The sequence below is a fragment of the Equus quagga genome, chromosome 13 (genome assembly GCF_021613505.1).
Source record: "Equus quagga isolate Etosha38 chromosome 13, UCLA_HA_Equagga_1.0, whole genome shotgun sequence".
In the NCBI taxonomy this organism is placed as follows: Eukaryota; Metazoa; Chordata; class Mammalia; order Perissodactyla; family Equidae; genus Equus; species Equus quagga.
Genome location: NC_060279.1, coordinates 443787 through 514705, shown reverse-complemented (window position 1 = coordinate 514705; position 70919 = coordinate 443787). Strand labels below are relative to the sequence as shown.

The following is a 70919-nucleotide window of genomic DNA, read 5'->3' as shown; positions in this document are numbered from 1 at the left end:
ATCTCATCCCTGAGAAACCACCTCCCTGCTCGGGCGTCTGTTCCCCCAGCTTTCTGGACGCGAACGGACGGAGCCCCGCCCCGGCTCCGGTCCCGGCTCCCCCGGACCCGCCTCGGCCGCAGCGCCGACCCACCTCGCAGAGGGCGCCCCCTTGGCCTCCTGCCCGCCCGCGCCCACCGCGGCCGTGCAGCGGGCGAGCGGGTCCTGAGCTCCTCACACTTGGGCGCTTAGCTCCTTTCAACGGAGAACGAAATGTTGAGAAGCCGCAAAATTAGAACCCTGGCCCATTGCAATCCCTGCCTTACAAGGCGATGCTTCTGTGATTTCCATGTCAGCCAGACCCAGCGAGCGGGGTCCTCGTAGCCGATTTCTGTTTGTGCCGCAATACCGAGCGTTTCTCAATTTGAGGGCTTTCGAAACAGCTGAAGGCTTTTCCAGCCCGCGGCTTTCCAAGCTGCAGTCCTGGTCTGACGGGTATGCTATATATAGTTATATCATATTTCATCAAATCTCAGGTATCATTGCTTGTAAGATGCATCTTATTTACAGACCTCAACAAGAAAAAAAATGCCAAAAAACTCTGATAGGTCATTGATCAGACATAGTAAAATTTGAAAGGATGTGCGTCTTAGAATGAATGAAATCCAGCGTTTTCAAGATAAGAACAAGCGAATACTATGCATATTGTTTTGTAGTTTGCTTTTTTCCCACTTTGCAATGTATCTTGACTATCTTTTCACGGTCATAAGTGCTTAAAGGCCTACCTTATTCTTTTTAACAGCTGCCATACTATGGTCAGGCTGTTCTGCAATAAGTTTCACCAATTCCTTTTTGATGGAAATAATCATGTTTCAGTTTCATTAGTATCTCCTAAGGCGGAAAAAGAAAAGTAAAAGAGTAATAGAGACTTTGAAGAGGTCAGAAAGTAAAAGCCTGAGGCTATTAAAAGCAGAACTAGTGGGAGATCCTCTCAAGGCCTGGGAAGAGTCCACGTGGGGATCCCTCCACTGATACAAACAGAATTCTCAGGGGTGCATGTGGGCTTGACCCTTGTATATTATAAGGGGGTAGAGTACCTAGACCACGGGCACAATGCCAGGGTCCCTCTACTCACATCCCACTTTGAATCTAAATGAAACAGCCTCTAGACCTTGTCAGTAAATAACTGACAGAACATTTTATGATGTCCAATGTGAGAGCAAAGGTTTTATAGAAGCCTCTAGAAAAAGAATGCAAAAATATTGAGACAAAATTAAATTCAAAAGTGAAATCACAACAAATTACAGTGAAAAAAACTGTACCATATACATTTAAACAAAAAAAGTCTTTTTTTTACGAATGAACTCTATAAACTTCTATAATATATTTTTCTAGGTACTTAGCTGCATATTCTTTGATTGCTCCTTCATATGACAACAACTTTGTAATATTTTCTATAAAGAGAATAAAAAATAAATCAGGGACTGGCCCAGTGGTGTAATAGTTAAGTTTGCACGCTCCGCTTCAATAGCCAAGGTTTGTGGGTTCGGACCCGGGGTGCGGACCTACACCCCACTGGTCAAGCTATGCTGTGGCAGCATCCCACATACAAAAGAGAGGAAGATTGGCACAGATGTTAGCTCAGGGACCATCTTCCTCACCAATAAATAAATAAATAAGTAAAAAATTAAAAGAATCAGTCTTTCCTCTGGCATCTTTAATAAGAATAATTTTATCAATAATAGTTTAGAAAAGTTTCTTTCAACCTCACAACTTATGGTAATGTCATGAAAATTCTAAGATTGTTGTCAAATTTAGGGAAACTTCTATCAAGTTCCTTACATATATAAGCGCTAAGACTTTGTTGAATTATTATTGAATTATTGAATATATTCTTGACCAGAAGAGAGCTACCATTTTTTCTTGTTATCTATTGCTACATAATAAATTATGTCAAAATTTAGTGGGATGACAACAAACATTTATTATCTCACAGTTTCTGTGAGTCAGGAATTCAGGAGCAGTTTAGCTGGGTGGTTCTGGCTCGGGGTTTCTCATGAGGTTGTAATTAAGTTGTTGGCCAGGTCGACAAGTCATATGAAGCTTGACCTGAGCTTGAGGATCTGTTTGCAAGCTCACTCATCTAGCTGTTCACAGGAGACCTCAGTTTCTCATGGTGGGGCTTCTCAGGATGTGGGTAGCTGGCTTCCTCCAGAGTGAGAGAAAGAGGAAGACCAAGGCAGAGCTGTGAGCTGCAGTGCTTTTATGATCTAGCCTTGGAAGTGACACACCACCACTTCTTCCATATTCTATTGATCACACATCGGCCCTGACATAATTTGGGAGGGTACTAAGCAAGGGCATGAGTAACGGGAGGCAGAGACCACTGGGGCCATCTTGGATGCTTGCTACCATACCAGGTACTAGTCAATAACTGAATCCTCCACTTAAAATTTCACATGGGTGATGTTTGGAAGAATTTTCCACAGACTAGCTTCTGACTTCATACATTTTAAACCCTGTCTCTCCTCCACAGTCTACGTGCCACTTACCTCAAGATATGACCTCTGGACCTACAAATTTGGGTCGTAATGCTAGATGAGTCTGCCCAGTGGGTAACACAGGTATACTTGAAAGCCATTTCTATATCTGCATGTCTAGCAATAACTTAACTCTAATGAAAGGGATTGTAAGCTACATAAACATGACCCAAAATAATTGTATCCCAACTCAACTTCCTCTCAGCCAGATCCCCAAAAATGCCCAACAAGGGGAAGGTATTGGAGAGTCTGAGTAAAAAGAAACAGGGCTCCGAACCATTTGCTATTAAAAGATCTTACTTTTGCAAGTTTTGTAATGACCGCATGAACACATTGCCGAGGTGCTGCCCAGAGCCTGGAAGGGGGCTTGTGTGAGTAAGAGGCCCTGAAGGTCAAGCTTAATTAGCTCCATGGTAAATCCTCCTCTCTTTGTGTAGTGGTGGGGTATGTTGACTGTGGAGTCATATGATCTGAATTCGAATCCTGACCTATCCCTCACTCTGAAGCTCTAGGCAACTCTGTGGGCTCCACAGGTTGGAAGTAGCCCTCTGTCAGTACTTCCCACATTAGAGAACAGAGAGGGTGATTGCCACATGAGTAGCTAGCCCCTTCTCCAACCTGGAGCTCATCCCCACTATCCATCATCCTTCCTCTTTTTCCTCCTGCTTTTGAGTCTCAGCTGTCTGGCTTGAGTGTGGAAATAGGGACCAACAGAGCCTTCTGGTAAGAAGCCTTACACAGGACTCACAAATGCCTGCTAACTAGAGCGGGTGACTTTGACCTTCCTGCTCCAGCTGCAAGGCCTGGGCTGGTGTCGCTGACATCACCTTTCCTAGGGCTGCCTTGCCCTCTTCACTCCCATTGCTTTCTGAGCCTGTTTTATATCCTCATGTAGAATTTTTTTCTTGGTATTTACTTTTGGAATGGGATAATTGTGGTTTTGTTGGGTGATGGGGTAGTTAAGAAAAGGCAGACTGGGTTCTCATCATCATCATCATCATCATCATCATCATCCTCCTCTTCATGTACCTTCCATTCAATATCCTCCTATGTTTAGGTTGCTGCACTAGGCTTTGTGGGGAATCCCAAATTAAGCAGAAGATGTGAAACTCTTCTGGAAGACATGATAAATATCAAGATAAATAACTACCAGGTAGTCTATGTCAAAGTGTCCAGCCATGGTTTAGAGCTGGGGTTACAAATTCAAATGCTTACATGAGCCAGGCATGTGTGTATGTGAGTATAGCAAGCCAGGTGTAAGAGTAAACCTGAGAGTGCCTGCCCTAACAAAGGGCCAGTTGTCACCACTCAACTCCAGCCCATTTTTGCCAGGAGGGAATGCAGACCCAGTGTTACCACTTCTTCTGATTTTTCAAGAGAACCTAGAAATTCACATTTTTTTAAAATTTAGATTATGATAGGTTACAACCTTGTGAGATTTCAGTTGCACATTATTGTTAGTCATAGAAATTCACATTTTTATGGAAAAATTTCTGATTTGTAAATTTGGAAGATAATTCAAATAAAACAAACAAACAAAAGTCACTTCATGGGCTGGCCTGCAACCTCTATTTTAATTCTAGGGGAGGGGGAGTTAGAAAGGAAGAGGTGATCATGGAAAAATGTAGTGTTGCAGGAAATGCTTTCGGGAGGGAGTGAGACTTGAGTTGACCTATAGTAGGACACAGGTGAAAGATAAGTGAAGATGAGGAAAGAGGCTATTTTAGGGAGACCCCTGAAGGGGTGAAGAGAGAAATTCAACGGGAGAAGAGTCCACAGTTTATAGGAAGAGAAAACATTGTAAAAGTAGGCTGGAGCAAGATTATGGAGGGCCTTGAATGTTGGGAAGGCATTTGAATAACATTCCTTAGACAACAGGAATTCCTGAAAGGCTTTGGAACAGGGACAAAAAGGTAGAGGATGTGACCTTTGCAAAGTTGTGTTTCAGAAAGGCTGAACTAGTGATGGTGTTCAGCAGGGGGCACCGTAGGAAGGAGTCAATGGAAGTGACAGATGGAAGTGGTCCCTTCTCAATCCTGCTATTACCTGCTCTGTCTCTTGAATTTTTAACTTGCCTCTCTCTAGTTGTTCCCCAAAGCCTAGTAACATACATGACTCCCCCATCTATTTAAAAAAAAAGGGCGGGGGGTGGAACATTATGATCAATTCCTTGTTTCTCTCTGGCACGGCTAATTTCTCATTTTATCTTCATTGCCCAGCTACTTGGCCACTTTTACCTCTCATACACTCTTCAGTATATTTTATTTGGATTTATATCCTTATTGCATCTCTGAAATTACTGTGGTAGGGTCATTAGTTTTAAATTGAATGGGTCCTTTTCAGTGCTTATTTTCCTTCTTCTTATTAGTTAGCATTTATTGATAGTTTATTATGTGCTAGACACTATGCTAACAGCTTTATATACATTATCCAATTTTTTTTTAAGGAAGATTAGCCCTGAGCTAACACCTGCTGCCAATCCTCCTCCTTTTGCTGAAGAAGACTGGCCCTGAGCTAACATCCGTGCCCATCTTCCTCTACTTTATATGTGGGACACCTACCACAGCACGGCTTGCTGAGTGGTGCCGTGTCTGCACCCGGGATCTGAACTGGCCAACCCCAGGCCACCGAAGCAGAACGTGCGCACTTAAACACTGTGCTCCGGGACGGCCCCTGCATTATCCAATTTAATCCTCACAATAACTCTATTAGATAAATAATATTAGTAACCTCTTTTTACAAATGTTTATAAAGTTCTAGTGATGTGCCATAGGTGTCGTTGCTGGTAAGTGGCAAAGCCAGGATTCACACCCAGGTCTGTTCAATTCCAAATCATTCATTTGCCCTCATTCACTGTTTTCTCTTTCTTTAGACTCCCAGTCCTGTGGTTTAAAGGACAAAATTCTATCTTGGTTTCCCTCCACATTCTCTGGCTGCCTGCTCTCTAGTCCCTTTGCAGGGTCCTCTTTCTCTGTCCCTCACTTAATTGTTGATGTTCCCCAGGATTCAGTCCTCAGCCCTCATCTTTTCTCACTCTACATTCTCTCCCTGGGTGATTTCATCCATTTCTTGGTTTCAACTGTGAATTAATTATGTGTGGTAACTCTCAGATCTGTATCTCTGACCCAGATCTCTGTCCAACTGCCTATAGGAATCTTCAATTGGATGTTTTAGAGGCACTTTAAACTCAGCATACCAAACAATGAAACCATCACCTTGTCCCTAACATCTCTTCCTCTCCTGAAGTCTTAGTCTTAGTGGGCGGCACCACCACCATCCACCCAGTGACTAAGCTCAGAAACCTGGGAGCTAACAAGGACTCCTCTCCTTTCCTCACCTCCATGTCCAAATACTTATGAAATCCTATTGACTGTGCCTCCTACATTTCTCTTGAATCTATGTTTCTTTTCCATTCCCACTACTTCTGCTTAGTTTAGGCCTTTATCACTTGTTGCTCATCTTCCAGATTGCTGCCACACCCTCTTCGTTGGTTTTGCTGCCCCTCCATCTTGCCCTCTCTTTAGTCTCCCCCCCTAAGCTAGCACAGAATTTCTCTTTCTAAAATGTAAGCGTAATCTAAACATCACATACATGTGTGTGCACACACACTTGCTTATACATAAGAGATTTTGTATTAACAGTGGTTCACTGAGGAGAGTGGAGCTGGATGTCTGAGGTGGAAAGGAGACTTTTCATTGTATATTTTTTTGAACTGATTCAAATTTTGTTTTACTATATAGGTGTTACTTTTATCATATAAAAAGTAGTTTAAAAAAATCTCTAAGGACTGGCCCCATGGCCGAGTGATTAAGTTCGTGCTCCGCTTCAGCAGCCCAGGGTTTCACCCATTCGAATCCCAGGCCCAGACCTGGTACCGCTCATCAGGCTATGCTGAGGCGACGTCCCACATGGCACCACCAGAAGGACCCACATCTAAAATACACAACTATGTACTGGGCGGCTTTGGTGAGAAGGGAAAAAAAAAGATTGGCGACAGATATTAGCTCAGGTGCCAATCTTTAAAAAAAACAAAACAAAGAAAACGCTTCAGTTTGACTCAGCAATTCCACATCTAGAAGTTTATCCTACACTTGTACTTACACAAGAGCAAAAATGACATATGTGCAAGGATGTGATATGCCTGTAAAGGCCTCTAAATACTATATTGGCTAAATACAAAGTGGTACAGCCAAACGGTGAAATTCTGTGCTGTCACGAAGAAGAAAGATGGCTTTGTACTATGTACCTCTGTGTATTAATGTGTATGAACATGCAAAACAGCATGATAAAACATGACCATTTGTCTACCTAGAACATCTCTGGAAGAGTTCACAGGAGACCTGAACATTAGCTGCCTCTGGGGAGGGACAAGGGGGCAGAGGGAACCTGGTCGCTGGCATGGGAAGAAGCTTACTTTTTACTGGCTTATAGTATTTGAATTTTGTGCCTTGTTTACGTGTTAATCTACTGAAAATTTTTTCAGTGCGTATAATTTTAATAGGTAATATAATCCATTCCACGAGAAGAGGCAGAATTCACTTGGATTGTCCTATTCTGACTGGAAGCTATCTTGCTTCTTTGAGCTTGTCATCGCTGTGAGGAATGAGTTCATACGGATTCTTTGAAGATACACAGTATTCTGCAAGTAAAGGGACATTATACTAGTAAAGGCTTTAGTTTTGCATTCCTGATAGGCTAGCTAAGTGTTGTTTTGTATAGGATGGACACTGATGTATATGGTGTAATTGAAGCTATGCTCATTACTCCTGTTCGCTTTTCTTAGTTTGGAAGGGAGACTAAAGAGAGGGCAAGATGGAGGGGCAGCAAAACCACGGAAGAGGGTGTGGCAGCAATCTGGGAGATGAGCAACAAGTGGTAAGGGCCTCAACTAAGCAGAAGCAACAGGAATGGAAAAGAAAAACGTAGATTCAAGAGAAATTTAGGAGGTACAGTTCACAAACGTGATTTCTCTGTACTGTAAGATCTTTAAAACACATTATAAACATGTCCCTTATTTAGACTTATCCGTGAATCAGAACAATTCCAAACCTGAATTTAAAAATTAACATTTACTCTTCTATTGAAAATCCTTCAAATATTCCCATTGCTTTTAGGATAATTCTAAGCTTCTATTAATGTCTTCTATTAACTGCATTTAGGATAATCTAAGCTTCCATTAATATCTATTAATATTCAAAGTCCTCCTCCTGCCTCCCTGTTCATCCGGAAAACTTACCAGTCCACACCCTGCAGTGCTTTGCTCTGTCATGCTGAATGGCCTGCAGTAACCTGAGTGTGTCCTACTTCTCAACCCCCTCACGCTTTTGCACATGTAGTTTCTTCTGCCTAAAATGCCTTTTCTCCACTCTCAATCAGCCTGCTGCCTGGTTACCTCTGGGTTCCAGCAGCCTGTGCCTTGTCACATGGTTTCGGAATTGGCTTATTGCCCATTTGCTTCTTTTTATATCCTGTGAGTTCACTGAGAACAGCAACATCTTGCTCATCTTCATGGCTGCAGTGCCCTGAAGGCATTCAATATATATTTGAATGAATTTGGGGGAGTAAATGCTCAGATCGGGTAGGTTAGGGAGAAGGGTTTGCAGGCCAGGATGAGAAGTTCGGGTGATTACAAATAGGGAACCATTGTTTCTTGTGCAAGAAAATGGCCTCGGGCAGTGGGATACTGTGGGAAGACAGATTAGGGAGTCAGATGTGGGGAGGATCTCGGTGTGAAGAAATGAGGGCTAAGATTAGGGCTGTGGCTCTGGGATGGGTAGGAAAAGCCTGAGGGCAAACTGGTTTGGGGAGAAGGATGAGGTTGTAGGTAGGAACAGGCAATCATGGTAACAGCTACCATTTAGTGAAAGTCTGTCCCATGTATATGCTAAGTGTCTTACAGGCCTGGGCAGGGCCTGGAGCTCTTGCTGAGAAGAGTTCAACAATGCCCCTCCCCCAGGGTATCTACTCACTGCTGGGGCTTGGTTGCTGTGGTTGGTGGATTTTGGTGGAATTCCTTGTACCTTTCTGTAGCCACAAATTTATTCAGAAACTGACCCCTCCCACAAAACAGAGGAAACGGGAACTGACCCCACTGAGATTTAAGGCTATGAAAACATGACTGATGGATTGGGAGGGCCCAGCCAAACTTAGATTTCAAGAAAGGACAATCGGGTTCCCAAGAGGAAAATCCCCATAAGGGAAAATGGATTTGGGGCCAGTGACCCAGACTCAACTCAAAGGTCTGAAGAGGAGCCCCTTCAACAGTGTATGTTGTATGCCCTGAGAATGAGTGAAGGCAGAGGGGGAGGGGGGTGACTCTGGAGGAGAGTATATTTATGGATAGAAAGAGCTTAGCACTTGCAGAGCCAGGCAGCTTTGCTGTGGGATGGCTCTGACTGGGTTTAATGGAGGTGGAGTGTGTTCCCTTCGATTGCACTAAAGTTTTACTGTCTGAGGAAACCTCCAGAGACCTACACCAGGTCCTTTAGGAGTCAGTCGACTGGAGTTTATTCCTTCAGGACTTTATATCTTCTGGGGTTTAAGCCAAGAAACTGACACCAGTGCTACTGACACGTTTCCAGCTCTGCTGAGTGTGGATCTGTGGTTCCATTATTAGCTCTGGGGGCAGGTGCCTGGCTGCCTGTTGCTGGGCTGGAGGTCAGCAGGCAGGGTTGACTTGGTCAGAGTGCTATCTCCGACGGGCTGTGTGGAACAGAAACTGCACGGCCTAGCTCAAAGGGTATTTCAGTCTACCTTTCGCTAGTGGGCTAAAGTAGCAAGCAGTAACCAGGGCTTCTCGTGGGCATATAGGCGACATGGGGATTCTCAAAAACAAGAGCCAAAGATAACCCCTGGAAAAGACTATAGCTTCCTCTTTGTCAAACAAGTGGAGGCTCCGCAACACCTGGAATATTGTTAGGAATACAAATTCTCAGACCTGGTGAATCAGAAAAACTGTATTTTAACAAGCCATCCAGGTGGTTCTAATAAACAGTAAAGTTTGACAATCACTGACAGAATATCATTGCAAAAGCAAAATTATTTGAATTCAGGCTGATGATGTCTGGTATATAGACTCTCTATAATCCATAATCTTCAGAACAACCCATTTCACTGATGGAGAAACTGAAGTTACTACATCCTCCATGTTGACAAATCCAAAGAATATGTTGTGTCCCTTTGCATTCAGCCTTTCAGTGCCATTGCTCATGGATGACTACTCCTTCTTGGAAACGTTCTCTTTGCATGGCTTCCGTGACAACATACTCTGGCCTTCCTCCTACCGCATCAGGCACTCAGTCTCTTTTTCTCACTCTTCTCTCCAACTTCCAAATGTTGCAGCCCTGTGGCTGGAACTTGCATCTTCTTCTTCCCTCTATCCTGATCCTCTTCCTAGAGGACCATTTCTTCTTCCATGGCTTTAAATACTGTCGAAGGGCTTATGGGTGTATGATGGTCTAGTGGTTAAAATCCAGCACACTCACCACCACGGCCCAGGTTCGTTTCCACCTGCCTGTTGTTTGTGTCGATGCAAATAATCCATAATCAATCTATAAATCAAAATTGGGATGGTTTATTACGAGCCAATTTGAGGAATAGCTTGGGAGAACTTTTCTACCAAGGAAGGAAGCTCTCCAAGGAAGTGGGGTGTGCACACTGGTTATATACCACCTTGGAAGAAAGAGCATCCTTCACCTATGACAGGAATATCTCATTTACTGCTGTCACCAGATGCTTTTCTAGCACAGCGAGTCACTGGTCAACAGGTCAGTGGTCACAAGATGCATTAAAGCAGGTCAGTAATTAATCCTTAGTTTCTGGGAAGAAATGCTTATCCTTAAAGAAATCTGATATGGGGGAGGCAACATCCCTGTCTTTAAGGGCATCATTCTTGGCTTTGAGACATTGTAAATGTTTAAAGCAGATAGATGTACGATGCATGCTCAACAGGCCGTGTCAGGCCTTTCTGGAAAAACAAGGTCAGGCTAAATTACTTTTAAATCAAATGGCTTCCTCATATACTCCAATATATTCTATTGCTTTTAATTTATTCATCAGTTGTCACACTGATGGCATCTGGGTGTTTCCGTGATGTTGAAGTTCTGCCACTGGCATTTCAAACACCAGCAGGGTCCCCCATGGTGGACAGGTTTCAGTGGAGCTTTCAGACTAAGATAGACTAGGAAGAAGGACCTGGCCACCCATTTCCCAAAAGATTGGCCATGAAAACCCTATGAACAGCAGCAGAGCATCGTCTGATAGAGCACTGGGAGGTGAGAGGATGGCGCAAAGAGACGGGGCAGGGTTCCACTCTGCTGTCCACGACGTCGTTAGGAGCTGGGATTGACTTGATGGCACTAACAACAAGAATGGGCTCATGACTCCCCTAAACTCCAAACTTGTCATCCAATTAGCTGCTTGACATCTCTACTCGGCTCTCTAGTAGCTCTTAATTCCCCACTCCCGAACCTCTTTCTCCTCAGTCTTCCCCATTCCGGTAAAGGATACACGATCTACTCGTCATCTCCTTGCTTAGGCCCCAAATCCAGGAGTCATCCCTGATGTCCTCTAAGGCTTGTTACTTCTACTTCCGAAATACGTGTCAAACCTGTTCACTTCTCTGCACGCCCACAGTCCCGGCCCCAGCCTAAGTCATCACTGCGTCTTTCCTGGGTGGCTCCTGCAGCCTCCTGGCTGGTTTTCCTGTTCCTTCTATTTTTGCCCCTTTTTGGTACATTTTCTGTACAGCAGCTTTTAAAATGGAAATCAGATCACATCATTCTCCTGCTTAAAATCCTTCAGTGGCTTCCTGTGGCAATGAGAATGCAGATGGCTACTGTGGCCTGAATGATGCTGCGTGACCTGCCCCACCTCCATCATCCTTTCCCTTCATTCCCCTGTCAGTCACCACATGCCAGCCACACCGGCCTCCTCTCTGTTCCTCAAGCACACTAAGACCCTTTCTGCCTCTGGGCCTTGATACTTGGCATTCCTTCTGGAATCCTCTTCCTGGCCAGCTCCTTTTCTTCCGTCAGGCCTTAGCTTGAAGTTCACCCCCTCGGAGAGGCCTTCTCTGACCACTCTGTCTGAAGGGGCTTCCCCAATTACCCTAACTCAGGATTCAGTTCATTTCCTTCATGGCACTATAGCACTTGTCACAATCTGTAGTCACCCTACTTGCTTGTTATGACCTGCCTCCCGGTGGGTTGTCTGCTCCATGAGGGTTCAGTGATTTCCTGTCTTGTATACAGTTTTGTCCCTAGGGCCTAATAATGTATCTAGCACAAAGCATGCAGTCTGTAAGTATTTGCTGACTGAATGAAAGGACCCCAGTTTTGTGTCCCGTGTGTTGTGAAGCTATCAGCCATGAGGGAGGAAGAAAGGACTCCTGGGCATCTGTGACTGAACGCCTTATTTTGACTATTAAAGATGGGACTGGTCTAGTCTGTTCCGGCTGCTGTAACAGAATATATAGACTGGGTCACTACAATAAACATTTATTTCTCTCAGTTCTGGAGTCAGGGAAGTCCAAAATCAAGTCCCCAGCAGATCTGATGTCTGATGAGGGCCTGTTTCCTGGTTGATAGATTGCTGTGTCCTCACATGGTGGGACAGGTGACCTAGCTCTCTGGGATCTCTTTTATAAGGGCACTAATCCCATTCATGAAGGCTTTACCCTCATGACCTAATCACTTCCCAAAGGCCTCACCTCCAAATACCATCATATTGGGGATTAGGTTCCAACATATCAGGTTTAGGGGCACACAGACATCCAGTCTATAGCAGGGCTTGATGACAATATGGCATAGATATAGAAATTCTACTTACTGGACTTTGGGTTTTAGGTCCTTCCTTATATAGCAGACATATCAGGACACTGGAAAGGCTGTTGACAATGTGGACTCTGCCAAAGGCTGATTTTCCTGGAGAACCTTGAGCCGAAGGTGGAGCCTTTTTGCATAAGCAATAAATTCAAGGATCTTTGGTAAAAAAAAAAATTTCTCCCAGACCACTCCACATGTTGGCTGTCAACTTTCATTTTAGACCAACCAGATTTTTCAACTGTGAAGTGGCCCTGGGCCATGTAAGGCCCCAAATTGGCAGCCAGATAAGTCTTTGCTCATGAAATGAGATATTTGAAAGCACCTACCACAGAGTTTGGGGAATTGTGACGGTGACGACTGCATACAGGGGGCTTGTGACTATTCAGCCGCTCCTCAAGGCTGCAGGAGGGGTTCCTCAGGAGCGGGCTCTCTCAGGACTCAGACCCACCCATGTGTTGCCACGCATCGGAGAGTGAGCACTGGATGACTTATCCAATGTTGGTGGGGTTTGCTAACTGAATTTGATTGACTTAGGATACAGAGAGAGTTTTCTCTTCCCCCATCATGTACCTTCCTTTCTTGCATCTGTGCAGGTGAAGAAACAAAACCTGAACACAGGCTAAAAGGGACTGTGCAAAGGCATGAAAAGGCTCTCTTCTTTACCTGAGTTCTTGGGAGTCAATCAAGGATTCATTTAGTTTTTTGTTTCTTTGTTTGTTTGGTGAACTGCTTGGTATCCCCAGGCACACAGACAACACAACCTAGTAGGTCTTAAGACATAGAAAACAGAGGAAAACAGAATTTTTTAATTCTCTTAAGAGACTAAGCTTGTTGAGAAAAGCATTTTAAAAAATCAACACTGGCCCAAACCCTAGTGACGTGGCCAGCTGAATGTGTTTCTGCTGACCTTTGGCTAACAGAGTGGCCAGAACTAACTGAAGATGAACCATAGCTTGTCAGATCAGTGGTTCTTAACTTTTCTGTGTACCATCCCAACCATCTCATTTCAAGGAATATTATCCAACCTGCTTTAATCCTGGAAGAAATTATATTTGACAGAAGACATGAGAGACTCCAAAATGGATTCTGTACCAGGCTGAATAAGCCAGAACATTTTTGCTTTTAATTAAGTAATTCAAGCATAATAAAAAGCAAGATTTTTGATTCTGTCCAATATGAAATAAGCCCACTTCTGTCTCCTATGGATTACAACTAAAAACTCTGGACACTACATAAAAAGCAACTACATGAGGATCTTGAAAGTAAACAAAAGAAGATGAATTGTAGAGAGAAACCAAAACCTGGAGAAGTGAGCCACATAGAGGTGAGTTTCTTGGTTTTTAAATTCTTTTTCTCTTTTCTCTCATTGCTTTGATCTGTGGGCAGGTACCAGTTGCAAAACTGTGTGGTGGGGGAACGAGAGGCTAAAATTGTGGTAGAAACTCCATCTTTCTGGACAGAAGAACCAGGAAATGGAGACTGAAGAGTATGTCTGTGTGTGTGTGATCCTCATACTTTTCCTCTCTCAGCTTTGCTCTGAAGGTGGGCCCTGGTTGTGGAGCTGCACTTTGGTGGCAGTGTAGGCAACTAAAATTCCATCTTTCTGGCCAGAGAAACCAGAAAAGGTGGCCCGGAGGGCCTCAGAGTGTGGGAGGACTCGTAAGGAGAGAACTGGAAGGGGGTCACCTAGTTCTTTGTATGAACCCATACAAATCATGGGCTCATGCTTGAACTGTGCTTGCATGGGATAGACCCAGACCAGCACAGCAAGGTCTCTGAGAACAGTATAGAGAGGGAAGCTCCTGACCACAGAAGGTGAAGCACAACTAGCAGTGTGAACCTAAATGGGATAATTGCCTGCTGTAATGAAAAGAAAAAATCAACATTCTTCAGAGGACTTTAATTGGACATGAAACTTTAATATTACAAAATAATATTAAAAATGACCAGGATATAATCTAAAATTACTTGACATAAAAAGAACAGGAAAAAATGTCAAATCATTATGTTATACACCTGAAACTAATATAACATTACGTGTCAATTATCTCTCAATAAAAAGAAAATTAACACCACACACACACAAGAACAGGAAAGTATGATCAGTTTTCATAGGACAATTAACTAATGCCAACTCCAAGATGACCCAGATGTTGGAATTATCAGACAGATTTTAAAGCAGTGTGGTAACTATGCTTCACAAGCTAATGGTAAACACACCTGAAATAAATGGAAAGAAGAACTTCTTGGGAGAGAAATAGAAACTATAAAAAAGAACCAAATAGAAAATTTTTAGAACTGAAAAAATATAAAACATGAAATTAAAACATTAATTTGATGGGCTAACAGCAGAAAGGAGATGACAAAGAGAGAGTCGATAAACTTGAAATAGATCAGTAGAATGTACTCAATCTGAAGAACAAGGAGAAAAACAATTAGGAAAAAAGTGAACAGAATCTGAGGGATCTGTGGAACGACATCAAAAGTTCTAACTTTTATGCCATTGGAGTTCTGAAGAAGAGGAGAGACAGATTGATGCAGAAAAACGTCAGAAGAAATGATAGCTAAAAACTTCATAAATTTAATAAAAAGCATAAATTCACAGGTTCAAGAAGCTTGGTGAAACTCAAATAGAATAAACTCAAAGAAAACCACATAAAGACACATCATAATTAAACTGCTGAAAACAGGAGGTAAAGAAAAATTCTTGAGATTGGCTAGAGAAAAATGCCATATGGGGACACATAGGTGAACAATGATTTGAATGACAGCACATTTCTCATCAGAAACCATGGAGACAGAAAACAGTGGAACAAAATCTTTAAAGTGCTGAAAGAAAACATCTGTCAACCCAGAATTCTATATCTAGAAAAATATTCTTCAGGAATGAAGGCTAAATAAAGACATTCTCAAATGAAAGAAAACTAAGAGAATTTGTCATCAAGAGACCAGTTTTAAGATAATTGTAAAAGAATTTCTTCACGCTGAAGGGAAATAATACCAGAGTGAAACTTAGAACTTCAGGAATAAAGGCAGAGCAGAGAAATGGTAAATAACTAGGTTAATATAAAACTTCAGGGGCCAGCCTGCTGGCACAGTGGTTAAGTGCACACATTCTGCTTCGGTGGCCCAGGGTTCATCGGTTCAGATCCCGGGTGCGGACATGGCACCACTTGGCAAGCCATGCTGTGGTAGGCATCCCACATAGAAAGTAGAGGAAGATGGGCACAGATGTTAGCTCAGGGCCAGTCTTCCTCAGCAAAAAGAGGAGGATTGGCAGCAGATGTTAGCTCAGAGCTAATCTTCCTCAAAACAAAACAAAACAAAAACAAAACAAAAAACGTTTATTTTTCTTTCCTCAAGTTTCTTTAAATCTGTATGACTGAGTGAAAGCAAAAATCATATCATTGCCTATTGGAGTTTTCAAATGTACACATAATACAAATGACATCTATAATATAAAGGAGAAAGGGTCAAGAGGCCTAAATGGTTGAAAGCGTCTGTGTACTACTTAAGGTAGTAAAATATTAACTCTGAGTAAACCATGAAAATTTAGGTATATATACTGTATTTCCTAGAGAAACCCATATAATAATAATTGAAAGAGATACAGCCAAAAAACTAGTAAAGTTATAATAGAATAATAAAAAATATACAAATAATAAAAAAGCAGGAAAATTGGAACAAAAATAACAAAACAGAAAGGAAAAGCATAAAACAAATAATAAAATGGTAGCCCCAAATCCAATCATATTAATAACTATATTACATGTAAATGGTCTAAATATAACAATTAAAAGGAAGAGATTGTCAGATTGGATTTTAATAGACCACATCATGGTTGCACAACATTGTAATTTTGGTAAAAACCACTGAATTGTTCACTTCAAAAGCATTAATTTTACATTATTTGAATTTCACTTCAATAAATGATTTTTTTTTTTACAGATTGGCACCTGAGCTAACAACTGTTGAGAATCTTTTTTTTTTTTTTTCTGCTTTATCTTCCCAAACCCCCCGTACATAGTTGTATATCTTAGTTGCAGGTCTTTCTAGTTGTGGGATGTGGGACACCGCCTCAACATGGCCTGACGAGCGGCACCATGTCCACACCCAGGATCCAAACCCTGGGCCGCCGCAGCGGAGTGTGCGAACTTAACTACTCAGCCACAGCGCCGGCCCCAATAAATGATTTTTGAAAAATACCACAACATAGGTCATATAGAAGATACCTCCTTTAAATACAAAGACCTGGATAGGTTAAAGCGAAAGGGTGGAAAGGCTATACTGTGCAAACACCAATCAACAAGGAAGCTGGTGGGAGAGAAAGGACGGGTCCTCTTTACAGATAAATTTCAGTTAATCAATGGAGAGGGAATGAAGGAAATAGAAAATCATCATTGTGCCACCGTTGTAATAATTGTTGCGTGCAAGATTCACCAATGGATGCTAAAATTAAGGGAAGAAAATTTGAGAAGAAACTGGGTATTTGAATAGTCTCAAAGTATCTTCCCTCAGATATTTATTTATTACAAAAGGGGAAAATAGTCACTTTACAGTAGAAAAAACTTGCAAATACCATGTGATCAAATTACATTTCACCAGTAACAAGACATATTGATATCATGTACCTGCTGATATAAGGTGCCGATAAGGGCACGTTATTCAGTTTTCTTTCCCAAAACAAATAACTTCCATCTAATCATGGGAAAACATCAGACAAACACAAATTGAGGAATATTTTACAAAATAACTGACTAGTACTGTTCAAAAGTGTTAAGGTTGTGAAAGATAAGGCAAGAATGAGGAACTGCTACAGATTGGAGGAGACTAAGAAGACAACTAAATGTTATATGGGATCCTGGATTGGATTCTGCAACAGAAAAAGGACATTGGTAAAAAGCTGGTAAAATCTGAATAAAGTCTACAGGTTAGCTAATACTATTGTACCAATGTTAATTTCTTAGTTTTAATCATTATATCATATTTATGCAAGATATTAACATTAGGGGATGTTTGGTGATGCACATATGGGAAATCTCTATTACTTTTGCAACTTTTCTGTAAGTCTAAAATTCCTTCAAAATAAAAAGGATTAAACGTTTTTTAAGTGAGAGGGAGGAAGGAAGGAAAGAAAGAAAGAAGGGATAGTAGCTATTTTAATGTCAAATAATGTAGACTTTAGAACAAGGAATACTACCAGTGATAAAGAGGGATGTTAAATAATGATGAAAGAGTCAACTCACCAAGAAGAGATAGCACTCCTAAATGTGCATGCAACCAACAATATAGCTTCAAAATTCATGAAGACAAAATGGGTACAACTGAAAGGATAAATCGACAAATCCACAATTATATTTGAAGACTTCAATACTCCTCTCTGAGTAATTGATAGAACAAGTAGAAGGAAAATCAATAAGGATGTGGATGACCTGAACAACACCATCAACCAACTTGACCTAACTGACATTTTCAGAGCATTCCAGTCAATAGCAATTGAATACATATTCTTTTCATGTGAGATTCCGCAAAATTAGAACACATTTGAAGAAGTATGTCTTGATCTGGGATTATCAAGAATAGATTTTTCAGGGCTGGCCCAGTGGCACAGTGGTTAACTTTGCATGTTCCGCTTCTTGGCGACCTGGGTTCAGATCCCGGGTGCGGACATGGCACCACTTGGCAAAAGCCATGCTGTGGTAGGCGTCCCACTTATAAAGTAGAGGAAGATGGGCACGGATGTTAGCTCAGGGCCAGTCTTCCTCAGCAAAAGAGGAGGATTGGCAGTAGTTAGGTCAGGGCTAATCTTCCTCAAAAAAAAAAAAAAAAAAGAATAGATTTTTCCCTCTTATAGAGAGTCAGAGTTCTCAAGGACACCTGAGACAAACTCGAGCTTTTGTCAGAGTCTCAGCACCTGAGTGCAGGTTACCTAGGGATTTTATATAAATTTAGCCAACTGGAGACCTCGCCTGATGTGTCTGCCTGGTATCTCTGAGGGTTTTGGGGGCTGTATATAGCTGACTTCTGCTTTGGTGTTTGCTGTGACTTCCCCGAAATTAAAACCATATCTGATATACAAGCTAAATGAGTTTACCAAGAAATCAGGGAACGTGCCAGGCATAGCAGCCTTCTTCCTACTGTCGCATTGCTTCTTTTGAGAGCCAGATATGTGTGCGTGCCTGTGTCTGCGCATATCTTTTTACTTCTCTGAATCTTATAAGAGGGCTTCACATGTTATCAGATTCTTCTACCATCAGAGATATTAATCTGTTACGTAGTTGTGGTAGATGAAATAGTCCCCCCTCCCCAAACATGTTCCTGTCTGAATCCCTAGACCCTATGAATATGTCACCTCAAACGGTGAAACGAATTTTGCGATGTGATTAAGTTAAGGATTTTGAGAGGGAGAGATTATCCTGGATTATCTGGGTGGGCCCACTGTAATCACCATGGTCTTTATAAGAGGGAGACAAGAGAGTCAGAATCAGAAAAGGAGGTGTGATGACAGAGGTTGGAGTGTGTGCTCTGCAGTTGGAGGAGGGGCCGTGAGCCACGGAGCACAGGCAGCCTCTAGAAGCTGGAAAAGGCAGGGAAGCGGATTCTGCCTGGAGGCTCCGAGGAGCACAGCCCCCCCGACACTGATTTCAGGCCGTGAAACCCATTTCAGACTTCCGTCTTCTAGAACTGTAAGATAATAAATTTATGTTTTAAGTGACTAAGTTTGTGGCAACAGAAAACTAACATAATAGTCAAATTTATCAGTCTTTCTTTTCATAGCTTTCTAGGTTCGGGTTCACGTTTAGAAAGACCTTTACCACTCTGAGATTATAAAACTTTTCCCCGTCTCCTTTTGGAACCTCCAAGGTTTGAGATTTTATTACTTTAACAGATTGACTAATTGAAGGGAACAGATGGAACAGCAAAAAGGAAATGGTGGAAAACTTGCCCATTTGACCTTTGGACTAGGGCTTGTCTTTCCCCGTAGGAGTCTGCTAGTGGAGGTGGGGATGGCCATTTATTGTCCATCCAGCTGACACTCAGGCCTGCAAAGCCTCGCTTTGGGGGTGGTGTGCTGGGGGGAGTCAAGGACTGAAGGAGCCACAGCTCTCCTTGTGAGAGGGATGTGTTTCCCACGGCTGCATTGGGGAAGTAGAATGTCCCATGCTCTCGTGATGGGACTCAGGGAAGCATGTAAACCTGAGGGTGGGGAAGGAATGCCTGTGGGACAGGGCCAGCTACATAATTTGTGGGGCCCAGTGCAAAATGACAATGTGGGGCCCCTTGTTCAAAAAATGGGGAAAAAGTACAATTAGAGGTGGTAAATATAGATAAAGCTTTTTCCTTTCTTCTAGTCTCTCTCTTGACTTGTCATGGTGTTTTTTACTTAGTATTTAATGCCATTTTAAGTAAAGAAAAGTTAAAGTTTTATATTGTTAGCATGAATTCATTTTTTTAAAAGATTTTATTTTTTTCCTTTTTCTCCACAAAGCCCCCCAGCACATAGCTGTATATTCTTAGTTGTGGGTCCTTCTAGTGGTGGCATGTGGGACGCTGCCTCAGCGTGGCCTGATGAGCAGTGCCATGTCCTCACCCAGGACTCGAACCAATGAAACACTGGGCCACCTGAAGTGGAGCGCGCGAACTTAACCCCTTGGCCACGGGGCCGGCCCCTGTTAGCGTGAATTTTACCACTCATGTTTATATTGTGCAGGGCTAGTTTTAAACGCAAATATATTAGCATTTAACTCATGTGGAATCACCAAAATTACACAGTTTTTGTTTTGTAGCTTGTACATGCATACATACAGCAAATCCTCGTTATTTGTAGATTCTGTATTTGTGAATTTGACTATTTGCTAAAATTTATTTGCAACCCCCAAATCAATACTCTCGGCACTTTTGGTCATTCCTGGACACGTGCATGCAGAGAGCGGAAACATTTGAATCAGTCAACATGTACTTTCCCTTCTGAGGTTGAATGCGGTGAAGTTCTCTTTCTTGTTTCAGCTCTCCAACTGCAAACAAGCGTCTCTTTGTGGTGTATTAGTGCCGCATTTTCTGCATTTTTATGCTTTTTGTTGGTGATTTCCGTGCTTCAAGTGACCCCCAGGTGTAGTGCTGAAGTACTGTCCCGTGTTCCAAATTGGAAGAAGGTTGTGACGTGCCTTACACCTTACAGAGAAAACATGCATGCTAGATAAACCTCATTCGAATGTGAGTTATAGTGCCACTGGCTGTGCGTTCAAAAGTTAACGAATCAACAATATATGTTAGATAAGGTGTCTTTAAACAGAAACACACATAAAACAAGGCTATGTGTTCACTAGCTGATGAAAACATTGTGAACAGGAGCTGGCAGGAACCTAACTCTATATTCCCCTTGGGAGCAGCATAGTTCAGTGTTTGCTAATTCAGTGTTTGTGGTGACTTTGTAGATCATAACTCTGGTGAATAACAAGAATCAACTGTGTTTCATTCTTACAAGAACAGTGGAAACACTGCACATAACTAACTCAACTGTTTTCACTCCTGTGATAGTGTGATTTATAGTAATTACAGTCATCCCCCCTTATCAGTGCTTTTGGTTTTTGAAGTTTTGATTACCCACAGTCAACCAAGGTCCAAAACCACTAAATGGAAAATTCCAGAAATGAGCAATTCATAAGTTTTAAATTGCACACCATTCTGAGTAGCATGATGAAATCCTGAGGTTTTCCCCTGTTCTGCCCGGGATGTGAATCACCTCTTTGTCCAGTGCATCTAAGCTGTACAGGTTCCCCGCCCGTTATCCACTCAGTAGCTGGTTATCAGATTGACTGTCATGTTGTCACAGTGCTTGTGTTCAAGTTACCCTTATTTTACTTAATAATGGCCCCAAACACAAGAGTAGTGATGCTGGCAATTTATTACAGTGTACTGTTGTAATTGTTCTATTTTATTATTAGTTATTGTTAATCTCTTACTGTGTCTAATTTATAAGTTAAACTTTATCATAGCTTGTATGGACAGGAAAAGACATAATATATATAGGATTCAGTACTATCTGTGTTCAGTCTTCCACTGGGGGTCTTGGAAGGTATCCCCCAGAGATAAGGGGGGATTACTGTATGTATTTGGTCTTTGCCTGTTTCCGGCACAGAGCACCTAAAACCCTTGGAATTTCCTAAGGGATGAGAGTGACAAAGGTACCTTTTACTATGTTAATGAACCACACCTAAGGATGGGGACTGGTTGCCAGAGAACCAATCATGTGATTAGAGGGTTGGAACTTTCAGTCCCACGCCTGACCTCTGGGGAAGGGAGAAGGGCCGGAGGTTGAACCGATCACCAGTGGCCAATGATTTAATCAATCATGCTTATATAATGAAACTTCCATAAAAACCCAAAAGGACAGGGTTCAGAGAGCTTATGGGTTGGTGAGCCCAAGAGCTTCTGCCAAGAGGACAGAAGCTTATTTGTGCAGGACCTCGCTCTGTGAAACTTTTCATCTGGCTATTGGTTCGTATCCTTTAATACTTATTGTCATAAACTGACAATCTAGTGAGTAAACTGGTTTCCTGAGTCCTGTGAGCTGCTCTAGCAAGTTGATCGAACCCAAGGAGGGGGTTGCGGGAACCTCTGATCTACAGCCAGTCAGTGAGAAGCACAGGTGACAACCTGGGCTTGTGATTGGCATCTGAAGTGGAGGCTGCCCTTGTGGGACTGAGCCCTTCACCTGTGGAATCTGATCTATCTCCAGATAGGTAGTGTCAGGATTGGGTGGAATTGTAGGCCACCCTGCTGGTGTCTGGGAAATGCTTGGCAGTGGGGGAACTGATGATCAGAATCCTTAACTCACTTCTGGTTGCATGTGCGTTCTACCAACACTCTGTACCTTCCACTTATTAATGAGTAAGGGAAGACCGAAAAAAAAGAAACTACGAGTTACCCGATTTTTCCCTCTCTTGCTTTGTCATTGTTTTCAGCATAAGTGGTTAACTAACATAAGGAAATAACAGAAGTAAGAAAGGATGTGGTATGTTTCTTTGCTCATTTGTGTTTCTTAGAACACCATTGCCTTCTTTCTGACACCGGCTTGTTGACTGTTTTAAGATCCAGAGTTTTTGGAAGTATTTGCAAGTCAGTGCAGGCCCTGAGCCCACAGGAAAGTCAGTGGTAGTGATAAAGCCCCATGATGCTCAGGGACGAGACGTGCCAAAGGGACAGCAAACTCCTGTCTTCTGCTCAGCAGTAGAGGGAGAAGGACAGAGATGAAAGGAGGAGACTTAGCAAACCTCTGTGTTTGATACTAAACAGTATTCTGAATGAGGTCACAGCCAATACAAGTGTGAATATTTAATTCACTATATGCAACTGATACCGGCTCAACACAAGGTTGGTGAAGGGAAGCCAGGTTGTATAAAAGAAACCCCATTGTAGCTTTAAATGACCTCTGACTAACTAGCCCAGACGTGCTCTATAGATTTTGTGGCTCCTCCCAGCTGCTTTAAGACGATAACTTTGTTCTTGTGAGTTCTCCAGGAATGTGATGACCCCCGGGCAGAGAGCCTGTGCTGATAGCCAACATCAATGACAACTGAAGATCAAGGTATAGGCATTGATCTGATCTCTGATGCATATTCCAGTAAAACAGAGGATGATCAGGAACTAAGACCACAGGTCTGCCCCACCCGGAGACCAGCCCCAGACACAACTGGCCTGTAGTCTTTGTTCTATAAGATGGTTCTTTCTGACATTAGTCGGCTGTCTTCCCTCTTGCTAGCAAGCTGTAATAAAGAAACCCTTTCTCTCCTACCACCTTGCCTCCTGGCTATGGCATGTCTTGGGGAGGGCAGATGACTCCCCTGGGCAGTAACAGAACTAATTAAGGAATCATAATGGATTAGTTATTTTTACATCTACTTTCTCATCCTGATCTTGAAAATATTTAGCATTATCAGGCATATGAGATGAGATAATTACTGCAATTGGGCATTCGATTTGTCAGCACAGTGCTTGATGGACACAGCAGGTAGTGGGTCTGCTATCTTGGTGGGCGTAGCAGGAGGCAAGTCTATTGTCTCGAGCTGGGCGGTCACAAGTGAGCGCAGCAATCAGTTTCTAGCCTAAGGAAAGATGCTTAATCCTTAAGGAGATGCCAACGTTGGGAGGGGGAGGGAAGTTGCACCTTTATCTCAAGGGCCTTTGTTCTTGCCATAGGGAATATCTAAAGCAGATATACAATGCATGCTCAACAGCCACGGTCAGGCCCTTTTGGAAAGACAAGGTCAGGCCAAATCAGGTTTATACCAAACGCCTTCCTCATATTCTCCAATATATCCTGTTGCTTGCCATTTTTATTTGTCAGATTTAACTCAAAATTTCCTGGCAACTAATGTGAGAAAATAATACTATAAAGGGAAAGAATTATAATTTAATAAAAAGTCTTTCATCTATCCATCTGTAAAAATTCTCAGAATAAGAAATAAACAGAAAGGTTCCCTACCTAATATGAGACAATCTACAATTTATTAACTATTCTCAATTTGGGAGAATGTGTATAAGTATAAATGGCTTATTGAAGTGTCCAGCTCACTGGGGCTTTCTTTTCTCTTGGACCTGTCCCCAACTGTGGGAGGTTGACCCTCCCTTTCTTACTGGGTAGTAACAACTTCCTGTTGTGACCCCATAATTTTTCATCTCATAACTATCTCTTAGTTATGAGAGTTGTCTCGGGCCAGTCTCTAAGATTCAGTTCTGTCTGAATCTTCATTCTCATGCCTGATACAAACCTCTCCTTACTTGACTGGGTGAGGTTGCATCAGGGACTGGTGTTGGCCACGCCAAGATATGTCTCTTTGGCATGAGGATTATTTGGGGCTGACACAGGGAAGGAGGCTCTGAGGAGTGGAACTTGCTTGCCTTTTGTTAAGAGACACTTACATTGTAAAGGAAATCTCCATCTGTAAAGGTCCCTCCCTCTCTGTACCAGGAAGAAGAGGGGGATGACTTTATCTCTAGAAACTCTTAATCAATACCAAAGGCAAGGACTTAAATCTGCATAATAATCTTATTCCTGTTTCTGGTAACCTCCTGTAGCTGACTCCCTCCACCCCCAACACCCTCCTTTGTCGTTAGTTGAAGATGATATTTAAGGTGGGGGCTTCAGCCATCTTGGTGAGTTGCTCAGCTTGCCTGAGCCTCTCCCATGTATACATGTTATAAAGCTTTGTTTAATTTTCTCCTGCTATTCTGTCTCATGTGAATTTAATTCGTTCTCCGGCCAGACGAACCCAGAGCGGGTGGAGGAGATGTCCCCCTCCCCTACAGTCGCCATCCTCTCTGTGCTTGCTGTTGCTTCCCTGGCTAACACTGACTGGCCGTCAATATCAGACTGACACGCGCCCTCCGAGTGGCAGGAATTTAAATGCTGGTCATTTGTAGGGTGAATCTGGGAGCCCTGAAGAAATCTACCCAAAATACAGTCACCAGCTGCGGGAGAGCCAGCTCCTGTCACACTCAGCCTGTCTCCCGCTGTCTTAGTCAGCTCAGGCTGCTACAACAGAAATCCCCTAGACTGGGTTAACTAAACAGCAAACATTCATTTCTCACAGTTCTGGAGGCTGAGAAGTCTAAGATCAAGGCTCTCACAGAGTCAGTGCTTGGTGCGAGCTGCTTCCTGGTTCATGGACAGCCATCTCTTGTCTGTGTCCTCGCAGTGGGGAAGGGGCAAGGGACCGCTCTCTGGGACCTCTTTTATAAGGACACTGTCGACGAAAATAATCCATAACCAATCTATAAATGAAAAGTTGGGAGAGTTTATTCTGAGCTAAAATCTGAGGACCATGACCCATGGCCCGGGGCCTTTCTTCCTGAAGAAAGTGCACCAAAGAAGTGGGGTGCACAGAGTGGTTATATACCCCCAGAGAGGATGTTTCACATAGGATTGAAATGTCCCTTTTACAATAGTCGTGAGACTGCTCTGTCAGACAGCGATTGATGGAAACAGCAGGTAGGTCTGCTGTCTCGGTGAACACAGCAGAGTGGCAGTTCTATTGTCTGGAGCTGGGTGGTCACAGGTGAGCTGGGTGTTCAAAGGTGAGCACAGCAATCAGTTCCTAGCCTAAGGAAAGATGGTTATCCCTAAGGAAATGCCAATGTGGGGGGAAGTTGCACCTTTATCTTAAGGCCATTTGTTCTTGCCATAGGACATAGTTTTAAAGCAGATATACAATGCGTGCTCAACGGCCATGTCAGGCCCTTTTGGAAAAAAAAAACAAAGTCAGGCCGAATTAGGTTTATACCAAATGGCTTCCTCATATACTCCAATATGTCCTATTGCTTGCCATTTTTATTTGTCAACACTAATCCCACTCATGAGGGCTCCACCCTCAGGACCTAATCACTTCCCTAAGGCCCCACCTCCTGAAACAGCACATTGAGGATTAGGTTTCAACAGATGAATTTCTGGGGGAGCACAAATGTTCAGTCCAAAGCACCCACCCACGTCTTTTGAGGCCGCCTCAGATGGTCCATACCTCACAGATTTGTGCTGGAGGCCTCTTGCCTTGGCACCCTGCTGAGGTGGTGCCAACAGGATGGCCAGGCCCAGTCACCTTCCCCTGCTGACACTCGCCTGGCAGTGGGTGGCCAGCTGCTTCACAGCCCTCTCCCTCAAGGTTATGGCAACACACTCTTCTTTCTCCTTTTCCGGGGGCATCAGCACTCTGCAGGAAGGAGACGGTTCCCCGCTCAGGGTTGCGGGCAGTGAAGGAGGAAAGAACGTCTCTTCCTGAGCAGAATGCTCCTCAAAGGCTGGCCTCGCCCCCTGCCCAGCCCTCTCCCACGGGCCGGGACACCATGCGGTGGGGAGCAGTACATGGCAGACTAGCCTTCTCGCTTTCAGCAAGCCCTAAAGGGGGCTGGCTGACACCTGGCAGCGAGGGGCACTCTGAGCTCAGAATTTGGGGTGTTTTGCACCTTTTTACTCAGCTCTTGGCCTTAGCCTTGACTCCTGAACGACAGAAAAAACCTCACTCAACATTGTATAGTGTAAGTACCGCACTGATACCACATCATGGAGCATCAATCATCAAAACCTGCTTTATCTTGGGCCTTGTGCTAAGAGCCAGGGTAAAGACAAGGGACTCAAATACATATCCAGCTGGCAAAGTGATGCAGATTGATGGGAGACTGTTAACATATTAACAAAACAGTGCAGAATGCAAACACACGCCAGAACAATTGCAGTAGGATGTGCTTTATGTACGTCCACTGTGCAGGAGAAGGAACAAAGGCACGGCATAGGAGTGGGCTGAGCCTCCCTGTCTTCCATCCCAGCTTTGTCCACACTTTACAACTATTTTGTATTTTGAAGTAATTTATAGAAGAGTTGCAAAGAGAGAACAGAGAGTTCCTGTACACTCTTCATTCAGCTTCCCCTGATGTTAACATCTTACACAACCAGGGTACATTTATCAAAACTAACAAATTAACTGATATAACATTATTCATTAAATATGGACTTTTTTTGAATTTTTCCAGGTTTTCCTTTTTCTGTCCCAGGATCCAATTCAAGGTACCATGTTATATTTAGTCATCATGTCTCCACAATGTCCTTCAACCCGTGACAGTTTCTCAGGCCTTCCTTGTTTTTCATGACCTTAATACTTTTAAGAGTTCTGGTCAGGTATTCGTAGAATGTCAGAAAATTTGGGTTTGCTGAAGTTTTCTCATGATAGGACTGGGGTTGTGGATTTTGGGGAAGAATATCACAGACGTGAAGAACTCTTCCCCTTGATCATATAGCAATGTGACAGTTAACCTTGACCACATCGTCAAGGTGGTGTCTGCCAAGATTCTTCATTGTAAATTTACTATTTTCCCCTTTCCATATTCTATTCATTAGAAGAAAGTCACTAAATTCAGCCCACACTGAAGGGAAGGGGAAGTAAGTTCCAGGGGAAGAATCAAATAATTTGTGGACATGTGTTAAAACCATCACAGTGATGAGTAACTATTTGGGAGCAGATTCTTTGAGGCTATGGAACTATCGCCTTTCTCCTTGACACGTCACCCACCAGCGTGATAACGATCGCCAGGACCTGCCCAAAGCAATCATTCTATGGTGTCTTAATGGTGATTTTCTTTTCCTCTTATTTCTTCTACATGTATTATTTGGAATTCATCTGTAAGGAGATTTATCCCTTTCCTCCATTTTATTTACTTATTTGACCATTAGTACGGACTCACGGATATTTATTTTGTTCTTTGAGTTATAAATCTAGATTATATTTATTTATTTTTGTTGCTCAAATTCTTCTAGCTTTACCTTTGGGAGCTCTTTTAGTGGGCTCCCTTTGACATGCTCTCATCTTTTCATTTCTCCTCCCTAGTTTTTCTTTCTTTTCCTTCCTTTTCTATAAGATGGTCAAATTCATCCTATATTTTTCCTGCCCCAGCTCTGGAACTAGCTATTTCTCCAAGGAGCTCTGATTCCTTTTCTTGGATAATGATATTTAGAAACCAAGATCTGAGCGCTAAGTGTGTTCATTGCAACTGGGGTATCAGGACTTCTAGAGCCTCTAGGGGACAGAGCTAGGAAGTACATGTATACTAGCCTATGGAAACACACATATCTATATTTATTTCTGTATCTATTTGTGTGTATATATATAAATAAACACAAGTTCAAACTGTACCTCCAACTCCAATCAGGCACCAGAGTTCACTGCAGCCTTCCCTCTTGCTTATTTGTCACTTCTTTCTCTGACAGTAAGAAACTTGCTTCTCTTTATCTGACATATTTACTTCTTTGTTCAACCCTAGTATACATTTACAGTAGTTTCAGAATTGCTAACCTATACTCCTGCGTGATACAAATTTACCAACTAGAGTGCAGAGTTTGTGTTCCATTCTTTGTGTCTTTATCTCAGTTTCAAGTAAAAACATTATTTTCCAAAGTTAATTAGGCCAGCTCCTTTCCCCCCATCCCCTTCCGTGGGATTATGTCATATATTTGTAATACAGTTAGATTCATCTGTCACAATCTGCATTCCACCATGGGTTCCCCTGATAGCCTGGTTAATTTTTCAAAATTTGCATACAATTAAAGTCACTCTTTGTGTTATACAGTTTTTTGTGTTTTGACAAATGCACAGAGTCATGTATCCACCCCCACAGTTCCAATCAGAACAGCTCCATTATCCTAAAAATTTCCGTGTGCAGCTCCTTCGTTGTAAAGCTCTCCCTTTTCCCCAAACCTGCCAACCACTGATCTGTTTTCCATCCCTGTAGTCTCACCTTTTCCAAAATGTCATATAAATGGAGTCATACAATAGGTAGACTTCTAGGTCTAGCTTCTTTCACTTAACAAAATGCCTTTAAGATTTGTCCATGTTGTTGCATAAACCAAACCTTCATTCCTTTTTACTGTTGAATATGGATAAACTCATCGTATGAATACACCAGTCTATTTATCCATTCACCTGTGAAGGATATCTGGGTTATTTCTGGGGTTTGGCAATTATGAACAGAGCTTCTATAAACAGTCATGTAAGGGTTTTCGTGTGAACACGAGCTTTCCATTCACTTGGGTAAATACCCAGTAGTGGAATGGCTGTGTTGCACAATAAGTGTGTGTTTATAAGAAACTGCCCAACAGTTTTCCAAAGTGGATGTTTTGCTTTGCAATCCCCTCAGCAATGAACGAGAGTCTGCTGTTCCACATCTTCTCCAGGATTTGGTTGTCCACACTCTTTTTAAAGTGGAAACTGTCTCTCCATCCTTATCCCCACTTCTTCTTCCTTTTGGCCTCTGCACGGATTACAAAACAATCTGCATTCTTCTCTGCAGCCTGCTGGTGTAAGTGAAGGTGATGATTTTAGACTAGCTCATGCTTCCACCGTGCACTAAAGTACTCTCCAAGTTTTAATCTCCTAACAGTCCTAGCAGGCAGCTTCAGCAAACATTCTTAGGTTGGTAAGAGAGATCAGAGCGCCCTGCTTGAGAAGAATTCCTTTCTGCCTTTCCCAACCCCTGCTTTTGTGAGCCTCTTAGCTCTCTACTTATCTCAGCCTCTTTTTAGCCTAGCCAAACAAATCCACTGAAATACAAGGACGATCAAGGGTCTTCACTAGACCCTGGAGTGGCTATAGATCTAGCAGGATAGACCACTCCGCGTGGCTTTCCAGCTGGGCGGCTGGGTCTTAATTCATCGGGAAGGAGCCGTGTGTCAGGCCCCTGCTCGGAGTTCCCGCCTCCTAACTTGGCAGCCGGCACATTCTCGTAGTCTTTAGCGTCCTCATTTGACATCTCTTCTCCACATTGGATCTGACTGATCTCCCTCTGTGCAGGTGACTGACAGGCTACGTAACCCTCTAAAGCCAATAACCTCCTTGGCTGCATGACATGTTGGATGTGGGTCCCTGGACCTTCTGGCCTGCCTTCTACACGGTCTGTGGTTGAGGACGTCACTTCTTCCTCTACCTGCTTCTGGTTTCCATTGGGATCTGCTGGCAGGACATTTTCATAATCTCTGCAGCACTGAAAAGCCACCCAGGGCCGCTTCCCCTGGATGGCCCCGAGATCCAACCCTGTCATGTTGACGTAGTCATTTGAGGACTGAGAAGAAGTTTCCCCGTCGCTGAGTAGTTCACTGCTCTCGGTTCCTGGAGACCAAAAACCGGTGCAGTCACTGGCGTTCCCACAGCCCTCATCTCTTTCCTCAGTAAACTCCAGCTCCTGGGCACGTGGGGGGTCCGAGAGGTGCCCAGGAGGGCTGTGGGTAGAAGCTGGAGTCTCAGCAGTCTCTTTTACTGTGGGGACGTTGACATAATCTCTCGAATCCTCTGAAGAAATGCTCGGGCAATCTCTGGACTCTCCGACATTGATGTAGTGTGCCGAGGGAGTGAGGTCGCCACCTATGTGGGGTCTCATGGCATTGTCATAGATACTCACCGCATACCCCAGGGCATAAGTATGGGCTCTGTGCACCCTCAAGGTATTGCCTGCTTGGGAGGGCTGTGAGCAAGAAGAGAAAGTCAGTGACAGGATGGAAGCAGAAATATGGAGAGAACCTTCTTCTTCCCTGCCCAGTGCTGCCATCTGACAGTTCCTTCACTCAGCTCTCCACCTAGGAGCAGAGCTCTAAATCTGGGGTCTCAAACTGCGAGCCTTTAGATGCTAGGTGGGTACGAGTGAAGTGGGCTGAGTTGAAGGAAAGCAACAGTATAAATGTGATGATAAATTGCAAGAGGATTCAAGTATTATAAACTGGAGGGAGCCTGTGCCTCAGAGCACGTTGGAGAGGTGACTTAGCACGGCGGCCCACGGTGGAGACTGGGCTGCGACTGAGGGTGCAAACCCAGCCTCACCACCCAGAGCTGAGCTGGGGCAAGTTCCCTAATCTCTTTGGGCTGTAGTTCACTAACATAAAACGGGCATAATGTTAATATCTACATCATGAGTTTTTTGGTGAGGAGCGAATGGATTACTGCGTGTAAAGTGTTTAGATAACTCCTGGCGCATAGAAAACACTAAAAAAAATGCCCAATGTTATTAGTAAAAGGGCAGCTGACACACAGAGTCAGCCGACTATGGCCAGTTAGGGATGCTGGTCTGATGTTTCCAGAACTTCTGAATTTTCAAGAAAGCTGGACATCCAGACTTTAATGTGAAATTTTTTAGATATTTAAATCTTGGTAACTGGTTCAAAATGTTCTTCAAACACTACAGGCTCCAAGCCAAAATGTTTGTGGCTTAAGTCAGTTTGGGACTTGAGCGCTTGATGCAAAATCCCCTTGGGGCTTACCTGAGTCCTGGAGCCAGCTTCGGCCATGGAGTTTCCTCTTCCCTACCCGTTACCAGCTACTCAGACTTGCTGCCCCAGTAAGTCTTAGAGGCAGGAGCAGAGCCCAAGGATGGGACACGTGGGAGGGGGAGGAAGCAGAGGTGGTGACCTTGACCTGGAGATGGCCGCGTGGTAATTGAACCTAACCCTCTGGGCACCGAGAGGCTGGGGGCCAGGCGAACCGGCAGCAGCAGTGTGGCTGCACTCGCCCGAGGACGTCCCCAACTGAAGGGATTCATTCTCTAACACGCAAGACAGGACTTATCTATGGGAATGAGCACCCTGCTCTTCAAAGGAGTCCCTCTAATGCCCCTGATGCCTCTGCCTCAGACGGCTGTGGGACTCCTCCTCGGAAGCTGCCTTCAGAGCCAGATCGTGAGAGACGTGGGTGATTGTTATTAGTCGTAACCTCTAAGGGTGTCCCCCGTGTGATCGGTCACTTTCCCCACTAGCTACAGTGCTGCATGACTTATGAATATGTCTGCTATTTTGAGGAGAACTGAAACAATTTGAGATAGGCCCCAGAAGGAATTCCAAAGCAGGGTTTTAAGGGTGTTTTGAGTCCCAGCTGGAATGTAGGAATATTTGTGTGCCCTCCGAGGTGGTTTCTCTGAAGGATACAGTGCTCATTTGCATAAGCACGTTATAGTGTCTTTCTAAAACAATCCCTTTGCGTTTTAACGTCATGCCCTTGAATAGTGTGCCTGCTGCCTTTCTTAAAATCTCCAGCTCCTGCTCCATCTTTCCCAATGTTTCTCACTGGGCAGTGGGGAGACCCGGAGGCTGGTCCTTCCAATTTATTATTAGGGCTGCAGGGCCACTGCCAAAGGACATGCTGTTTGCAGCGAAACAAGATCCAAGAGCTGGACCTCTTTCCTCTTGGTTCTCCTGCCAGAGACGTGTCATTTCTCCCAAGGGGCGTATCCTTTCCCTTGACTCTTACCACGTGCTCAGAGGGAGGGCTGTCGGAATTTCTGGAGAGGAGGCTCTCGGTGCTGAAGATACGCATACTCCTTGACTGTTGTCTCCCTGAAAGGACGGAAACAGTTCTGAAAACAGCCGGTTCTCCGAGGGCTTCAGCCCAGCAATGCCCTCACTGTGGATGGAGCGGGTTTGTGTGGTGTCTGGTGTTTGGGGCCTGGTGTTCTGTGGTGAGAAGGTCAGAGCTGCGGGGACGGTGTGTTCTGAACCCTCCTCAGCCTCCATGATGCCCAAGGAACAAGCGTAGGGGCTTGGGAGGCTGGGAAGGATGCTCCTGGGGCAAACCCTCCCTGCCTGTAATGCTGGCAGCCATGTTCTCCGTCTGAATATCTTCCCCATCTCCAGACACCCATCTGTCCTCTGCTGCCTCAATATCAAGAAAAACCCAAACTCCAAACCTAGACAAGCCCCTGCTCTCTTTTCAGAGATCGCTAGGCCCCCGCTGGAGCCGCATCTTGCAGTGTCTCCATCCACCCCCTTCTCCTCCACATGCTCTGAGGGCAGACAGGTCTGGAAGGTTAGGGAACGCTGCTTCCGGGTGGTGAGATCTGCATCTGGGGCAGAAGTTTCCTTCGTCTGGACTCCACAGATGAGAAAGAAAAACCTACCAGGCTCTTCTTGCCTGCGGGGCAAGGGGTCATAAATATTTTTGGCTCGTTGTCTGGATCGAGGCCGCGTCAGAGAGGGCATGACAGTAACTCGGAGGTAAGGAGGTCGCCCTGCAAGGCAGTGAGAGAGGCGGGGTCACGGGGACGCAGGGATGACGCGGTCCCTGGAAATATTCCCCACTCTTGTCATGATTCATAAAAAGGACATTTTCAGACTTGACCCATTCCATGTGGGTTGAAGAAGAGGGGACTCGTGGACAGAACAGGGAGAGGAGACGGGGGCACAGGGGCACCAAGACAGTGACTCAAAATGGAGCTCCAACCAGCGCAGAGCCTTTGCGCCACGGCTCAGGATCTCCAGCGAGACAATGACCAGCGTGTTAGATAGAAACAGAGGACTCCCAAGTGCAATAGTTCCTCCCTGGAGAATAAACTGGGCTTTAAATGCCAGACGGGGTTATTGATGCTTGTGTTCCCCAACTTTGGACAAAGGACTCACACTTCTTCCGTTTACTCCAGCTCCACAGGATGCAGAAAATCGCGATGACCAGGAAGACGGAGAGGAGTCCCGCTAACACAGAAAAGAGGTTGCTGCTTTGCTCTTTATCTCTATGAGGAAACAAATACGATGCCCCAGCCGTTGTGGGGTGAGGGGAGAAGATGGTCCCTTCCAGAGTTAGAGCCCCAGGATTTGCGATGCGGCCCATGAAGGAAAGCTGAAGGGGGTGGGCTGTGTGGTGGAAGAGAGGGCCATCTCTTCACGGGTGGAGGGAAATTGGACACAGGAGAAGGAACTATCCCTTTTGAATGCTTACTGGATGCCAGGGGTTTGCATATGAAATTTACTTAATCTTTACAACGATCCCGTCTCTCTTGTGGCAAAGGAACCTGAGATTGAGATTCAGAAAGGTAGAGGAACATGTCAAAGGCCTCGTGGGTAGGAAAGGGCAAAGACAGATGCGAATCTAGGCCTGTTAGGGCCCAAGGACCGTGCCAGCTCCAGCGCACCGCATTGTCCTCCAAACTTGCCTGTCGAGTCAGTCTGCCCTGCTTCCCCCGGTCCCACTCCTAGGCTTCCTGTATCGCTCGGAGGAGAGGATCACTCCATTTGCAGTTAGTGAGTGTCCTTGTGACAGAGCCCAGCTTGTGTGCACTTGAGTGAGCCCACAGCACCGGCCTGAGAGCCGGTCTCCAAGCAGCGCTCTGCTGGCCAGTGGAATTTAACCGGCGCACACGCACCAAGCAAGCCCCTCGCTACTTGCCGTTCCCTGGCAGGGCTGGCGTTCCTGCTCAGCCTGCCTACTGCAGCAGGGAGCAGCCAGTCAAGCTGACAGAAGGAGTCACGAGCAGAACTGCTACCCCCAAATATTAGAAACCAGGTCATCTACCAGGGAAGGTTTTTGTCCTCCTGACGTTCCAGGTTTGTTTACCCAACTTTATACTGGAAATTTCTGCCAGGCTGCCCAATAGATATCTCAAACCAAACATGTCTAAAACAGAACTCCTGCTCCCCCCATAAATCTGCTCCTCCTCTGGGGTTTCCCATCGTCAAGCAGCTTGGTCCAAAACCTTGGAGCCATCCTTGACGGCTCTCTTTCTCTCATGACCCACTTCTAGTCAACCGGCAGATTCTGTCTGCTCAGCTCTGGGCATCTCTCCCAAACCCAGCCGCCTCTCACTGCTCCACTGCCACCTCCCTGCTCCAAGCCACCGTGTGTTCCACGGGGACCTTCGCAGTAGCCTCCCTAATGGGCCTCTGTGCTTTCACTCTTGGCCACAAAGTACCATCTTCACACAGGAGCTGATTTCTAACAGGAAATCAGATCACTCCCCTCCTCCGTTTGCGACCCTCCTCGACTTCTCATCGCACTTGGGATCACATCCACAGTCCCTCCCCAGTGAGGACTTCCAGCACCTTATGTTCCGGCCTCAATTCCTAGCGCTCTCCCTCTGACTTGGACTGCTGGGACTCCTGGTGGTTCCTTCACCGTGGGGAGCACAGTCCCAGCTCAGAGCTGCTGCTCCCTGGCCCTGGAGCCCTCCTTTGCAGCTGTCTGTGCAGCTCAGGCCTCGTTTCATTCCCGCATCTGAATAGCACCACCTCAGACAGGCCTCCGGGGCCACACCCTATTACCGTCAGTCCCGTACTCTGCTCTGGTTTTTCTTCAGAGCACTTACGACTGATGGACATTATATTCCACAGTCATTTGTTTCCCTGCTTATATGTGACTCCCCGCACTTGACCGTAAGCTCCAGGAGGTCATAGACTCATCTACGCTGCTCACCTGGCGCCTGGAACAGTGCCTGGTACTTATTGGGGCCTGAGGAGAATTTGTTAAATGAATGAGTGGGTGAATTCATAAAATGGATGAATATAGAAATAGTTTTTTGGGGGGTGAGGGCCCCAAGATTCTGGCAACTTTATGAAGTCATTCTCCATCAACGCTCCTGTCTACCTGCAAATGACATGTGTTTGTCACGGTAGTAACATTTCTTTCCCCAAACTACAGTGATTTTAAATTTATTACAGTTGAGTTGTACTGTAACGCCAGCACTGAAATTGATACTACCGTGTTCCTAGTTTCAATTGCTGATGGACTTTTTATTTTTGTTAGCATGATAGTGAAAGTTTTAGCAGTAAAATGTACATCCATGATTAGTTCCGTGAGATTTTATGTCCTAAAGACACATCTTTATCATATCTAGGATTACATTTTTCATTCACGGCAAGTTTTTAGGACCTAAAAACACATCCTGGAGAGAAGGGGGCTCTGGTTCCCATCTCGGTGGGCCCTTGTGTGGAGGAGTGATTGGCGGGACCCGGGACGGGAGACCGAGGACAGCAATCAGGGCCTCGGGGAGGTGAGAAATCCACCAGGCCGGGCAGCCAGCTCTGGGAAGTCCTGTGTTGCCTGGGCTCCTCCTCCCCACGCAGCCCCCTCTTCTCCTCAGCACTTCTTCCTTTCCTCCCAGCAGTCCCGAGCAAACGTCTCTGAGCCTAGAGTTTGGTGGTCTCAGTGGACCCGAGCCCGGGTGTGAGGGGTGGCAGCACTGCTAGGGTGGAAGCCCCCAGGGTAGACCAGGGCCCCTGTCTGAATCAGAGGAGGGTGGAGCTCACCGCCCTGAGCCACTCACCTGTCCTGGCTGCTGGAAGTTCCCTGCAGAGGGGTGGACTCTGAGGCTGGGACAGCCGTTGTCACAGGAACCTCTCCGGCTTCAGCTGCTCCTCCTAAGCCTTCTTTTAATCGTAATCGGTTGGCCAGCATGTCTGCCACTTTTCCTGGCTCTTGCTAAGTCGCTGATTCCCAGGAGAAAAGGCAAAATCGGTTTGTGTTTCACATACAATCCCGTGCGGTATAACCACTTTTTTGAGTAGATAAGAATGATGGAAATCCTCCTGGCCTTCATGTCTTCCAAACCCTCCTTAACGTACAGCTTTTTACTCTCAAAATTTCTTTTTACATTTTTATTCACCAAAGTCCCACACAAAAAAAATCTCTTGATTTTTATTTCTTCTTTTCTAAAGCTTCCAATCTGTCTCTCTAGAACTTTCTTTCCCCAGCAAACTCCCTACCTCCCGTCTACCCGTGAAATGTCAGACTGAGTCAACCCCAAATACAAAGAGAACAGGTTGGTTCTGCCTGGATGTGGCTGCAATGCCCACGCGGGAGGCGAGCTCACAGGGTGCGGGGCTCCCAGGAGAGGCAGCTGGGGGAGAAGCGGGAGGGGCGCCAGGGGCGCTGCCAAGAGGTCCCAGAGGCTCCATGAGAAGCTTACCTTCCTCCAGGCCCCAAAGCAGAGAGAAAAGAGCAAACACTGCGCCAGAATGGAAACAGAGAGTGGGTCACAGGAAGCGGCACCACCGCGTGCTGGTGACGCCCGGGGCACAGGAAGCGCTGCTGGCTGTCACCAAGAGAAGAAACGCGTCTGCGCCGGCCCCTGGGTGGCAGGTGTGAGCAAAGGTGGGCCGAGCTGGGGGGTATCGTGCTTGCTCACCCCGGGTTTCTGAGACGTCCAGTGTTTTACGAGCCTCCAGGTTTATAGTTTTTTAGCAGGTCTGGCAGCCCAGGAGGGCGCTTTTCAGAGACACGCAGGTCTCTGGCGCCTGTGGCTGCTCTGTGGGCGGAAGGTGCGGAGGGGGACAGGCTGTTTTCATGAACACACGCTGGGTGATTTTGACAGAGCTGGTCTGTGCTTCCCCTTCAGGAGCCTCTGCTCTGGGTTTGACCCTCAGAGTGGAGCGAGGCCGGGCAGGCAGGGCCCTGGAGGCCGTCTGTCCCTGAAGGCCCGCCTGCAGTGGCCCTGCCTGCGACCATCTCCCTCGCAGCCAGCAAGGCTTGTGGAGAAGCCCCATCCCCGTCCCGCTCCTTGTACACCCCCTTGTGTACCCCAAGTGTGCCAAACTTCAAAGATTGTTCAAAATTTGATTCTAACTCCCTTCCCCTCTCCAACCTCCTGAAACTCTCTTCGCGTCCTGGGAGAGTCCGAAGAGAAGGGGCCCCTGAGACTGTCTGGGAATGTGGGGAAGAGCTTTGACTGTGCTTTCCACAAGGAAATGCATCCCCAGAGGGGTGTCAGGGAACACAGCTGCCGCATCCTCCCCACGCCTCTCTCCCCTCTCTTCTCAGTGGACACCAAGGCCCCGGCCCCCCTGAGCAGTGAGGCCCGGACCTGTGCGGGTCTAGGCTCTCACAGGGCCCCCAGGCAGGGGCTGCAGCTTGGCCCCGGCCACCCCCGGAGCCCTGCCGTTCCAGGTCCTTGCTGCCCTCCCTCCAAGTAGCCTTACCTGGCAGGAAGCAGAAGTGGCTCAGAGGCAGCTGGCTCTAGAGCTGGAAACTGGGTGTCTGCCCACTTCTCCTGGACCAGTTCTGAGTAAGAGCTAGAATTCCTCACAGGAAAGGAGACCCGTCACTCCGTCACACTGGTTGGTGGCCAGGACTGGTGGAAGTGAGAGGCCCTCAGGCCTGTCCTGAGCCACTGGCTCTAACAGGGATGCTGGGCGAGCTGGGAACTTGGAAGGTGGCACACCGGACAGGCGAACCTCAGAGCTCTAACTGCTACTTAACAAAAACCTTTTCAAAGGACTTCCTCCTGTGTGATCATCTCCAGTCCCTGCTTCTCTTATCTACCAGCCGGCCTGAGTCACACTGACCTCCCGTCCGGTCTTCTGATCCCCTCCCGCCCCTGCACTTGAGGGAAACAGCCCCCTGGAAGCAGGCTCCCAGGCCCAGGCTGCGCCCCTCACCCTGCTCTCCTTTCCCTCCCCTGGTGCAAAACCCAACCAAACCCTCAAATTAAAACACAAAATAGGCATCTGAAACAACTCCTCATCATGGTGGGAGAAGACCCCTCCTTCCCATGAGGCAGGGTCATGTTGCAAGCGGTTGCTCTCGCGCCCCTTTCACCTGTCTGACTGGTTCAGGGGTTGAGTGTGACATCCAATTCTAACGTGCTGACACTGGCGTTAAATAGACAGACCCTGTGCGCCCAAGTGGGCGCCTTGAGGGCAGGGGCCACATGCGAACTCAGCCATGTTGCTACCAGCAGAAATCTTTCTGAATCCTCTTTGGAAGACAGGGGCCCCGGGAAAACATCAGCACAACTTCAGATCCCAAATTACTACTTGGGTGACCTTGGGCAGGCCTCCAGTCTTTCTGGGTGTTTCCTCAGATGTAAAATGACAATAGTAACAGTGCTTAGGTAAAGCCGCTGTGGGAAGCAATTGCGCTAGCAATGGAGAATGCCTGCTGAGGACCTGGCGCATGCAAGCGCCTGTTCAGTGGGGGCTGCTGTTATGTTCCTCTCACTATGGGTTGGGTTCACTTCTCTATACTTCGTGGACTGCCTCCGTGGCCCCTCTCTTCCTCTCCCGTTGCCCGGCCCGCCTACCTTCCACGTGTTACTTTAGTCTTTAAGCACGTATCTGCGGGACGTCTCCCACCGCACCGCATGAGGCCCTGGCTTTGCAGCAAAGCGGACACGGTCCCTGCCTCGGTGCAGTGGTCACCTTGGCTGGCTGCCACCTTGTAGGCACTCTGCGTTCCAGGCGGACCCAGCTCATTGTCACTTTTGTACTCTGGGGCTTTGCACGATGAGTTCTGCCATTTTAACAGAAGTTTCTTTTTCTTTTGTAAAATTCCAATCAAATCACATTTTAAGAGTTTGTACTGGTTATCTCTGGATTGTGAGGCTTGGGGTATTTTGTTACGTTCTTCTTTGGGCTCTTAATGCTTGAATTATTACAAAGATTAAGTGTCATTTTTATAAGACAAAATTGTTAGTAAAAAAATGTGGCCCAAGGGTCACCACCTCTGTGACGCCTTCCCCTCCTGAGGGCTGGGCTCTTGGCCTTCTGTGAACCCACAGCTCCCTCCGCTGTTGGGATTCATCGCTTAAACGTCTGTCTGCCCAGGCAGACGGCGACCCTTCAGGGCGGGATGGTGTTGTGCTTGTTGTTCTGCGGCATGGGGCACAGTGCCTGACTGTGAGGGTTCCTTAGGCTCTCTGACGTTCTCTTAGGTGCTTGTTGCTGCTCAGAATTCATGACCAAAGTGTGTAATGGGGTGAGAGACGGAGAAATAGGTCAGTGCTGAGCCTTTTGTCCTGCTGTGTGCTCATCAGCCGAGGGACTGGGCAGGCCCCACGCTGACAGCCCTGCCTCTCTCGCGAAGGGCACCCTGAGTCCCAGGCGGGTCTCCTCGCTCTAGGATGGGCTGAACAGTGGCTTTTGTATTTCTAGGCCCCAAAACTGCCCAAATTGCCTTGTGTGAAAGACACCTCCAGCCAGGCATGGTTTTTGAAGGGTTAGGGGCTGAGACAGCCACAGCAGGATGGCAGCTGGAGCCCCGACGGCAGTGAGCCGAACTCCTCCTTCGTCTGTGTCCTGGAGGCCTTCTCCAGCCCAGACAGGTCTGAAACAGGGCACAAAGGCTGAAGATGCCCTCCTTTCAAGTCACAGTTGTGAGAGAGCAGGGTGAGGACAGAAAGACTTAGGGAGTACAGAGCTGTTTCTCTCACTTCTCTGCTCCCTGCCCCTGCTCCGCCCCAGGCCCCTGGGGAGAGGGAGAATTTGGCAGCAGCAAGGAGTGTGCCCAGAGGCAGGGGTGGTTTCTGTGCCCTGTTGGGCTAGGCCCTAGCGGAGGAGGGCTGGCACTGCCGACAGGAAGAGAGCCTTTCCCTTACGTCTGGTGACCTCTGCCTGCGTGGTCCCTCTGAAGTTCCACGTTCGGCAGCCTCCCCTCGAGGCCTAGCAACCATGGAGCCGGCATAGAGACAGCTGGGAAGCGCGTCTGGATGAGCAAATGTCTGCTGACGGCCCCTGGACGTCCCCCAGCAGCCCACGCAAGAGCTGATCTGTCCCCTGGCTCCAGGGGGGAGGCAGCTCCTCAGCTGCGGGAGCAGGGTGGGCCGTCAAGTTAGGCATCAGGTGAGGGCACAGCGCACCCGAGAAGCGGCGCCTGGGGCAGAGGGTCTTGCTGGGGCCCAGACAGCTGGAGTGACAACAGGAGTGGGAGGCTGGAACAGGGAAAGCACAGGTCAAGATGGTTTTCTTTGTTCCCTTCTTGTGTGAGTGAGTAGAATACCATTTCAATCATTTCATTAACCAGAGCGTCCTGAACAAGCTAGGGTGGCAAGCAGCATAGCTTAATTTAATTTACATTTTTTTTGAACAAGCATTTTCGTTTCTCCTTTGTGTGTCATAGGACAACAGCACAAGGGCGGGTGTGGGTCTGCCTGTGGCCCTCAGCATTAGGCAGGGCCCACGTGTGGCACGTGCGCAGCCAGAGCTGCACTGCTCCTCCGTCTGCCCTGGGTTGCAGTCACACGACGGCCAGCATGATGCTCTTCAACTGCAAGATAGGTCATAGTAGTCCTTGGCCACAACCCTCCAGTGGGCTCCCACTTCCTGCAAGGCAACCTCATTATAGGTTACAGGTTCTGCCTCTACTTCCAACCCTCCATCTCCGAACTCATCTCCTTCACTTGCCCACTGAGTCACCCAATTCCAACTCCTGGCTTCCCTGCATGTCCGCAACCCAGATCTCCTGCCTCAGGGCCTTTGCGCTTGCCAGTGCCCTTTTCCTGGAATCCCTTTCCTCCACATTTACATAGCTCACGTCTCTCTGTCAGAGGCTTTCCCTGACCTCGGGCAGAAGCGCAATCCTCCTGCTCTGTGCTCCCTGTTCCCCTCACACTTTCCCTGTCTCCCTGGTCCTTCTCACCATTCGACACGCTCTATATTGCCTTGTTTACTCTCTCTCCTCCACGAGACGGTTTGAAGAGGGCAGGGCCTTGGTTCTGTTTCTTGCTGTAGCCCCAGTGCATACAACAGCACCTGGCACAGTGTATACTTGTTGAATAAATGAGTGGACCAGTGTCCAAGGGGAGGGGATGAGACCATAAAAAATGACTGAGACCTCTCACAGATTCAGGTGAGTGCTAGCTAGTTAGGTGCTAGATTTGATTTGATTTAGAAAAGAAAAGAAATAGATTTCTTGGATGTTAAGGACTGTGGAACATTTATCTCTGTTGCAGGTCTAAGTGGCTGAGTCCCAGGCGAAACCTGCCTGGGCATGCCCCGGTGTGCAGTGCTGTTCAGTGCATCCTTGACGATGTGACATCCCAGGGGAGACAGCGCAAGGAAAGAGAACAGCCAGTGAGCCATTCTCCAACGGTTATCAATAGCAATTTTAGACACCAGAGTAAGAATGGGAAGAGTGTCAGTGTTGGAAAGACTTGGTTCACACAGCAAACCAGCAGCAGGGTCAGGATGCTAAGGCGGGCTTTGTACTCTCCATGCAGGCTCTTCCACCAGAGCTCAAGCGAGCCCTCTCGCCGTCCTCTCTAATTTTATGCCACTCCACTGGGTTAGATCTCTGGATTTCCAAACTACTGCTCTTTCTACAATAGAAGCAGTGAGATAACAACCTTGGCATGCTGGAGGACATCCCTTTTGCGTACACTGGTAACTATCATGGGAGACAACTGAGACACGGTCCAAATCAGGCTTGCTTATGTATTTAATCATACAACTTGTTACATCACCACCCAACTTTGGGTCATTTCGGCACTGATTATTTGGCTTGTTAATCAGCATCACAGCATTTCAGAGCCAATGGGGACCCTAGAGGTGGCGAGGTTGTGGTGCTTTTAAGTCCTTCTTTAAAGCTGCTGCTGACCTGGAAGCCAAATACATGAACAAAATATGCTACTTTGTCGAATAGCTGTGGACTCTGAAGCATCTCTAAGGAACCCCTTTCAGACCTTCCAAGTGTAATGTGGAATCTTTGATGGAGCCCAGCTGTCTCCTTGTAGAGATGGAAAATCAAGCCAGTCAAGCAGCAGAGTGGGGTCTGGGACGGTGTTTCCCGCCACACATCCTAGGCTGCCACACATCAGGATCTCACTCCACCCCTCTAATTTGTCTGTTTTAGCTCCTCTACCGAAGCTGGGCAGGAAACTATCAGCAGCAGTTTCAGTTCAAAGGTTTGGTAGGGCGAATGTGGGAATCCTCGACTCAGAGCAGCTTTCGGATCACCACGGGTACACTTGTTCTCCCTCTGATATGGCTGAAAGGAATTGCTTCTTCCCAGTCCTCCCTCCCTCTTTCAAATAAGTTTTCATGTATTTTTACTTTAAATAAGGCCAAGACGCTAAGATCTGAAGTTATAAAACACAAATCACAGCCTTTCATTGTAGTATTCTTGGGTCTAGCACAGCAGGAAAACTTAGCCTTAGCAATCGTGCTGTCTGGAGGATGATCCACGTGGCCTCTGCTACAGGGTCCACGAGAGAACTCAAGCGGCGCCCGAGCCTGAACCCAGGGACCGGGTCCATTCGAGAGCAGAGGCAGACGCACCCGACTCTGAAGTGATGGCATCCTTGCTCAGACGTCACGAGCAGAAGTCAAACTTATGACTGGAATTTGCTTTCCAAACATGTAGATCATTACGTTCTCTTTGTCAGTAAGCGTGAAGTGACCTCCTGGTTTTGACAGCAGCCTCTCAGGAGACGGCAGTGGAGGCCATTCCAAAGAGACTGCTTCCTTCTAGGTGTGTGTCTTCTGAGGACAGGGAGTGTCCTCTGAGACAAGTTTCAGAGTAAAGACAACATTAACATCAAGCGCAAAACCTGGAAGTGTCTACTTTCGAGGCTAGAAGTATTCTGGTCACTGAATCTAGCAGGTGTCACCTCTCGCGGCTTAGGTTCACGCTGGGGACAACTGGGCGTTAATGACACCACACAGAAAGACAGTAATGTGTTTACATGTTTTATTTACAACAGGGTCTCAGAGGTATTTGCTCCTAAAGGACATGCCAATTCCCTCCCCCCTTCCTGCTTGCGGTGACATGAAGGCCACGCCCTAACGGGCCCAGCTCACTGGCACCCAGGGAGCCGTCTTTGGATTTGTCAGAGTAAGTCCAAGAGTTGCCTGGTTGTGTGTGTCCTTGGGATGGAACCAGATGGTCTTGGTGGAGAGTTTCAAACTAACCCAGTGAGCACAGGGAGAGGATGTGGCGGTTGAGAAAGGGGAGACGCACAAACCACTATTAAAGATGGAGGGCAAAGATACTGTTCTTTTCTAGAACTGGGGGTAAGGAAAAGATGGAAGAAAAAAAGCATGCTTTTTTCCATATGGTAACTCAGGCCCAAGGGCCCGAGCTGGCTTTATACCCATTGAACCGATGCCTTGTGATACGCTGGTCTCTGCCAGAAAGCCACCTGGAAGTTATTCTTCTCCACACCTTACTGCACGCTGGGTCAGGAGACATGGATGCCTAAGATCCTGTTTGGCATTAGCAGAGAGGCACACATCTGGGGCCCAACCAAAGACAAGGAGGTGAGGGTAAGGGGGGAAAAAGAGGGTGTGTGCACGTGCGTGCGTGGCATCCCTTTTCAGCATGGGTATTTTGGAGGGAAACTACAATGGAAAAAAAAATAGTTCTGTTTTGTGAATGACTCCTTTTATCAAATAAGCCGCAGCCCCTGTTTCTTGTTCATGTGCTTGTTTGTTACTTACTATTTTTCCCCAGCCCATTTTAAAGAAACTAAGGGGCAGAGCAGCCTGGGAGGCCTCCCCTGGCTGGGCCTCCTGCAGCGCCGCCTGTTAAAACAGCGGAGAGTTCGGGTTGTTCCTCAACATCACTCTTTCCCTAAAGGACCTTGGGGAGCCGACGAAGTCCTTTCCTTCTTTAGATGTTGTGAAAAAGACCAGGGACTTGGTTGTGCCCCTGAATGAAAGCTGCAGGAAGGAGTTCTGAGTTCTGAGATATGGAAGCTCAGAACCTAAACGACCTGCCAGGAAGCTGCTTTGATCTGAAACTGGGGCCCAAGATCAGTCGTGCCAGAGACTCAATGATGGAACAATTAAAACAGACACAACACTTTGGAAAGATGGGGACTGGAGAAGCCCAGAGGGAAGGCAGGGAAAAGCTGCTAACATAAGTGGAATGAATTTTCCCAAAAGGTATTTTATTAAGTAAAAAAAAGCAAAGAAAAAAGGAACATCGAGCCTCTTATCCTTCTAAACGGATCCTTTCTCAAGAGCTCCAGCTTGACAGCTCCCTGATCATAAATTCTGACCAGAGGGGGCAGACAAAGCTCGTACTCCAGGAAATGAATCTGACAACCAGGGCCGCCAGTCACTGGGGGAAGTGCTGGCAGAGAAGCATGTCAGGGTCCAGCGACAAGCTGAGTTCTGGGCTTGCAGAGATGGGGCTCTCGACGTGGCTGTGGCAGATCCCTTCTCAACTTCAACAGACACAGAGTGACATGACTCAAAAGCGGAGAACACTGATGACGGCGCAGTGACCAGTGGGCGTGGGTTTTTATTCTCAGTGCACGGCAGTACCGGTTTCTGCTCATCAACAAAAAGCTTTATTGGTTCCAAAAAACTTATCCCTTTTTTCCTTCTTTTAAAATTCTTCTTTTATTCTTCCTGTCTCAGTGGAACAACATATTTGAATTTCAGATTTGCCAGTTTATAGCATTTTTTCCCTAAGAATCATATAAACACATGCAAAACACTGCACAGAGGGTTTAAATACTATCAGAATGCAAATACAGATTGGCCGCGCTGGTAAGCTGAACTGCACATTATGGCAACACACAGCGGGGTGCACACGGCTTCGAGACCACCATTTGTTTTTGTCATGCAGATCACAAGTCAATCTTCTGTTTTGTTTTTCTTTTTTATATAAAAATACCAGTGCTTGTTATACCAGTTACTGAAAAAAGAGAAGAAATTCAAAATTCCTATCTGCGTGCTGCTTTGAAAAGAACAACATAGACAGATCTCTTGGTACATATATATGGCATATTCACATATGGCATATATACATATGGGAGAAAACAGGAACCAAAGGCCAGTTCAGTCCTGGGAAGCTCACCTCTCTCCTCTCTCCTCCTCAAGAGGAAAGAGGACAGCAGGCCAAACAGCAAGGTTGGGAAGGTCGAGGACTGGCACGGAGCTCAATGGAGGGGTATCTGTCTCTTCTGAGGAAGAGGCTGGAACGGCTTAGGAAGGGCAGGCAAGGGTCCGGCCCACCCCCCACTGCAGTGGACAGTGCGGACATGTGCACTCTGTGAGGGCAGCTTGGGCTGCTTCCATCATTAGGCAAGGGGAGCAGGGAAGAGAGGACACGCCACGTTTAGGGGTGTCGGGGCACCTGCGAGCTTGCTGCGCCCTCTGGGTGAGGTAATCCTCTGATTTCGTTGTGCAACCTCTCCCCTCGGAAGCTCGAGGAGGAGAAGAAACCCAAACCCTAAGGAAGCCACAGTGCCAGAAGGGTTTCTAGGTGGTGGATGGAGGAGTCATTTCAGAGGGTGGAGGACACCACAGGAAGGTCCTAGCCAAGACTGTCCCCAGGGCTAGACCCAGCCTTGGTTTTCCCACTTACAGCTCTACCCCCCATCTAATAGATTGTCCGACACCTTCCTAGGGCAGGCTAAGAAGGCCCCAATCAGATCCTTGCACAAAAACTCACTAATGCAAAACTGCGGGGACAACAGGAGGTGAAAGAAGCATAAAAACTGCAAACCCCAAATCAGAATATCCTTGCAGCACGAGAGATACTCATGCCTGGGGTACCACTCTGCCGGCTGCTCTACAAGCAACACCAGTCCACCCAGGCCCTGATCCTAATCACTAGTCACTGAAGAGCCTGGCGCCCCCTCTACGGGGGCGCATGCTCACGGCCTGCCACTGCCCCTTCTTGCTGGATGCTGTCCTTCCCATCTGCAGTCTGTTGACTGTTTTTCTAGGTTTATCCAGAGAGGAATCTAAGATGTTTTCCCCTTCTCCCCATCAGACCCTTTTCAAATCCAAAGCACCATTTTGGGGGAAAACTTTATTAACTTATGCCATATTTACTCACTGCCAGTTGGATCACTGAAACTGAATAGAAAAAAAAACTTATATAAAAAACATATGCACATAAACACTTAAACGTACTCAACTCCGTATCAACAAAATTTATATTAAAAAAGTCTAGAACCCAACAAATTTTTCCCCCTAAGTATAAAGATGGCTGTTTGGAGAAAGAAGTACGGTGCATTGGTTTCGAGACCAACTACAAATATATGAAGTCACCTGTCATGTCTAACAGCTGGGTCTCTGCTCCCTTCCACAGGGTTCCATGACAGTACTTTATTCTAAATCCTTTAAACAAAATACATATGGCTGACTCAAAAAATATCAGTTTCTGATCTAAAGAAAACTATATTTTTTTGCATAATATTTCTATATTTTCTCTCCTACTATGGAAACTAGAATACACAAAATACCCGTTGAGTTTTAAACAAGTAGACGCAAGCCCTCGAGAGTGACCGGTCAGGCACCGAGAGTCTTCTGGGAGCAGGAGTGTGAAAGAGCCTCCAAAGTTTGTTGTTGGCTTATTTTTCAAGCTGATCTGAGGTAATAAAAGACTCGAGAGAACTAAATCTTCCAACGTACTTAATAAATATGCACGGGAACACCTGACACCTTGGGTGAGCTGTTTTTTTCCTCCCCACAATAAATAAATTCCCTGTATTTCAGACAGAGAAAAGATTGCTGAAGCATGTAACCTTTATAAAAACAAACTCAACTTTGGTGGGTGATGTGGTAATGCAGTGTGTGGGGTGCTGTTTCTTACTCTCCTTCCCTTGGATAGCTCCGGTGAAGGGGTGAGGGAGAAAGATCCAGAAGGAAGGGCTGCAGAGGACAGGCTTGGGTCTCCCACTCTCACAAACGGAAATGTGGCAGTTCATACGAGCCGCAAGCCCCTTCTCCCAACTCCCCTCATTCTAGAAAGACAGAGACAGGCTTCACTTACCTCGTGGGAGAGAACGGGCAGACGTGAGCTAACCCTGCACAGAAGAGCTGAAGCCAACATCAGCAGGGGTAAAAGTGGAGCTCCCACAAACACGCTCCACCTAGTCCCATTACGGGACACTTAAAGAAGCTCCCAGCAAAGTCCCCGGCTCCTGAGAGGCAGGTGGGCGGGGGCTGCTGCGGGCAGCGTTCGGGGCAGGAGGGCAGAGGCTTCACCGCACAGCCGAGCGTGCTCTGGAGAGGGCTTCGGGGCGCGCGAGGCGGGGAAGAGGAACGAGGAGGGCATTTCAGGGTGGGCCTTTTGCTCCGTTACATCAGCAAAATGTCACTGGAGCCTCCCATTCTGGATATATATTTTCAAAATCAGACTATCTGAGCAAGGTTAGAGCCTTTGCAGAGACTGCACAAGTTAGGGGACAGGGCAAAGAATGAGAAAACTGAAGGGAATGTCTAAGCTGGTACTCACACTGAAGCTCACGGTTTCTGGTTTCTCAGATACTGCTGGGATGGCCCTTTGGCCTCTCCCAAGGCTTTTCAATACTCACCCCCCCCAACTATCAGCTCCTGCCTTGGAAGAGCACTGGTGGATGGCTTTCGAGCAGTTGTGGTCATCCCAAGGAGGACCCACAAGAATTGACTTTGATGGTCTGTCTTGTCCTAGACCTGCCAGCTTCTGGTCCTCAATATCAAGTCCAGTTAGGAGGCAGGGTCGTCCTCTATTCATTCTTTTGCCACCACTTTAGGAATAGGAGAAAGCTCAGGCTCATGGTAAAAACTACATGCCACACATATGCAAGCTTCATGGTCAAGGCTGAGCTCCCCGGCACTTACAAACCACACACAAGACAGGATGGTGGTTTGGAAGTGGAAGGTAACCTGGCAACAACAGGAACACATTCTTACCAGCTCTCCATTGCTTCAAAAGCACCCTTTTAGCAAAGAAACTTATCTCCTTTAGAACTAAAACAAGGGTTCCACTGGGGCCAGAAGGGGATGACGGCCAAAGTTGACAATTCATTCACGCTCTACTTTCCTAATCATCACAAGTTAAAAAAAAAAAAAAGAGAGAGAGAGAGAAAGTGAAGGTAAGGAAGGCAATGGTCAGAAAAGACCCAAAGAACCGTAGGGAGGTCTGACTGAAAGCGCAGAAGAGCTCGAAGGCTTTAGGTAGAAGTTTTCAAAGAGGAAAAATCATTTTAAAAACAATCACTTTGCAGGCTGATTCTATATGTTCCATTCCTACCTCAATACATTACATTTGAGGATATTTGTCTTTCTGAACCCTCAACTGAGCTTATAAATGGCACAGACTCATAGGGTAAAATCCAGAAGTCAGAAGACGGTGACACATATACGAATACTGGGGGGAAATTTGGGTTGAGATGGATGCCAAGAGGATTGTCATTATTTCTTTAAAAATGACAACTGATACACCCAAGAAGTAGATTCCACCATTCATTACCTGCCTGGGGTTTGACTGGGTCCTGCTACAAACCTCAACTCAAGTTTAAGTTGAAATCCCGGTAGGTGTGTGCTCTTGCCTCTTCACGGTCAGGTGGGGGTTCACACACACTTGGGAGCAGCTGACATGACAGTGAAAGTCCCATCCTCACCTTACGGACAGGACAGATGAAAAAGGAAACAGGGAAAGCAGAAACGGGAGTCAGAGAATGCAGTTCAAACTGACGTCTCCAGGCTGTGCAGGCGACTGTCCGAGAGGGAGGCACCCATCTGGACTTGGCTGCAGTCCACCGCATTGTTGTTTTTGTTGGCATATGGAGTGACCTCTCCGTCCAGCAGGAGCACCCTAGTCCCAGACTTAGGAAACTTTTCAAGATTTTCCTCCTCTTGCTCATCCAGGAGTGGTGTTCGTGGCCCTTCCTCACATAGGGTGAATTCAGGGTGGGTCATGAAGCTGTGGATGGAGTTTTGGTTCTTGGGTTTCTGAATGCTTTCGTGGAGGGAACTATGGAACGCTTTGACCACTTTGATCTACACCAGGGGAAGGAAAAGGAGGATGAGAAAACATGGAGGTGAGAATCGGCCAGAAGAACAAGGAACTGGCGGTTTGAGGAGAAAAACAAAACCTAAATGATAAAACAGTACTGCTCAACAACCAAAACCAAACATAAAAGAGGTCATGGAACACTAGAAACACCACATGGCTCAAATTTCAAGCATTGGGGTGGGGTGGGGTGAGTAATGGCAAACAACTAGGATATTTCAAGAGCTGAACAAAAGAAAGTAGAAATCCCAAAGCAAAGTTAGCATTCCCAAACAATCTACTCTTCAAATCAAACAGAAAACAAAAAGATTCATTAGTTCTTTTGCACGGAGGGCTACAATGTTGGAACTGGATGCAGATTAATAGCCAAACTTAAACGATGATTCAGACATGTGGATTTCTGTATCAAGGCCAAACATTTTGTGAATGTGGAATGGAAAAATTACACACTGAAGTTTAGTTATCTGTTTAAAATCCTCAAAGAGCTAAACACATAGCAATCTGTACATAACACACTTCGGGTAACAAGTGACCACGAATGCCATGCAGCAAGGCAGACAGACCAATCTTCATTTGCGTCAGCAGCATGCAAGGAAGGACAACTCTCACACTTTCCAATTTAAGAATTGCTCTTCAGCCAGGAAACATGCATGCACTTATATCCCATAACCTCCCCCATGTCCCCTTCCCCAAAAGACAGCAGAACCCCACTCCTGCAGTCCCTCCCCTGCAAGATGTTGATGAAACACGGGTATCAAAGATGCTTCCTCCTGACTACCGAGAGCAGACCTGGCTCTCATGACCCTGACGCACGTCGATGCCTCTGACACCGGGCTGCGGCCAGTCATGCAGCTTTCTCCAGCTGTTTCTAAGTTGTGAAGAGGGAGCATGATCTTAGCTGGAGGAGAGAGGAATGGGACCAGGAGAGAAATCACCCAATCCAGGAGGCAGTGCTACAAATAAGAGGCTTTTCTAATGGGGTAGATGAAGAGGATGGAGGAAAGGAAATAATCTACAGTTTTACTGGCAAAGGGAGATGCACTGCCCTGTTAGTGTCAAAGTCTTTGTTCTACTGCACACAAAAGGAAAGGACTCAGTCAACTTAGAGAAGAGGAAAAAAAGGACAATAACGGACGCCTGGACTAGCCTGGACCTTATCCACAGGCAGCAGCTCTTTTCACAGCCTGCTCTTCTGAGCTGCAGGCCTCCCTGAGGCATGGCTTAGAACCTGGGCTGGTAGAACTGGGGTAGGGGAGAAGGTTGGATCCCAAGAGGTTGGAGAGAGAGGCCAGGGGAGAAGAAAGTGGTGGTAGGACAGTTTCAGCTTTTGGGAGGCGGCTGGTCCTTTCCTCAGAAAAGAGATGGGAGTAATGCAGGAGAAACTGCTGTGGTGGGGAGCAGGCAGGGAGGAGGGCTGAATGTTGGGGTAGACACCTCTTGCATTCCTCTGCTGTTGAAGCAAAGAATATGTTCCTGGAGAAGAGGCAAGAATGTGGGGACAGCAGAGCACAGAGAGAGTCAGGCAAATGGACTGGCTGGACTGCCCGTCCCAGTGTTTCCTATCACTGCACAGAACCTTCAACAATATTGTGCAAAGAAGGCTCACTAACATGGTGTCTCTGCTGGGCAAGGCTTTCCTCAACTTGCCCCACTCCACCACAGCCGGCAGACCCACCCAGGGTGGAAGGTGCTCAGAGGTTAGAAGGCAGAGGAGTCTTGGCCACTCAAGACAATCAGCTCAGTACCTCAGCCAAGAAGAACTAAGGGCACACATTCACCATGCTGGTCAGAAAGTGAGGCTTGCTTTTCCATCCTTCTGGGATTCTCTTGACCAGCTACGAGGTGGATTTCACCTGTCGTGTTCTCTCTGCTTCAGATCTAGGTGAGGGCAGATGGAGTAGAGGCTCCATCTGGGCCTCGGGAGGTCCCAAGTTTTAGCTGGTCTATACCACATCTTAAAGAAGGAAACGTGGAGTGAGTGAGCTCAAATCCAATGCCTTCGCCCTCGGCCCAGGCAAGAGATGGGTTCAAAGCCACACCACCTCCTGTAGGAGTGACAACATCGCCCATACTTTTCACCTGCTCTTGAGATCTCAAAATTTCTGACAAGGGCTACAAAAGAACATCTGCTTTCTACCACCAGTTGATCATCTTCAGTATCAGCAATTTTCAAACTTCCTGCTTCTATCATTTTTGAAGCAACTGAATACTTTATTAAAACTATTGTATGTGAGGTCCAAAATAGAAAACAGATTTTTAAAAACTCAGATTGTAGTGAGGGTCTGGAACCCTGTTTGCTGGCTCTTCCTCTCACCTGTTGGGGTGACCAACAACACTGTTACAGGGAAACCATAAGGGAGATAAAAGCGAATTGGGGGTGGATATATGGAAAAAGTAGGGAAAATTTCTTCTTTGGGGGAGCAAGGAACAGTCATCCGGCTAGATTACAGGACTTCTGGAATCTAAAGGGAAACCAGCCACCTGCAAGGGAAGCTCAAGTGAAGAGGAGTTAGAGAGCTAGGGAGTACCATCTGGTGGCCTGGTGGGTAGAGAGAAGGGTGAGGGGTAGAGGGCATGGGCTGTGCCAGAATGCTCCTCAACTCCAACACTGGCCTCAGAGAATACATAACACATGTGGCAGAACAATCACACAGACACGTCATCGCCAACCCACCCCAAGTGGTGGCATCTTTTCTTCCTGATGCATGGTGCCTGGTGCATGAGCAATGTATGGGGAACAAGATAGAGCTAGTAAAGCAGGCGCTGTGCAAGCTTCAGGCACTCTCCACTCAGCCAATCAACCCTGCCTTCCCTGGTCAGCATCTCTCAAACCCTCCGGGAAATGTCTCTTCTGTGGCCCCTGTCCTACAGGTGGAAGTGGCTGATTGAAAGGCAACTCTTTCTCATGACTCAGGAGCCGCAACCAGGCTGAACCTTAGATTAGGTAGGAGTGCTGAGGGCCACTCTCTGGAGCTCGAGGAATGGGCAGATGAAGACTCCATTTCCTCAGCTGGTGTTCTGTCATTTTCTGCTCCCCTTTCAGAAACCAGGGGAATAGGGGGGATGGGCCTTCCTACAGAGGGAAATCTTGGAGATTTATCCACTGAAGGTTAGATAAATGATGGAATTCATTTGGAGATCTGGAATGGGAAAGGGGGTTTTACAACGCATGACCATAACTTCTAGGACTGCAAGTAAGAAGGCACAGCTGGAGAAAGAGCAGGTGTGGCCTGTCTCTCTTGACTGGTTTTCTAGACTCTGAGGATTTGTAGCATACCCTCTACGCGACTCAATGAGAGTCCAACGGGCTCTACCTTCTGCTTAGTCTTCTTCTACCTTCAAATCACTGGGACATCTGACATAACCCTTCCTAACAGAGAGGCATGATTGAAAGAGAACAAAAACTAGTTAGAAGGTCATGGCAAAACTAGAAGAAAAAAGAAAATAAGAGAGGCATATGGAAGGACCAGAGCAAAGAGGCTCTTTGACATTTGCAAGGTAAGACTTATTTAGTTCTTTGACTGCCTTTGGGCCTAATGAAATATGTATCTATATAAAACCCTACCCTCTATTCCCTACATGAGAACACTTACAGTTGGCTAAAAAGATAAAATAATATAAGTCTGGTAACCTATACAACTCATAATCACATGAACCAATAATGTGAACCAACGATAACACAGCTGTCCTGTCTTTACCCCTGTCCCAGGCTTTGGGGTGGTGGTTGGGGGTGGGGAGGAAGGGACAAAGCACTGAGATGTCTGAAACCCACAATATACTTAATATAGGGAGACTCCTTCCCCACCAAATACCTAAACAGCGCTATCAGCAAAGAGCCTTCTCTCTCCTCTGTGTCCCATTTGGGGAAGGTAAAATGACCAGAAATAGGAAGGCATAAGCATTAGCAAGAACCCAGTAACCGACCACTGGGGACACCAGATCTTAGAGCGAGCACTGACAGCATTCCAACTGAGAGGCTGGCTGAGAAAGGGTTCCTAAAACTTGACGTGCAAAATAAGATATGAAGGGCTATAGGTGAAACAATCAATCGAGAGGAAAGGAGAAGCAAAAAAAAGGTTGCTCTTCAGAAATTCCTAAAAAAAAAGTTTAATGAGTAAGAAAAAATAAGTTATTTTGACCTTTTCATCTATTTCTCCTACCCAGATGTAAATTAACTGATTCTTAAACCAGAGTTTGGATTAAAGTCCCTGAAAATTAAAAAAACGGGGATACTCAGACCTGTGCATTTGAACTGAACACCTTTTCTTCACATTCAGCTACAATTTTTATGCCTATGCTGCCAGCTAACAACAAAGCGGTAGCCAAAAGGACTATTATCAGCCAAGTTGAATATTGGCTCAATTATGATGGATCTACTGGTAAAAAGCCCTTCATACCTTTTTTCAGGAGATCTCAAACTTGCCCCCAAATAATGAGAGTTCCAGGTTTTCATCTGGTCTGAGCTTACCTCTAACCTCAGGAAAGAGAGTTTAGACTCAAAGGAGCAGGAGGAAAGAAGAGGAACAACAACGACATATCCAAACAAAGCAAAAAACAATACAAAAGATGAAGCAAAACAGGAGAAACATAAGGAAGAAATAAGCAATGCAGAGGAACAATCAGAAAACAGGATGGTTAAGGTCGAATAGCTTTCAACATTAAAAAAATAAATAAAATAAGATAAAAGGGCACACAGCCTGGTTTTGGAGTGGGATTTTTATCCCACTTTTCCTTCATCAAGTCAAAGATCAAAGGGAAAAGCCAAAGGAAAAGATAATCACGGTTGGTTAAGGTGGATGCTGCGTGCTCTCTTGTGGTCATTTCAGCAAATCATGCATCATAATAACTATCACTCACTGCCCAGAGTAGGAGATGAAACAGCAGCAGCAACAGAAGTGGTGGGGGGAGATCTGACTGGCGCAACTGTTACATAGGATGAGCTAGGAACATGTTTTACATCAAGGTGCTGCCCCGCGGTCTGCCGCTTTAGGACTCCCTTAAAAGAGGCTCCCGTCTGGAATGTGTTAATTACGTCGATCTGCAAAGAATCAGAGAGTGAGACAGCTTTGCTCCACAATCAGAGAGACGCGAAGAAAGAGGAAGGGAAGGTCCTGGAGGGTTAGGGAAGGGGTTGGAAGGAACTGGGAAAAGGAGACAGAAGATGGAAAGCAAGAGAGATTCCCTGGCACACAAACCAATGGGGATGAGAAGGGGAAGACGTCAACTGTGATCACCATTTAAGGAGCAGTTTGCCATGGAGTCCACACACCCCGCCAGAATCCAGTCCTCTTCCCTGTTAGTCTACGGAGGACATTTTAGGCATGCTGGTGTCCAAAAGTATCGAAAGGGACTTCCCCACCCATAACTCTTAACACAGAGAGAGTGACAGCTTCTTCATCGTTTTGACCTGTACTCTAAGAAATCAGGCATGCGACTTAAGAAGGAAGGCAAAGCATGATTACTTAATTCTGAGGCTCAGGAACCTCTAAACAAATTAAATTAACTATTTATTTTTGCAGATTTTCCAGGAAAATAACTCATGTGTTTAAAGCAAAAACAGAGGTGTGCAGTAACCCATGCATAGGGGCCACGGCGGAAGGGCTCCTGACCCCGAGCCGCTGGCCTCACCCTCTCCTGGCTTTCTTCCCTGAGACACTCTTCCCTGGGGCTGAAGTGGACAGGGTCCCTGGGGATGGAGCTCAGGAACCCAGTGGCCAGGCTCTTTAGAGAGAATGCCACCAGCTGCATGAATACACTGGAGATCTGGAAATGTCTGGCAGAAATGCGGACAATAACTCAGCAGTTAGGCTGAAGAGGGGAGGAAGAACTGTGGGTTGGTGGGGCTGGTGAGCAACTGCAGGTCCAGCCTTACACAAGCGGTTTCCGGTCTCCAGTCTCCGAATCCTGGAGACAAGAGGCAATTCATGCCATTTGGTTTCCAACAATGGTCTCGGTCTGAGGCCTGGGTCAGACTTACCATCCTTATGTCTGACCCCTAACTAACAACGAAGAAATCAAAAGGAATTTCTTTATCCTTCAGGATCTGGTAGAATCATCTTAAAAATGCCCATACGCTTAACATCAATCTAGCAGGGCCAATCTAGCAGGAAGGGTGGAAAGGTGCTGATTCCACTCATCTGACTTCACTCCCCGGGGAGAGAGGTGGGAAAGCAGGCACCTTGTGAGTCAGACAGTTGTTCTTATTTATCAAGCTTCCTGAGAAGCCATGGACTGTTTAGGGCTGGTTTCTGGATTCAGACCAAAGTTTGAGCTAAAATACCACTCCTTCATTACATTATATGGTTCTCAGTTCCAGGGGACTGAGGAGCCTGATTCTGCACGAGGAGAGGGTTTGCATGTGGGGAGGGTCCAGCTCCATTGAAGAAGGGGCTGTAGAGACACCTCCTCAGGCTTGTTAGGGTCTCAAGGTCCCAACCTCCACAATGAAACTGGATCCCAGTTTACCTTCCCAAGACCGCTGCCCTTAAGTTTCCCAAACTTCCACTTTCTAGTGCTTTTAGCTCCCCCCAAACCAAAGGGACCAGGGCAGGACAACTGCCTGGCAACACCTCCCATGCCTAAGTGTTCACTGAGAATGACAAGGATCAGCAATCAGACGGCAGGGGATCTCGTTAGAACCCTGCTGAGGCTGAACAGTGGACACCAGGAGAGAGCTTCAGGGGTCTGGATGCAGGTTAGCGAGGTCAGCCTCATCCGCTCACAGAGTCCGGTGCACACAGTGCAACGGCACGCAGTGGTCCCGGGGCATCTTTAACAGGCTGTCTTTGCTGCCTAAGAGGCTTCAGTGCCATTCTGGCCCAACTGCCTCACGCTCCAGGGACAGGTAGTGGACCCACGCTATGTAGACAGGGAAGCCCACAGAGAGGCGGACGGGCGAGGGGATGGAAACTGGTAGTGGAGGGGAAGGAAGATCCGTGAATCTCAGCCCCGAGGACAGAAGACTGGCAAGGAGCCAGGAGACACTGGAACGAGGGGATCCTGGTTAGGAAAAAAACCAGAGAGTGGAAGAGTAGGCAGATGACCCTGAAGGGAAGAAAAGCAGACAGGTTATTCTGAAAAGAGCAGACCTAAAGGAAAGCATGGGGCCTTAGAGACAGGAGCCAGAGGCGCCAAGTTCTCTGGGTGCAAGAGGCCCTTGCTGGTGATGGACTCAGCAGCCTGGAGGGAGGGGTGGCTGTGGGATCTCTGGATGCCCTAAGGCAGTTTCTGCAGGTCCCCCGGGGTTTCCCTCCCAGGGAAGGGAGGGGAGAGGGCCCAGTGTTTCCTCACCTCAACCTTCTTTCCCACTTCTGCCCTTCTTTCCCACTTCCATCTGTTGCCTTGCCTATGGGAGCAAGCTCCCAGCAGGTATTCAGTTCAGAATACTCATCTCACCTCTCCTCCCTATGCACCAAGGAGGCAGCCTTGACGAGGGAACTTGCCACACCATCTGCAAGGCTAATTTTAGAAAGTGAAACTTGTTTCTGGGACCTCCAGCCAATCAGCAGAGAGGAATGGGCCTGTTCTCTGGAGAACACCCTTGAGAACTCAGGGATTTACAGTTTCTTGAGATGGAAGCCTCAGGACTAACGCAACAGAGAGTCATGGGGCCAGAACAGGGAAAGCGATAGGACTGCCACGCCTGGACCAGCCTTTCCTCCAGGAGAGGCCGTCGCAGGTGCTAATTGGAAAGTGGGGGAAGTTACTGCAGGGCTACAGGCAGGCACTTAGGAGCAGCAGCAGCTTCCATCCCACTTCAGAAATTGCAAGAAGGGAAAAGGTTTGAAGGAATTATAGCTTCTTCCTTTCTGGGAAGCAAATCTGAATCCTGCAAAAGATACTCAGGCACTGAGAGACTACTGTCATTTATACACACTTGACCATCGGATTCCCCAGCATGGCCTTAAATTTTGAGTGGGGAAGATATAGGAGGGTGAGTTTCTTTTCTAAAGATTCCTTCCGATAACATCTATTTTGTCCTAACAGCAGCTAGAGATGCCCATTAGGGGTCTGCTGGGGATGCTGGTGTGGAGACACTGTCCAACTCCTTCCTTCTGAAGGGCAGGGGAGACTCTGAACGCTTCCCACCCTGAGGTTAGGCCCAGTGCTTGCAAGGGACCTGATGCAGGAGCTCGCCCACCCCACAGAGCGGGGGAAAGTGGGCTTTCAAACCAACCCCAAGCTAAAGGACCGTGCCAACAGCCAGTGTCCTGCGCTCCAGCCCTCTCCCCTCCTCTCAGAGGAGCCCAGGCAGCTCCCTCAGGTCCCATCTGTCCTGAAGCTAGGGAGCTAGGACTGCCCCCCAGTCGTGGGCCTTCGGATGGGGAGAGGTGTTGGTCACTAAGAGCTACTGCCCTCCCAGCACCCCCAAAACGGGGAGAGTTCTTCTCCCAGAGTGAGGACAGGCCACTATCAGAGTACCTGAGTCTGGATACGGTTTAGGCCTCGGAACCAGAGGATCTGGCCTCGGCGCAGCTCCATCTCTGCATGGTCAATCTCGTCCAGTCCCTCAGCATCCTTGGTGATCTCCTCTTTAGTGGTGCCATGCCCAGCCTCCTTCAGGAACTTCAGGGATTGGGTGGGTATCGTGGAGATTACCTGAGAACAAGTGCAGTGGAAGGAAGACACCAGAGTCAGGGTGAGAAGAGCTGCCACTCAACTCACGTGGCTTAGGCCCTTGGGTAGGTCACTCTTGGTGCCATCGCCCTACCCTCTGGGAGAGCAGTGGGAGAAGCACCAAGCCCCTCAGGCAAGTATTTGCCAAGTGCCCACCAGTGTCAGGCCCTCAGGAAGGTTTTCTGTGTTTGTGGACACACAAAGGAGAGCTCGTATTCTAGCGTCTGACCAGCACCTGCCTGCTTTCATACTTCCTTCTCCACCTCCTGCCTCAGTTCCTCCTTCCCATTTTGCCAGGTGTCTTTTAAAGGAAGTAGAACTATAATGCACGGCACAAAGGAGGAAGGGACAGAGACCACGACCTGGGGGAAAGCAAGTGTGGGCACAGAATGGTCAGACTGCATGGACGGAGAAGGACAGAGGGTGGAAGAGGGCGACTCTTCCTAGTCACCACGTGCAGGGCGCCTCCCGTGTTATCACACCAGTGGAAGGGCACTAACAGCTGCTTGGGTTGGCGTGCGGCAGGTGCAGCAGGCCACGGAATAAGGGACATGTGAGCATTATCCGAAGACACAGAGCAGGAGGCTGGGTTTGCAACTCAGAATAAATCATCGGTGAGTTCAGAGTCTGTCCGTCAGTTCTCCTTTACCAACAGGATGAGGAGCAGACAGGGCTCTCATGGGAAAGAGGGCCTGCGTGGGCCATCCGATTTGGAGCCAAGTGTTCAGAAACAGGAAGAACGTCAAAGTTCTGCTTTCAGAGGTTTTACCAGGGGCCACTGGTAAACAAATGTCACAAACAGCACGGTGGAGGGACGAGGGCAGGAGCTGGGGTCGGGGATCACCTGGGAGGCACCTAGGAGGTATGAGAGAAACAACTGGCAGGTCTACCGGGGAAGGCCTGCGGCCCCATGGAGGGCTTTTTGGGGCCAGTTAGAGCAAAGCCTCCATTACCCAGGTGGCCAGGCATCAATCAGTAGAGACCTGGGGTCTGCAAAGGAGAGGGCCAGTCCAGGCCACAGCTGAACAGCTGAGGACCAGGAGGACCTGCCAGGCAGTAGTAGGGAAGGAAGAAACTCTTCCCAGACCTGATGATGTTACAATATCAACAGCTAACATTTACTGAGTACTTACAGGGTACCAGAGACTATTCTAAGTCATTTCTGTATTGTAACTGATTTGCTGATTAACAACCATTAACAATGACCTTGTTATCCTAAGTTGAGGAAACTGAGGCATAAGTGGTTAAGATACTCACTCATAGTGACTCAGCTTGTAAAAAGGAGAGCTGGGATCCAAATGCAGGCAGTCAGTCCCAGAGTCCATGCTCTGAACCATATGCTAGCCTGCTTCTCTAGAGAGCTCTGAGTCTGGATTTATCTTGGCTGAGAGTCAGGCACTCAAACCAGATAAGGCTGTGGTGAGAAACAGAAGAGGTGGGGGCCGACAGGACGTCAGCACAGCAGCCCATGGCCAGACTGTGCTTTGTTGGAATGAAGACGTGCTTTATAGCTCTTCTTCTAAAACCCTTGATTTTTTTGGGCAAAATTCCATTGAAAATTTCCACTCCTATCTCCGAGACCTAAAGATGTGCCTGCCTCCAGGCACGGTGAGAGAAAAGACACAAAGCCTCCACACTGGTGGACACTGATCATCCCACTTTGGGATCCGACAAGGCAGAAAGAACTTAAAAGCTCGGGAGAGATGGCAGGGGAGGAGAAGTCGCAGGTCCGGAGCTGGGAGGCCCCGCGGCCGCCCCTCCCACCTCCTCTGGAGGAGGGCTGCAGGCTGTGTGAGGGCCCGGGCGGGCACGCAGCACTCACCTGGCCCCACAGCAGTTCTCCAATACCAATGAAGAGACACCAAAACCACTGGGACAGAGTGAGCCTCGTACAACTGAAGGGTTTACCCCCAAATTCCACGATGAAAATCTAGAAGAGAGAAAGAGGCAGCCTACCTTCAGGGAGGTGAGTAACAGGCAGCTAGCCCTCCAGCCAAGGCCACCAAAGCCACGTCACCCTGCTGCCCCAGGATCCCCGTGGTGCAAGCCCCGATCTTCTTATTGGGAAGGGGGAAAAAAGAAATCCAGAAGGGGAGAAGGGAAGACAGACACAAATAGTCTTTATGGAGCACTCTGATGGGGAGACAGCCACAGTTACTGTGAAAGTTATTAACATAAGAGCTGGAGGCTGGGCCAGCATTGATGGTCTAGTGGTTAAAGTTTGGCACTCCTGCTTTGGCAGCCTGGGTTCGCTTCCCAGTCATGGAACCACACTACCCTCTGTGAGTAGCCACGCTGTGGTGGAGGCTCACGTAGAAGAATTAGAAGGACTTACAACTGGGATATACAACCATGCACTGGGGCTTCGGGGAGAAAAAAAAAAAAAGACCCGGAGGCTTCCTGTGACTAAAGCCAGTTGGTGACAAGGAGAAGGCACAATGACAGAGAAGAGGAGTCGAGGAGGGGCAGACTGAGAGGTACCCTGCTGAAGGGTGAGACAAGAGCTCTTTTGTCACTGGGTGAGATCATAATCTCTTGCGTCCACAGACGTTTTAGTGTACCTCTGACCAGAGCAAGAAGGAAGGGGCCCAATCCTTTCACCAGAAGGGCAGTTTCCACAGGAGGAGCCTAAACCAGGCTTATCTGTCAAGTACATGCACACCATCCCATCACTTTTCTTTTTCTGTGAATTGCACAGCATTTTATACCATGAGTGCCTTCAGAACAACGGGGCAAGGAGAGAGAGCGCCCATACAGCATGTGCGTGCACATTTCATGTATGCTGGCAGGAGGCGTGGAAAGGGGCTAGAAGAGAGTGATCCCCTCTTGGTCACTTGGTGAAACTTCTGTGTTTTTCATTTAAAAGACAATGAAAGGACTCTACAAGTCTGATTTTATTTGCTACCAACATGCCTTGCTCTGGAGCACCTGACACAGTGGGCTCCAATGCTAGAGCAATGTGCAAGCAGAGGCAAACTTGGAACGCAGAAGCGTCTAGGCCACAGCCTGAGTCCTCATTGCTCCCTCACTGTTCTTCCTGGTACTGAGTGAAGTTAGGCTCCCGGCTTCTTGCTTTGTCATCCCAGCCCTCCTACCAAACTCCAGCTAGACCCTCACCTGGCAGACGAATGTGCCCACAACCACAGAGCAGAAGATGAGGTTGTGGAAGATGCCCGCGAAGACATTCCTCTCCCCGTGGATCTTGCGGGAGTTGATCTCGTTGAAGAGCTGCATCAGCACGAAGGTGTTGAAGACAATGGTGTAGTGCTGGCTGGGCGGCGAGTGCAGAGGGGCCTTCCTCCCGCTGTCAATGTCAAAGAATTTCTCACCTAGTGGGGAGAATGGAAGCAGCGGAGGGTAAGTAGTTCTCAGCGAGGGCTCAGGTGAAGTCAGAGCACGTTGGTGTGGCACCCAGAACATGGTTGCTTATGGCTGGGGTCCATTCTAACTGGCCAGCATCTGAGCCACACCAGTTATCCAGTACTTTAGATGGCAGCCCTGGCCTCAACATATCTGAGCCTCTCTCAGTTTGCTGCATTAACACTCACTCGCCTTCCTGCAGTGCGCGTGCTGGTCAAACCGTGACCACTACCAGCAGGCAGACACAGGTCTGAATCTTAGCGCCACTATTTACTCATTATGTGACCTGAGCTTCAGCTCTGTAATCTATAAAAAAAGGTGTAAAAGAGCCAGCTTCGTGAAATTCTTCAGAAGAGTGCATAAAACAGCATAACACACTCGCTGGCGGGAACAGAGGAGGCGCTCAATCCGCGAAGCTGCTGTTACTCCCAGGCTTGCGCTCGGCTTGCTCCCAGGCCACCTTCTTTTCCTGGGCCATTCTCAACCCCCATCTCCATCTAGCACCCCAACAGCCGCCCACCCCCATCCCCACCCTTGACTCACCGGCAAAGACAAGGGCAAAGATGACCGCGAGCTGATAGACTGCATGCCCCAAGATGTTCTTCATCATAGTCCGGGAGATCAGAGGCTTATTTCGGCCATACGGGCGACGCCTCAACAGAGCATCTGTAGGGGGCTCGGTGGCCAGGGCCAGTGAGGCAAAAGTGTCCATGATGAGATTAACCCACAGCATCTGTACAGCTTTCAGTGGGGAATCCTGGGGGGAGAAGAACCAGGCCTTTCAGCTTTCCTTGGAGACCACTCCCATCTGACTCATCAGCCCCACCTTTGCCCTTGAGATGGCCTAGCTCCCACTATCCACCTAGACTTTGAATCTGGTCATTTATTAGCTGAATGACCTTGAGAACATTACTTAACCTCTTTGAGCCTTGGGTCCCTCACCTGTAAAATGAGGATAATACCTACTTTGCAAAGTTGTTTCTGAAGAACGGAGATAACACATCTAAGTGCTCATCATAGTGGCTGACACATAAGTGCTAAATTAAGGGAATACAAATTACCATCCTTCCACATGAGCAGATGGAGACCCAGCAGAGCTAACCCTGCCCCAGCACCCCGGGGAGCTCCCGTCCTTACTCCTCGGTAGACACACTGCGTCCCACTCCCCATGTTCCTTAGCCCGACCTCATCCCTCCCATCTCAGCCCACCCCACACGCCCTTCACCTGAGTGATGCAGGCTCCAGTGAAGGCCACGATCACGGCCACCACATTGACAGTGAGCTGGAACTGCAGGAACTTCGAGATGCTGTCATAGACGTTTCGTCCCCACATCACTGCCTTCACGATGCTGGTGAAGTTGTCATCTGTTAGGATGATGTCTGATGCCTCCTTTGCCACATCTGTGCCTGCAATACCCTGAGGTAAGAAGGGGAAAGAAAACAGTGAAGAACTGGCTAAAGCAGAGTTTATTTACATTCTGAACCCAGACTCCATTTCCTGACCTCCAAGAAGCTTTCAGAACCAGGCACAACACTAGACGGCAGACCAGCCACACAAATGCTAAAGAATAAACCACCACATTTTGACTTCTCTTTTCTCCCAAAGCACATAAAGGGAAAATGTGTCATTGTCAGACTACAGAAAAGAGGGCTGGGGCCCGACCCACCACTTTACTCCTGAACCCACACTGGAAATTAGTTATCGTTGATATTCCTTTCTCCCTTCCCTCCTACTCCCCCACCATAGAAACTAACTGAAAGGGAGGGAACACGTTCTACCAATTCTTTTTTTTTCAAAGACTGGTACCTAAGCTAACATCTGCTGATCTGTTGCCTGTCTTTTTTTCTTCTTCTTCTTCTCCCCTCCAAAGCCCCTGGTACATAGTTGTATATTCTAGTTGTAGGTCCTTCTAGTTGTGGCATGTGGGATGCCACTTCAGCATAGCCTGACCAGTGGTGCCATGTCCGTGCCCAGGATCCAAACTGGTGAAACCCTCGGCCGCCGCAGCGGAGCGCGCGAACTTAACCACTCGGCCACAGGGCCGGTCCCCGTCCTACCAATTCTGCCTCCAGGTCCTTACATTTGCCACTGCCAGCACCTCAGCTAAGGCCTTGTCCCCACACCTTTAAGTCACCCGAGATCTTTTCTTGAAGAAGTAGTCTGACAGCACAGTTCAGATGTCCTATCCGTCTCCAAAATCCTGCCACTGAGAAACCACTAAAGGTTTCCAAATAGACAGATCAAGGGTTGAAAGCTGTGCTTTAGAAACAGTAAACTCTCTAGTCTGGCAGTCAGAGCCCTCAACAAGTGAACTGATTCATTTTCCAACCTGCTCTTAAATAATGTTTTTGCTCAAAACCCACTGGTTTATTGACAATTCCATGAATGTCTCACTCACTTCCAGAGTCCGGACTTCTACTCATACCACTTCCCCAAGCCTGCAACATCCTCTTCCCCATCTGTTTAAATCCTATTTATCTTGAATGTCCTGCTCAATCAAGCCCTAACTGCTTTGCAAAACTCTTCCTCGTTTCCCCAGCCATACTTCCATTCCATATCTTGCAACTCCTGTGACCCACAGAGGAGCTTATTCATGAATCTGGCTCGCACTAGTAGATTATTTGTTCTCTTCACCTGATAGTGTTATTCTCCTATCAAAATTACAACAAACAAATATCTGTTAGATAGACTATACAATTCAGTGTTTCCATCAAAAAGTTCTCTAGGGGCTGGCTGAGCGGTGCAGCAGTTAAGTTCCCATGTTCCGCTTCAGCAGCCCAGGTTCGCCAGTTCAGATCCCAGGCATGGACCTATGCACCGCTTGGCACGCCGTGCCAGGGCAGGCACCCCACACAGAAAGCAGAGGAAGATGGGCACAGATGTTAGTTCAGGGCCAATCTTCCTCAGCAAAAAGAGAAGGATTGGCAGCAGATGTTAGCTCAGGGCTAATCTTCCTCAAAAAAAAATTCTCTAATACATCCACGCAATGACATACCATGCATTGTAAAAAGAAAGGAGGAAAAAAAGAAAGAAAGACTATCTCTATATACTTACTACTAGGGAATAATCTCCAAGTTATGTTGTTAAGTGAAAAAAGCAAGGTGGAAAAAAGTGTATAGTACATACATAAGTAAGTATAGAAAGAGGGCACCATAGATAAGCATCAGTTCTCTAAAAGGGAGATAGAAATAGATTATACATTCGACTATATTTTAAAGGAGCAAACAGAAGGATAAACCAAAATGAAGAATTAAGTGGCCTGTGGGTTTAAAACCAAGGCAGCCAGGTGGAGGCAACAGGAATAGAAGCTAGATTTCTATGAATAGACCTTGTTTTGTATATCTGACTTTAGAACTATATAACTACTTTATACAAGGATAAAACAAAATTAAGTTTAAAAAGCAATCTCTGGGGTTGGCCCCATGGCGTAGTGGTTACGTCTGCACGCTCTGCTTCAGCAGCCCAGGGTTCACAGGCTTGGATCCCAGGCATGGACCTACACACCACTCATCAAGCCCTGCTGTGGTGTCCCACATACAAAACAGAGGAAGACTGGCACAGGTGTTAGCTCAGGGACAATCTTCCCAACCAAAAAAAAAAGAGCTGCAATCTCTGAAATGGAAAGCAACATGACGTAAATGAACCGGCTAATCAGTTGGTAGCACACCCACATAGAGGAAAAACGTTCCACATGACTTTTTAAAAAACACAGCGACTTGATGGCACATCCCTAGTAGAAAAGATCTACAGGATAAAAAGAACTACAAAGAAAATCTTTAACTATTTTTAGCAGAGTTACCATATTATTACTGCTATTTTGAGACTATTATATATATCTTAGGATAAAGCAAATAATTATGTTAATGCCATTAGGAATCAAAATTTTCAGCTTAAGAGATATAAATATAAAATCAAGGAAGTTAAATAAAATTAGGAAATTAGAGTTTTATAATTCTAAATTTGAGTTGGAAATACCAATTTGAATTCATGAAGTGTTTTATCTTTAAAACAAAGAAAACAAAACCAAAAAAGAGACCTAAAAGACATTTCCTAGCTTTGTCCATTGAAAAGGTCTAGAAACAGGGATTTACTCAGTAGTAGAGAACACTCTGACATTCAGATTGTGTTTTCTAAACACCATTTCTCACTAAAATGAAGCAGGACTCTTTTGAGAAATTAATGATTCCAGATCCAGGACAAGAAATATGCATGATGACGCTAGAACATTTTATCCTGCAAGAAACCAAGAAAGCTATTAAAGACCACCAGGGATGGATCAAAAAGACTCGGCTGTGCTATCCTAAGAGGCTAATGATGGGCTGGTGGACATCAAAGTAATAATGAGGGCGATGGACTGAAACATGTCAAATATACTTAAATTCATGAGTTCACAGTGAGGTTTAAAAAAATAAACAACTGTTTTTAGTAGAGTAATTTAGTGGAGTTAATTTAAAAAAATAAACAATTCATTGGTCATCTTTGGAAGATTCTAAAAAGTCAACTCATTATCTTGAAAAACGATAAACAAATGAAAAGAATCAAGCATTTAATCCACCTTTCACGTACGAAATGAACCACAGAGTAACCAAACAGTTGATGAAGGGAAGTTTCTTTTTACAGAAATATTCAAGTTAATAAATAAAGAAAATCAGAACATGATCATTTTGTAGCCCCTAATAAAAGATGGGATCTAGAATTTGATTGCTTCCAGAACTAACTACTAGTTTATACGAAATACAAGGGACAAAGAACATATTAAAGGATATTACAGGGATATGCTCAATGAAATCCATGCTGTGGGATATTCTATGTACACAAACAACCTTGTTCCTTCAAAACTAAATAGCTAGGAAAAAAGATGGAAGTGGGAGAGTGACGTCAGCATCATGGCGGAGTGAGCTCTCCCAGTAATCTCTCCCCTCCACCGTACAGCGAAAAAGACATCCATACTCCAATAGGGGACATCCACGCAACACAAAAGACGTCTCAGAGACCCCCTAGCCACAAGTCAGAGGGTGGAGAGACTGGAGCCCCCCTTGGAGGGGTGGAACGAGGTGAGAGAAAACTGCGTGCCCTCCCCAAAGGACTGCGATCCAGGACTGCTGCGCACAGCCTCCGAGAGGGAAGGAAAGGAGGAGGGACGTTCGTTTGCAAGAACGTCAGAGATCCCCAAGGGCCCTTGCAGCCTAAAGGGAAGCCCCTTACTGGGGTGAAAGCTATGGTGGGGGCTGACCTCATCAAGCCAACACCCCGTGACAGCAGATAGTGAGAGCAGAGCACAGTGAGTAAGCCCACGAGAGCTTGTAGGAGAAAGTGCCTCCCCTGCCACCGCCAGCACCGGCTCCAGCGCTTGGGATCCAGGCGGAACACAGAGGGCTCAGAATATGTGGCTCTTGACTGCCCCCAGTGGCAATAAGTGGTAACTATGACCAAACAACACCATGATGCACAAAAACAGAGCCATGCCCTCCAGCAATATCAAACATTATATTAAATCTTCAGGCCAGAGAGAAAATGACAAGTACCCAGAAATCAGTCCTGAAGACACAGAAATATGTAATCTAAATGATGGAGAATTCAAAACAGCTATCATCAAAAAACTTGAGGTAAAAGAAAATACAGAGAAACAATTCAACGAGTTCAGGAACTACTTCACAAAAAAGATTGAAACTATAAAGAAGAATCAATGACAAAGATTGGAGATGAAAACATGAATTCCCTGAATGCTTGAGAAGACATCACAGAGGAGCGAATCAGCACAATTGAGGACAGACATGCTGAAATGCTCCAGACAGAGGAGGAGAGAGAACCAAGGCTAAAAAGAAAGCAAGAAAGGCTCTGAGAAATATCCAACTCAATGAGGAAACGCAAAATAAGAATTATAGGTATTCAAGAAGGGGAAGAGAAGAAGAATGGAGCAGAAAGCTTGTTCAAAGAAACAATAGCAGAGAACTTCCCAAACCTGGGGAAGAAGATGGAAATCCACGTGGAAGAGGCTATCATATCCACTAAATATGTCAATATAAAAAGACCTACTGCAAGGTACAGAGTAGCAAAACTGACAAAAGTGAATGACAAAAATAAAACAAAACTAAACTAAACTAAGAGCAGCAAGGCAGAAGAAAATAACCTACAAAGGAACCCCTATCAGGCTTTCAGTGGATTTTTCTGCAGAAATCTTACAGGCTAGGAGAGACTGGAATGACATATTTAAATCTTTGAAGGACAAAAACTTTCAGCCAAGAATATTCTATCCAGCGGAAATATCCTTCAGATATGATGAAGAAATAAAAACTTTCCCAGATAAACAAAAGCTAGGGGAGTTCATAGCCACAAGAGCACCCCCCCCAACCAAGAAATTCTCAAGAAAGGCCCTCATACCTGAAAAACAAAAAGGGAGAAAGGGGTTACAAAGCACAGAGTAAGGAGATAAATAGGGAGACAGAATCAGAAAATTGTAGCAATACATCAGAACAGGTTAGCAAATACTCAAGTATAACATTAATGATAAAGGGAAGGAAAACACCAAAAACAAAGATAATCTTGTCATTTTAACCACAAGCTCACAACACAAGATGGAATAAGACGTGAGAGAAACAACACAGAACGAAAAGAGGAGAGGGACTGAATCGGTTAGTCTAAGGAAATCAGAGGCCATCAGAAAACGGGCTGTCTTATCTACAAGATTTTGAATACAAACCTCATGGTAAGCACTAAACAAAAAAGCAGACAAGAGACACCAATAGTAAATAAGGAGAAAACAAAGAAACACAACATAAAAAACTAAAATTCAATTGGTAGATCAAAATAAACAGAACGAGAAACAAAGGAAAGTAGGAGAACTGGGAAACAAGTGATAAAATGGCAGCATTAAGCCCTCATATATCGATAATCACCCTAAATGTAAATGGATTGAATTCTCCAATAAAAGGACACAGAGTGGCAAGACGGATTAAAGAACAAGACCCAACAATATGCTGCCTCCTGGAAACACATCTCAGCTCCAATGACAAACACAGGGTGAGATTGAAGGGATGGAAGACGACACTCCAAGCTAATGGCAAACAAAAGAAAGCAGGTGTTGCCATACTTGTATCAGACAAAGTAGACTTCAAAATAAGGCAGGTAAAGAGAGACAAAGAGGGGCAGGATACAATGATCAAAGGGACACTCCACCAAGAAGACATAACACTTGTAAATATCTATGCACCCAACACAGCAGCACCCAAGTTCATAAAGCAACTATTAACAAAACTAACAGAAGATATTAATAATAAAACAATAGTAGGGGACCTCAATACTCCACTCACATCAATGGCTAGATCATCCAGACAGAAAATCAACAAGGAAACAGTGGAATTAAATGAAAAGCTAGACCAGTTGGACTTAATAGACATATATAGAACACTCCATCCAAAAACAGCAGAATACACATTCTTCTCAAGCATGCATGGAGGACAGACCATATGTTGGGAAACAAGGCAAGGCTCAATAAATTTAAGAAGGTTGAAATAATAACAAGCATCTTTTCTGATCACAATGCTATGAAGCTAGAAATTAATTACAAGAAAAAAGCTGAGAAAGGGACAAAGATGTAGAGACTAAAAAACATGCTATTCAATAACCAATGGATCATTGAAGAAATTAAAGGAGAAATCAAAAAATATCCGGAGACAAATGAAAATGACAACATACCATACCAACTCATATGGGATGCAACAAAGTGGTACTAAGAGAGAAATTCATCACAATACAGGTTCACCTTAACAAACAAGAAAAACCCCAAATAAGCAATCTCAAACTACACCTAACTGAATTAGAAAAAGAAGAACAAACAAAGCCCAACGTCAGCAGAAGGAGGGAAATTATAAAAATCAGAGCAGAAATAAATGCAATTGAAACAAAAAAAGCAGTATGAAAGATCAATGAAACAAAGAGTTGGTTCTTTGAGAAGATAAACAAAATTGACAACCCCCTAGCCAGACTTACAAAGAAAAAAAGAGAGAAAGCTCAGACAAATAAAATTACAAATGAAAGAGGAGAAATAATGACAGACACCACAGAAATACAAAGGATAATAAGAGAATACTATGAAAAGCTATATGCCAACAAATTGGACAATCTAGAAGAAATGGATAAACTCTTAGACTCTTACAACTTCCCAAAGCTGAATCAAGAATAAACAGAGAATCTGAATAGATCAATCAAAAGAAAAGAGATTGAAACAGTAATCAAAAGCATCCCAAAGAATATAAAAACCCAGGACCAGTTGGCTTCTCTGGAGAATTCTACCAAACTTTCAGAGAGGATTTAATACCTATGCTTCTCAAGCTATTCCAAAAAATTAGGGAAGATGGAACACTTCCTAACACGTTCTACGAGGTCAACATCACTCTGATACCAAAGCCAGACAAGGACAACACAAAAAAGGAAAACTACAGGCCAATATCGCTGATGAACATAGATGCGAAAATCCTCAACAAAATACTGGCAACCCGAATACAGCAATATATCAAAAGGATCATACATCATGATCAAGTGGGATTTATGCCAGGAGCAGAGGGATGGTTCAACATCTGGAAATCAATCAATGTGATACACCACATTAACAAAATGAGGAATAAAAACCACATGATCATCTCAATAGATGCAGGGAAAGCAACAGCCATTTATGATAAAAACTCTTAACAAAATGGGGATAGAAGGAAATTACTTCAACATAATAAAGGCCATATATGACAGACCCACAGCCAACATAAACTCAATGGGGAAAAACGGAACGCCATCTGTCTGAGAACCGGAACGAGACAAGGATGCCCACTATCACCACTCTTATTCAACATAGTACTGGAGGTTTTGGCCAGAGCAATTAGGCAAGAGAATGGAATAAAAGGAATCCAAATAGGGAGGGAAGAAGTGAAACTCTTGCTGTTTGCAGACCACATGATCTTATATATAGAAAACCCGAAGGAATCCATCTGAAAACTATTAGAAATAATTAACAACTACAGTAAAGTTGTAGGGTACAAAATCAACTTACAAAAATCAGTTGCATTTCTATACTCTAATAATGAACTTACAGAAAGAGGATACAATTGCATTTATAATCACAACAAAAAGAATAAAATATCTAGGAATAAATTTAACCAAGGAGGTGAAGGACTTATACAATGAAAACTATAAGACATTACTGACAGAAATTGATAATGACATAAAGAGATGGAAAGAGATTCCTTGAACATGGATTGGAAAAATAAACACAGTTAAAATGTCCATACTACCCAAAGCAACCTACAGATTCAATGCAATCTCTATCAGAATCCCGGTGACATTCTTCATGGAAACAGAACAAAGAATCCTAAAACTCATATGGGGCAACCAAAGACCCTGAGAAAAAAAAAGCAATCCTGACAAAAAAGAGCAAAGCTGGAGGCATCACAATCCCTGACTTCAAAATGTACTACAAAGCCATAGTGATCAAAACGGCATGGTTCTGGTACAAAAACAGGCACACAGATCAATGGAACAGAACTGAAAGCCCAGAAATAAAACCACACATCTATGGACAGCTAATTTTTGACAAAGGTGCCAAGAGCATACAATGGAGAAAAGATAGTCTCTTCAATAAATGGTGTTGGGAAAACTGGACAGCTACATGCAAAAGAATGAAAGCAGACCATTATCTCACGTCATACACAAAAATAAACTCAAAATGGATCAAAGACTTCAAGGTAAGCCCTGAAACCATAAAACTCCTGGAAGAGAAGAGAGGTCGTACACTCTTTGACATCGAACTTGAAAGGATTTTTCTGAGTACGATGTCCTCTCAGACAAGGGAAACGAAAGAAAAAATAAACAAGTG

At 46.1% G+C, this 70919-nt stretch overlaps 2 protein-coding genes across 6 annotated transcripts in view; both read right to left on the bottom strand.

Annotated features, from left to right (window-relative positions):
- Positions 1–28670: 28670 nt before the first annotated feature.
- Positions 28671–37885, bottom strand: LAX1 (lymphocyte transmembrane adaptor 1). Of its 2 annotated transcripts, XM_046680161.1 has the most exons (6): positions 37548–37885; positions 35897–36059; positions 33261–33370; positions 32762–32872; positions 32116–32201; positions 28671–30343 (listed from the first exon to the last, which is right to left on the bottom strand). In XM_046680161.1, the coding sequence occupies exons 2-6, from the start codon at positions 36025–36027 to the stop codon at positions 29444–29446; spliced, it is 1338 nt and encodes a 445-aa protein (XP_046536117.1). In that variant the 5' UTR covers positions 36028–36059; positions 37548–37885; the 3' UTR covers positions 28671–29443. The 2 variants fall into 2 exon arrangements, with proteins under 2 accessions (XP_046536117.1, XP_046536118.1); XM_046680162.1 differs by lacking the exons at positions 35897–36059; positions 37548–37885 and adding an exon at positions 33577–34643.
- A 6327-nt stretch (positions 37886–44212) lies between these two features.
- The window catches only part of ATP2B4 (ATPase plasma membrane Ca2+ transporting 4), a 100588-nt gene continuing 73881 nt past the window's right edge, over positions 44213–70919 (bottom strand). For 3 of the 4 annotated variants that reach the window (XM_046682492.1, XM_046682494.1, XM_046682493.1), the window contains exons 16-21: positions 62282–62473; positions 61600–61813; positions 60814–61025; positions 59519–59626; positions 57502–57678; positions 44213–49067 (exon numbers count right to left, since the gene is read on the bottom strand). In XM_046682492.1, coding sequence (XP_046538448.1) covers positions 48753–49067; positions 57502–57678; positions 59519–59626; positions 60814–61025; positions 61600–61813; positions 62282–62473 — 1218 coding nt within the window. In that variant the 3' untranslated portion in view covers positions 44213–48752. Of the gene's footprint in view, positions 49068–53937; positions 54119–57501; positions 57679–59518; positions 59627–60813; positions 61026–61599; positions 61814–62281; positions 62474–70919 lie in introns of all 4 variants that reach the window. The other variant, XM_046682495.1, reaches the window with a different exon arrangement.

Bases quoted from the DNA above. Each gene is read 5' to 3' on its own strand.
- LAX1 (XM_046680161.1), bottom strand. From the start codon at position 36,027: ATGCTGGCCAACCGATTACGATTAAAAGAAGGCTTAGGAGGAGCAGCT. The intron at 32,202-32,761 runs GTAGGTTTTTCT...CCGTCCTTTCAG, and splicing joins CCGCAGGCAAGAAGAGCCTG to GGAGACAACAGTCAAGGAGT. The intron at 30,344-32,115 runs GTAAGAGTCAAG...TCTTGCTCACAG, and splicing joins GCCCTCCCTCTGAGCACGTG to CCCTCCCAAGCAGGCAATAC.